We start from the raw sequence: 51,155 nt of genomic DNA on the forward strand, positions 1-51,155 counted from the left end.
AGACAGTGACTCTAAAAAAAAAAAAAAAAAAAAAAAAAAAAAAACAACAGCAAGAGAATGGTGCACTCTTCCTAAAAAAGAGAAAAGGACAATTTATTTATAAAATCATAACTTTTCTTGAGCTCATCAGAGAACTGAGGTCACAATGTGAGCAGTGGTGAATCTGTAGGGGTCTGGAGCCACCTCAATTCTTGCCTCCTCAGAGGAAAGAATTCAACTGAGGGCCATAAGAAGAGCAGGAGACCAAGGCAAGTTTTAGAGCAGAAGTAAACGTTTATTAAAAAGCTTTAGAGCAGGAACGAAAGGAAGTAAACTACACTTGGAAGAGGGCCAAGCTGGCGACTTGAGAGTCAAGTGCGTGGTTTGACCTTTGACTTGGGGTCTTATACGTTGTCATGCTTCTGGGGTGGCGTTACTTCTTCCCTGATTCTTCCCTTCGGGTGGGCTGTCTGCATGCACAGGGGCCTGCCCGCACTTGGGAGGGGCCGCATGCGCAGTGTGTTTACTGGAGTTGTACATTCGAGTGTTCCTAGAAGGCCACAAACCAGTTAAATTCCACCATTTTGCCTTTTAGTGCGCATGCTTGAGCCCAGTCGCCCAGCTCCTGAGATCTTATCGGGAAGCTGATCACCCATCAGGTGTGTTTATCTGTAGGGAGACTGCCTTTCCCTGGCGCGGGCTGCAACCAATTATTATTTTAAAGAGACAGTTTTAACAACTGTCTCACCATCACCTGATGGTTGCCTGACATTCCTGGGTTTGGGGGGCCTCTCCTGCCCTACTTATGTCTGAGTAGCTACCTACTTACCTGCTATAACAACAAGGTGACCAAATGAATTGAGTTCTAAAGACTAATAATCTCCTTGAGGAAGAGACAGGACCTGCTGTAAAGCAGGTTCACTGTGCACTGGTTACCACCTCAGCACCTTGCATCTTAGTCTGCGCTTTGTTGTTTGCTCAAGACTATTGAGGCAGAATGCTCACACACACAAGTTACATGAAGATTTATTACTTACAGATAGCAGCAAGGAACAGTAGAAGCCTAGGATTCATGATGAGCTGGTCCTCCAAGGTTCAGGAGAGCTGCCCAAGGCGGGTGGAGTCTCATAGCCTAAGCCCAAAACATTTCATCCAACTACTGAAGAATATACATTCTACTCATCTGCACATGGAGCATTCTTCAGGACAGGCCAATTTTAGACCACAAAACAAGTCTCAACCAATTTTTAAAAATTTGAATTATATCAAGTATCTTTTCTGACAATAATGGAATGACACTAGAAATAAATAACAAGAGGAACTTTTGAAATTGTACAAATACATGGAAATTAAACAACATGTCCAGGAATTTGTCCATTTCTTCTAGGTTTTCCAATTTGTTGGTATCCAGCTGTTCATAGTACTCTCTAATGATCCTTTGAATTTCTGTGCTATCAGTTGTAAGGACTCCCTTTTCATCTCTGATTTTATTTATGTAGGTCTTCTCTTTATTTTATCGGTTAGTCTAGATAAAGGTTGGTTAATTTTGTTTATATTTTCAAGAAACCAACTTTTTGTTTCATTGATCTTTTGTGTTTTTTTCATTTCAACTTCATTTATTTCTGTTTTTATCACTGTTATTTCTTTCCTTCTAGTAACATTGGGTTTGGTTCTTTCTTGCTTTCCTAGTTCTTTAAGGTATATCATTAGGTTGTTTATTTAAAGTCTTTCTACTCTTTTTCTTTTGAGACTGGATCTTGCCTTGTCACCTAGGCTTGAGTACAGTAGCACAATCACAGATCACTGCAACCCCAACTTCCTGGGTTCAAGGAACCCTCCCACCTCAGCCTCCCAAGTTACTAGGACCACAGACACGGGCTACCATACCAAGCTGATTTATTTTTTATTTTTTGTAGAGACAAGGTCTCACTATGTCGCCCAGGCTAGTCTCAAACTCCTGGGCTCAAGTGATCCTCCTGCCTTGGCCTCCCAAAGTACTGGGATTATAGGCGTGAGACAGTGCACCTAGCCCTTTCTACTTTTTTGGATATAGGTGTTTATTGCTATAAACCTCCTTTTTATACACTATTTTGCTGTATCCCATGGGTTTGGGGATGTTGTGTTTCTATTTTCATTTGTTTCAAAACATTTTTAAATTTTCTTCTTAATTTTTTTATTGACGCATTGGTTGTTCAGGAGCAACCAATGTTTTATTGGTTTTATTAGTTAAAAAATTGGTTTTATTATTTTTTAACTAATAAAAGAGAGAGAAGACTCACCTAAATAAAAGCAGAGATGAAAAAGGAGGCCTTACAACCCATACCACAGAAATTCAAAGGCTCATTAGAGAGTATTATGAACAACTGTATACCAACAAATTGGAACACTTAGAAGAAATGGACAAATTCCTAGACGTGTACAATCTACCAATGTCGAACCATGAAGCAATACAAAACCTCAACAGTACAATAACAAATAGCAAAATTAAATCAGTAACAAAAAGTCTCCCATCAAACAAAAGCCTAGGAACTGACTGACTTCACTGCTGAATTCCATGAAACATTTAAAGAATACCACTTCTACTCAAACTATTCCAAAAAACTGAAGAGGGAATACTTCCAAACTTATTCTGTGAGGCCAGAATTACCTTGATACCAAAACCAGAGAAGGACAAAACAAGAAAATAAAACCACAGCCAATATCCCTATGAACACAGATGCAAAAATACTCAATGAAATACTAGCAATCAAATCCAACAACACATTAAAAGCATCACTCACCATTATCAAGTGGGATTCATTCCAGGGATACAAGGATGAGTCAACATATGCAAATCAAAAAACATGACACATCACATTAACAGATTCAAGAACAAAAGCCATGTGATCATTTTAATAGATGCTGAAAAAGCATTTGATAAAATTCAGCATCCCTTTACAACTAAAACTCTCAATAGTTTTTCTAGAAGGAACATACCTCAAAACAATAAAGGCTACATATGACAAACTCAAAGCTAACATCATACTGAACAGGGAAAATGTGAAAATATTTCCGCTAAGATCTGGAACAAGGCAAAGATTCTCACTTTAGGTCTCAGCCAGAGCAGTTAGGCAAGAGAAATAAATTGTATCCAAATTGGAAAGAAAGAAGTCAAATTTTCCTTGTTTGCAGACAACATGATCTTATATTTAGAAAATGTAAAGATACCAAAAAATTTTTAGAACTGATAAGGAAATTCAGTAAAGTTGCAGGACACAAAATCAACATACAAGAATCAGAAGCATTTATATATGCCAACAACAAATAATCTGGAAAAAAAATCAAGAAAGTGATTCTATTTATAATAGCCACAAAAAATACCTAGGAATAAATTTAACCAAAAAAGTAAAAGATTTTTACTATGAAAACTATAAAACACTGATGAAAGAAATTGAAGAGGAAGGGCTCGGTACAGTGCCTGTAATCCCAGCATTTGGGCAAGCCAAGGCAGGAGGATCACTGGAGCCCAGGAGATCAAAGTTAGCCTGGGCAACATAGGGAGACACCATCTCTACAAAAAATAAAAAATTAGCTGGGTGTGGTGGTGCATGCCTGTAATCCCAGCTACTCAGGAGGCTGAGGCAGGAGAATCACTTGAACCTGCGGAGGTTGTGGTGAGCCAAGATCGTCCCATTGCACTCCAGCCTGGGCAACAAGAGGGAAACTCCGTCTCAAAAAAAAAAAAAAAAAAAAGTATAAGGAACCACAAAAGACCCCAAATAACCAAAGAAATCCTGAGCAAATAAAACAGCTGGTAGTATCACACTACCTGACTTCAAAATATACTACAAAGTTAACAAAAACAGCTTGGTACTGGCATAAAAACAGACACTGAGACCAATGGAACAGAATAGAGAACTCAGAAATAAATCCATGCCTTTAGAGCCAACTCATTTTTGACAAAGGCACCAAAAACATACATTGGAGAAATATTAATAATAGTCTCTTCATTAAATAGTGCTGGGAAAACTGAATATTCATGTGCTGAAGAATGAAACTAGACAACTTTATATTTTTTACCATATATAAAAATCAAATTGAAATAGCTTAAAGGCTTAAACAAAAGACCTGAAACTATGAAACTACTAGAAGAAAACATTAGGGAAATTCTTCAGGACATTGGTCTGGGCAAAGATATTGTAAGCAAGACTTCAAAAGCACAGGCAACAAAAGTAAAAGTAGACAAGTGGGATTTCATCAAGCTAAAAAGCTTCTGCACAACAAAGGAACAAAGAATCAACAAAGTGAAGAGAAAACATACAGAATGAGAGAGAATATTTGCAAGCTATCCATCCAACAAGGGACTAATAACCAGAAATAAAAGGTATTCAAACAACTTAACAGCAAAAAAAAAAAAAAAAAAAAAAATCAAATTATCAGTTTCAAAAATGGGTAAAATATCTGAATAGGCATTTCTGTGCCTTCAAAAGAAGACATACGAATGGCTAACAGGTATATGAAAAAATACTTAACAGCACTAATCATCAGGGGAATCCAAATCAAAACCACAATGAGATACCATCTCACCCCAGTAAAAACGGCTATTACCAAAATGACAGAATAACAGATGCTGGCAAGGAGGCAGAGAAAGGGGAATGCTCACACATTGTTAGTGGGAATGAAAATTAGTACAGACACTATGGAAAACAATATGGAGGCTTCTTTAAAAAAAACTAAAAATAGGACAGGCGTGGGATCATGCCTGTAATCCCAGCACTTTGGGAGGCCGAGGCAGGCGGATCACGAGATCAGGAGTTCAAGACCAGCCTGGCCAGCATGGTGAAACCCCATTTCCACTAAAAATACAAAAAAAAAAAAAAATTAGCAATTAGCTGGGCATGGTGGCATGCACCTGTAGTCCCCGCTATTTGAGAGGCTGAGACAAGAGAATTGCTTGAACCCGGCAGGTGGAGGTTGCAGTGAGCCGAGATTGAGCCACTGCACTCTAGCTTGGGTGACAAAGCAAGATTCCATTTCAAAAAAAAAAAAACAACTAAAAATAGAACTACCATATCATTCAGCAATCCCACTATTGGGTAGCTATCTAAAGGAAAGGAAATCAATATATCAATGAGATACCTGCACTCTCACGTTTATTACAGCACTATTCACAACAGCTGAGATATGGAATCAACCTAAGTGTCCATCAACAGATGAATGGATAAAGAAAATGCAGTACATGCACACAATGAAATATTATTCAGCCATAAAAACAATGAAATCCTGTCATTTGCAGCAACATGGATGGAACTGGAGGCCATTATGTTAAGTGAAATAAGCCAGGCACAGAAAGACAAATATCACACGTTCTCACTCATATGTGGGAGCTAAAAAAATAGATTTCATGGATGTAGTGAGTAGAATGTTGGTTACCAGAGGCTGGGAAGGGTAGAGGGAAGGGTGAATAGAGAGTTTGGTTACTGGGTACAAAAATACAGTTAGACAAAAGGAATAAGTTCTAGTACTCGACAGCACAGTAGGGTGACTACGGTTCACAATAATTTGTTATATTATTTCAAAATAGCTAAAAGAGAAGATTTGGAATGTCCCCAACACAAGGAAGTGAGAAATGTTTGAGGTTCCTAATTACCCTCACTGGATCATTATCCGTTGTATACATGTATCAAAATGTCACATGTATTCTGTAAATATGTGCAACTATTAGGTATCCCCCAAAAAAAAGATTTTTCAGACAAATAGAAGCAGAGATATTTCACTTCCAGTAGACCTTCACTACAAGAAATAATAAAGTTCTTCGAGCAGAGGAAGTAACAAAGAGCTGGGATTACAGGTGTGAGCCACCACACCCGGCTGCCTTTTTTTTTTTTTTTTTTTTTAACTACTCTGGTTATTTTAGGTCCTTTCCATTTCTGTATAAAGTTTAGAATTATCTCATCAACTTTTACAAAAGTCTTTTGGAATTTTCCTTGGGATTGTGTTTAATTTGTAGATGAATTTGGTAAGAAATGATTTCTTAATATCAAGTCATAAGGCCCATGAACACAGCATGTCTCTCCATTTATTTCAGTCTTTTGAAATTTCTCTCAGCAAGGTTTTTTCGTGTCGTGGTGTGGTGTTGTATATATTTTGGTTTTCACCCACTGTTCTTGGCTCCTAACTCCCACAGCCCTTGTTACAATCTTTTGCGATCATGTTTATGTCAGGCGCAGGTGGGCCTCTTTCTGGCCTTCTCTTGCCCTCCTTGCTCCTGCCCCAAGGCAGGACTCTAATGTTCGCCTACTTTTCTGATTTGGGGTCTTAAGATCCTTCCATGAGAGGGTCCTACCCTGTACCTTAGGGTAAGGAATGCTGATGTCATGAAGCTTCCAGAAAAACCCAAGAGGACAGGAGTCAGTGAGCTTCTAAATAGCTGAACACTGGGAGGTTCCTGGAGGGTGGTGCCTCAGGGAAGGTATGGAAGTGCCTCATCTCTTCCCCCAAATCTCACCCTTTACTCTCTTCATCTGTATCCTATGCAATATCCTCTATAATAAATCAGTACACATAAGTGTTTCCCTAAGTCCTGTGAGCCGCTCCAGCAAACTAATTGAATCCAAAGAGAGGGTTGTGGGAGCCCCAACTTGAAGCTGATTAGTCGGAAGTTCTGGAGGCTGGACTGGTGGGCACGGGTGGGTGGGCATGGGTGGATGGGCATGGGTGGCCGTCTTGGGGACGGAGCCTTCAACCTGTGTGATCTGACACTGTCTCCGTGTAGACAGTGTCGGAACTGAATTAGAGGACACCCAGCTGGTGTCTGCTGCTTGGTGTGTGGGGACAAAACCCTACACATTTGGTCACAGGAGTCTTCTGCGTTGATGACTGTTGTGGTGTGAGAACAGAGGAAAAACGCGGTCAGAGAGTTTTCCCTTCACAAAATGTCTTGGACATCTTTTGTGAAATTCATTCCTAAATATTTTATTTTTTGATGCTAGTGTAAATGGAAGTTTTAAAAATTCATTTCCAATTATTTGCTGCTAGTAGATAGCAATTTATTCATTTATTCATGTATCTTTTATATAATTTTTTAATTTAAGAGTACAGCATGTGAGTGCATAAGCTTCTCAGTAAGGAGAAAGCAATGTTTATGATCAATCAGAATAAGGCTGTCAGTGCTGCTTAGTTTTGGATGAAGATGAAGTTCTAAGCCAAAGTAATTGGATGATTTTAGTTTTTAGATTTTTTTTTAAAATCCAGCAGTAAGAATCCCTCCTCAAATGTATATCCACTCAGAAAGTACTCAGATTCATTCAACAAATACTCACTGAGCACCTACACTATTTCACCAGGTACTATGCGATAAACAGTTACATCAGTGAATGCAACAGGCAAATATCCCTGCCCACGTGGAACTTTCATCGCAGAGGAGGAGACAGGTAATAAACACTAACCATAGCCGGGAGCAGTGGCTTACCCCTGTAATCCTAGCACTTTGGGAGGCCAAGGCGGGCGGATAACTTGAGGTCAGGAGTTCAAGATCAGCCTAAGCAACGTGGTGAAACCCAGTCTCTAACAAAAATACAAAAATTAGCTGGGTGTGGTGGTGTGGGCCTGTGGTCCCAGCTACTCAGGAGGTTGAGCTGGGAGAATCACTTAAGCCTAGGAGGCATAGGCTGCAGTGAGCCACGATCGTGGTACTGCACTCCAGCCTAGGTGACAGAGTGAAGTCCTATCTCAAAATAAAAACAAACAAAACAAGGCCGGGCGCGGTGGCTCAAGCCTGTAATCCCAGCACTTTGGGAGGCCGAGATGGGCGGATCACGAGGTCAGGAGATCGAGACCATCCTGGCTAACACGGTGAAACCCCGTCTCTACTAAAAAATACAAAAAACTAGCCGGACGCGGTGGCGGGCGCCTGTAGTCCCAACTACTCGGGAGGCTGAGGCAGGAGAATGGCGTGAACCCGGGAGGCGGAGCTTGCAGTGAGCTGAGATCCGGCCACTGCACTCCAGCCTGGGCGGCAGAGCCAGACTCCTTCTCAAAAAAAAGAAAAAACAATAAGCATACTAAATAAAAATTATGTAATATGTTACCAGGCCGTCAGCGCTATGGGAAGAAACGTAGAGCAGGGTGAGAGGGATTTGAGGGTGGGGGTAGGTTGCAGTTTCAGAAAGGATGGTCAGGGTCAGCCTCATTATAGGACATACTTTAGTAAAGACTTACAGGACGTGGGCTCGGCACGGTGGCTCATGCCTGTAATCCCAGCACTTTGGGAGGCTGAGGTGGGCAAATCACGAGGTCAGGAGTTGGAGACCAGCCTGGCCAACATGGTGAATCCCCGTCTCTACTAAAAATACAAAAAATTAGCTGGTCGTGGTGACGGGGGCCTGTAATCCCAGCTATTCCAGAGGCTGAGGCAGGAGAATCGCTTGAACCTGGGAGGTGGAGGTTGCAGTGAGACAAGATTGCACCACTGCACTCCAGCCCAGGCAACAGTGCAAGACTCCGTCTCAACCACAACCAAAAAAACCTTACAGGATGTGAAGGAGTGAGTCATGAAAATATCTGGGAAGAGCATTCCAGCAGAGGGAATGGCCAGTGCAAGTTTGTAAGTGGGGAGAGTGTCTGCAATCTTCAAGGAATGACAATGGGGCTGGAGTGGCGTGAAGATGAGGTCAGAGGGACAGCAGAGAGCCAATTGGCAGAGAATCTTACAGGATTTAGGATTTAATTCTGGAAGAGATAGAGGGACAGCGAGGATTTTGAGTACAGTACTGACATAATCTGATTTTTGGTTTTGTTTTTGCTTCGAGACAAGGTCTCGCTCTATCACCCAAGCTGGAGTGCAGTAGGTTGATCCTGGCTCAAGCGATCCTCCCACCTTAGCCTCCCGAGCAGCTGGGACTACAGGTGCATGCCACCACACCTGTCTAGTATTGATATAATCTAATTTATTTTTAACAAAATTACTCTGGCTGCTTTGTCTTGACTAGAGCAGAGCAAGGCTAGAAATACGAAGGGCAGAAAGGAGGCATTTGCAATAATTCAGGTGAAAGACGATCACGCATTGGACCAGAGTATTAGTCATAGAAATGGTGAGATGTAGTTGGATTCTGGAGATATTTCAAAGGTGGAGTCACAGAGATTGACCAGATGTAGAGAAAGAAGAGTGGAGGATGCTTTGAAGGCGTTTCACCTGAAAAAATGGAAGGATAACATTGCCATCAATGAGACAGGACCACAGGTAGAGCAGTTTGGGATCAAGAAACAAGGGTCAAGATTTCTGTCTTGGACATGTTGGATCTGAGATGCCTGTTAGACATCCAAGTGAAGGTAACTAGCAGACAGTTGAACATACAAACTTGGAATCCAAAAGAATGATATTAACCCCCTTCTCTGATAGAGGTGGACACTGATAATTCATTCCTTATCAAAATGATGTAATGACTTTTATACAACAACCTTTCGCTTCTGGAAGTCATCTGAAGCAATCTCCAGAATCTGTCCTTCCATAGAGTGTGTCAAGTTATTCACTGATGTCCACAAAACGATGGGAGAAGGGTTCTTATCTACTCACAGCTGCTTTCCAGCTTGGGAAAGTACTTACGAAGACCTTTTAATTCAATCATTTAAATGTCTCTTCATCGTGTTCAAGATACTTTCATCAAGTTCTTCAGCTGAGTTTATAACCTGATCATTGAGACCACAAAAAGGTTTTCAGCATTTGTCTTACAGTTGACAAGTGTGTGAGAATAGAGATCTCCTTCACAGGACCCAGAGCGTTGCATGGGATCCCAGGGGTTTCAAGGGCAGCTGCTGCTTCCTGGGTGTTCTCTGTATGCCATCTCCTGTGCCAAGAACTGCATCTGCATAAACGCATTGAACATCACAACCATCCCAGGAGAACAGTGTTGTGATTAGACCTGTACAGCTGAGGAATCTGATGCTCCAGAGGTAAAGTGACTTGCCCAAGGTCACACAGGGCATGAATGTTGCAGGCAGGACTGAAATACTCTGAGGGACCACAGAGGCGTCCTTGAATTCAAGCTGCTAAGCTCTGATGGCTTAGTGCAGGGGGAGCTGATTCAGGGTCAGGGGTGTTGGAGGCTCTAGCTTCCCTCTCTGAGCCTTGGCTGAGAGAACACCTAGGACCTGGAGCCATTCTGGCCTCCTGGGCCTGGCTTCAAGATCCATGTCCCTGCTAGTCTGTAGTCCCCATGAAGGGGCGGTGGGGACAGGACAACCACTGCTAGGTGTGCGTGGGAAGGCACTAAGGATCAAAAAGAGTCCCTCAGAGCCCCTGCTCTCATTTCCCCTTCTTTTTAGACCTCCTTCCTTGCACCACCTAGAATGCCCCCACATCTACTTCTTAAAAACAGGTAGGGTGTTGTGGGCAGAGAGGGTTATTAATCACTTTTTCTGAAAAATCAGTTTCTCGCTGATTATCACCCTGATAATCCTTGAGATCCCCCTCTGTCCTCCTCCCATCACCACCAGCCCCATTCCTAGGAGATGGACAGACAGGGAAGGAGGAGGTCAAGGTGATCATGAAATCGGAGCGAGGCCCAGGAAAGCTGGCAGTGGGGAGTGGTGGCAGGGAGGGTGGCATTCTGATGGGGACCTTTCTGTTGAGTGTGAGGTGCCCCTCAGACTTGGGGGATGGGTGATGCAACCAGTCATAGTCCTCTTACCTATTTGTGTTTGGGCCTGGAAATTAGTGTCTAGCATGCCATGGGCAGTTGAGTGGGATGTATATTGCACAAGCACATTCAGCCAAGGAAGGACAAAAATCTAGCTTTGTTCCCTCGCTGTGGAGCTGTATCCAGCCAGAAGAGGGAGTGACTGTTTCTGATTCACACAAACACGTTACATGGGCTGGCAGTCAGTGAATTTTTTTAAAGTCTTAAAATGCTAGATACAAAGCCTGAGTGTTTTATTTTAACTTAAAACATATAAATGTGTATTCACTCTCCAATCTTTTGAAATGGGGCTAAGGCTTTTCTCTGAGGAGTCCACTGATCAGAATTCCAGTTCACTACTACATCTATGATTTCCAATTTTGGCATCTTTAAAATGGAACAAGAACCCAAGACTTGTAAAGTGACCTGCATGCAGACTTCTTGAAAATTTCTCTCTCACAGTTGCCTTGCTCAGGTCTTACTAGAGAGCAGTATTCTAACAACTTGACAACATTTGGTCTTTTGCTTGTTTTTTTCTCCAACATTTTAAATGAAACATTTCAAACTTACAGAAGACATTAAATAATTTTACAGTTAATACCCACGTATATCCCACCTAGATTCTACACGTAACATTTTCTTATATTTGCTTTATCAAATATTGACTTCTCTGTCCATCCATTAATCTTAGTATTATTACTATTATTATTATTATTATTATTATTTAGACAGGTTCTCACTCTGTTGCCCAAGCTGAAGTGCAGTGGCACAATCTCAGCTCACTGCAGCCTCAACCTCCTGGGCTCAAGCAATTCTCCTGTCTCCGCCTCTTAAGTAGCTGGGACTGCTGGCATATGCTGACACCTGGCTAATTTTTAATTTTTTTTTTTTTTTTTTTTGAGACGGAGTCTCGCTCTGTCGCCCAGGCTGGAGTGCAGTGGCGCGATCTCGGCTCACTGCAAGCTCTGCCTCCCGGGTTCACGCCATTCTCCTGCCTCCTGAGTAGCTGGAACTACAGGCGCTGCCACCACGCCCGGCTAATTTTTTTTTTTTGTATTTTAGTAGAGACGGGGTTTCACCGTGTTAGCCAGGATGGTCTCGATCTCCTGACCTTGTGATCCGCCCGTCTCGGCCTCCCAAAGTGCTGGGATTACAGGTGTGAGCCACCGCGCCCGGCCTTTTAATATTTTTTGTAGGTGGGGCGGTCTCACTATGTTGCCCAGACTGGCCTCGAACTTGAACTGCTGGGCTCCTGCTTCTGCCTCCCAAAGTATTGGGATTACAGGCATGAGCCTCCATGCCTGGTCATCTTACTTTTTGATGCATTTCAAAGTAAGTTGCAAATATCAGTACACTCCTTTCTAAACACTTCAACATCTCTCTCTCTCTCTCTCTCTCTCTCTATATATATATATATATATATATATTTTTTTTTTTTTCCTCTGAGGCAGAGTCTTTCTCTGTTCCCCAGGCTGGAGTGCAGTGGTGCAATCTTGGCTCACTGCAACCTCTGCCTCCTGGGTTCAAGAAATTCTCCTGTCTCAGCCTCCTGAGTAGCTGGGATTACAGGCAGGCACCACCATGTCCGGCTAATTTTTGTATTTTTAGTAAAGACAGGGTTTCACCATCTTGGCCAGGATGGTCTCAAAATCCTGACCTCAGGTGATCCGCCTGCCTTGGACTCCCAAAGTGCTGGGATTACAGGCATGAGTCACCATACCCGGCCTCAACATCTGTATCATTAACCGGAGTTCAATATTTGCTTATGAAAAAGTTACATGTGGTGGAATACACAAATCTTAAGCGGATCATTCTGAGCTTCGGCAAATTCACACACCTGTGTAACCCGAACGTGTATGAATGTAGAAAAATAGCCTGTTGCATGGCAAGAGCGACGCCATCTTGCAGCGAAACCATGATGACCGATGTTTGACTCCTGCATACCAACGTGTTCCTGTAGCATAGACAATCCCTCATAAACAAACAATGCCTATAGCACAGATCACCCCTCATAAAGATGTTTATCTAACCTCCATAGTGGTCATGAGTTTCAAAAGAAACTCTGAGACGTGACCAGCTGCACAAGCTTTACTCTAAAAGCTTGCTATAAAGAGTATTTTCAGGAGGGAAGGTGGAGGGAGCCACCATCTTGAGGCTGCCCAAGACATTGCTTTTGCTTATAAGTCCCTATTAAATGTTTCTGAGAAACTAGATTTGTCTGCCTGTTTCTTGGGTCTCTCAGCTCCCTTCCCCTTCCTGCTCACAGAGGAACAATGAAGATGTAAAACAAGGCCATCAATCCAGAAAGTTCCCTCATGCCCCTTCCCAGCAATCCCTGACCCCCCAGCCATCGTTCTGATGTCCCACCATGGATCTGTTTTGCCTGTTCTAAAACTTCATATGAATGGAATCAGATGGCATGGACTCTTTTCTGTCTAGCTTCTTTCACTCAACATAAATGTTTTTGAGATTCATCTATAATCTATAATTTTGTGGTCTGTTTCTTATATTTTGTCAGTTTGCATATTATTTATTTATTTATTTATTTTTTGAGACAGAGTCTTACTCTCTCGCCCAGGCTGGAGTACAGTGGTGCAATCTTGGCTCACTGCAACCTTGGCCTTCCCAGGTTCAAGCAATTCTCCTGCCTCAGCCTCCCGAGTAGCTGGGATTAAGGGCACGCACCATGACGCCTGGCTAATGTTTGTAATTTTAGTAGAGATGGGGTTTCACCACATTGGCCAGGCTGGTCCCAAACTCCTGACCTCAGGTGATCCACTTGCCTTGGCCTCCCAAAGTGCTGGGATTACAGGCGTGAGCACCATGCCCAGCTGGCATATTAAATTAAATTGGGTGGTTACAATGATTCGATCAACAGCCATAAACAGATTTGCAAACAAACACAGTTGACTCTTGGCGAACTTGGAGTTGTCTGGGTGGGGCCGGGGCTCCTGCACATGCCACAGTGCACCAGATGCTTAGAAGGGCACAGTCCCTGTTGCTGTGTTTTACAGGGGACTAGACAGCATGGGGTAAGTAGAAGTTGGTTTAAAGGAGCTTATAGTAGTTTGTTTTTATCTCTTTGGGGAAGTATAATTGACATACAAGAAACTACATATTTAAAAAACAGAGTTTGGTAAGTTTTGACATGTGCATACATATACCTGTGAAATTGTCACCACAATCATGATAATTAATGTATTCATTACCCCAAAAGTTTTCTACTAGTTTTTTAGCCAGCATTTTTAAAGCATTTACTATGTGTCAGCTTAATGCTAAAGATTTTTCATGCATTTTGTGATTTGTACTCACAGCCACACTAAGAATTATCAGCCCCATTATACAGATGAGAAAACTGAGGCATAGGGAGGCAAAATGATTTGCCTCACTTTCTGATCACACCCTTTCATGTGTACACAGTTATTCATTTTCTTTCTTTCTTTCTCTCTTTCTCTCTTTTTCTCTTTCTCTCTTTCTCTCTTTCTTTCTTTCTGAGACAGAGTCTTGCTCTGTCACCCAGGCTAGAGTGCAGTAGCGCAACCTCAGCTCACTGCAACCTCTGCCTCCTGAGTTCAAGCCATTCTCCTGCCTCAGCCTCCTGAGTAGCTGGGACTACAGGCATGAACCACCCCACACCTGGCTAATTTTGTTTTGTTTCATTGTCTAATAGAGATGGGGTTTCGCCACGTGGGCCAGGCTGGTCTCAAACTCCTGACCTCGGGTGATCTGCCCACCTCAGCCTCCCAAAGTGCTGGGATTACAGGACTGAGTCACTGCACCTGGCCATGTGTATTCAGTTCTGACAGTTTTTTTTTTTTTTTCACATTGCTAAAATTGGAATTTTGATGAAATATAGACTAGAGAAGCCACGATTTTTTTCTTTTTTTCTTTTTATTTTAATTTCTTGTGAACCCAAACTGACAGAAACCATGATTCTTAAATGTATTGTTTTGTAAGTTTTTAACTTTTATTCTGAAATAATTTCCAACTTAACAAAAACAGTTATGAGAATAGCACAAAGATTTCCCATATACCCTTCACCTCAAATCACATATTGCTAACATTTTGCCACATCTATTTTAAAATTCTGTCTCTCAGATAAATAGATAGTGTAAATGAGAAATACAATTCTAAGTCCCCCCCCTCCAGCCATCTGAATGGATTTCCTCCTCAGCCAGGGCTCTGCATTTAACTTGAGAGACTCTTTTGGGACGTGATGGGAAGTGGGAGTCGAACATGCCTCCTTATACCTCCCCGACATTAATATCAACACAGACTTTAAGTCTGATAAGAAACATTTTACAACTTGTTCTCTCTGAAGCCTGCTTCCTGAAGGCTTCCTCTGCAAAAACTTTGGTCTCCACAATATCTTAACCCAGACATTCATTTCTATTGATCCCAGGTCTTTAGATAAACTCAACCAATTGCCAACCAGAAAATGTTTAAATCTACCTATAAGCTGGAACACCCCCCTCCCCCAACCTCTGCTTCAAGTTGTCCCACATTTCTGGACCAAACCAATGTATTTCTTAAATGCATTTGACTGAAGTCTCATACCTCCCTAAAATGTACAAAAACAAGCTGCACCCTGACCACCTGGGGCACATGTTCTCAGGACCTCCTGAGGGCTGTGTCATGGGCCCTGGTCACTCATATTTGGCTCAGAATAAATTTCTTCAAATATTTTACAGTGTGACTCTTTTCATCCATGATTGATTGATTGATAGATAGATAGATAGATAGATAGATAGATAGATCTGAATCATTTGAAAATAAGTTGCAGGCATCATGCCTCTATTTTTCTAAAGATTTCAGATGAACAAGGATCTAGTTTTTTGTAACTGTAGTATAATTATTAAAATTAGGAAATTTAACAATAAATAATATACTATTATCTAGTTTATCGTCCATGTTCAAGTTTTGCCAACTTTTCCAATAATGTCCTTTATAGCAAATCTTTTCCAGTGCAGTATTCAGTTCAAAATTACATGTTTCATTTAGTTATTACATATCTTTTGTCTCCTTTAAACTGGAACAGCTCCTTTCTTTTTCTATCTTAGAAAAAGGCATTTTTAAAGAGACAGGCCAGTTATTTTGTAGACTGTCCCCAAACTTCCATTTGTCTAAAGTTTTCTCATGATTATGTATTTTTGGGGGAAATACCAGAGAAGTGTGGTTTGTCCTGTTATTCTTGATGTTAACTTTGATCACTCAGTTAAGGTGCAGTCTGTCAGGTTTCTCCACTATATTGTCATTTTTTTTTCCTTTGTAATTGATAAGCTGTTTGGCATTCAACTTGTAAGGAAGAGCTCTCCTTTGCTCCCATTTATTTCTTTATTAACAGCATAGACTCATGGATTCTTATTTTATTCAGGGTATAATAATATATTACTATCATTATGCTGATGTTTCAGTGTCACAAAGAGGCAGGATTTGAACCCAGGTATTTCTGATTCCAAAGCCTATGTTCTTAATGTCTGTATTAGTCTGTTTTCACACTGCTATAAAGAACTACCTGAGACTGGGTAATTTATGAAGCAAACAAGTTTAATTGACTCACAGTTCCACAGGCTTAACAGGAAACCTGACTGGGAGGCCTCAGGAAACTTACAAGTAATGGCAGAAGGTGAAGGGGAAGCAAGGACCTTCTTTACATGGTAGCAAGAAAGAGAGAAAGAGTGCGGGAGTTCCACACCCTTTTAAACCATCAGATCTCATGAGAACTCACTATCACAAGAAAAGCAAGGGGGAGATCCGCCCCCATGATCCAATCACCTCCCACCAGGTACCCCCCCAACACTGAGAATTACAATTCGATGTGACATTTAAGTAGGGACACAGACCAAATCATATTAACGTCTATGCTACTTGCAACTGTATTATCTTGAGCAAATCACTTAACCTCTCTAAAACTCAGCTTTATTGGAAGAGGCATGTGTGATGGATGACAAAGATCTTCAGGGGAAAGTCTGTGTCTTTCACACTCAGCTCTTCTAGGACTAACTCCCTCTTCCCTGCCAGGACCTCAGCACAATTCTGCTCAACCAACATCAAGCTGCACCAGCCTCTGCCTTGTCCATTGATAGAGGCTTGCCACACACCAGTGAGTCATACCCAGTCCTTGCCAAATCTGAGGCTACTCCATCAGACCGGGTCCCAGAGTAAAACAACATGCAGCAGACACTGCTGAACTGCAATGCATATGGAGCATGACCAATAAAGAAACTTCTGTCATCATCAGCCACTGAGGTTTTGGAGTTGTTTGTCCCCGTAGCATAATCTCATCTACCATTCCCTGTGCTAGGTTCTGGAAGTACAACAGGAACCAAGACAAACAGCCCCTGCCCTCATGGAGTTTACAGTCTACTTGGGAAGACAGATGTTAATCAAATGAATAATTATTAAGTCACATGATATTAAGGGCTACAAAAGCAAAGGACCTGGTACCCAGATAGTATCTGCCAGGGATACCAGCTTCATCAGGAAAACAAGGTAGGGATTTTAAGGAAGCAACATTAAAGTTAAGGCCTTAAAAGTGAGCTGGAGTCAGCCAGGTGAAGGGCAGGCAAGATCCTCCAGCAGAGGGAACAGCATGTGCAAAGGCCCTGTGGCAGGAAGAGAGCCTGCTGGGTTCCCGAGCTTTTCAAGTTTGCTTCTTCAATTGCCTCTCAATTCCATGAGCCCCAATGTCCCACTGATACATTTCCTTTGTACTTAAATTAGTTGTTTTCCACCAAAGGAATAAAATGGGTACACTTAATATTTTAGGTAGGAATATGGAGCCACAGTTCCTACACACTTGTGTGGGAATCACATTAACCTGAGTCTTTCAAATAAATTTCCACCTCAATGGACTCATTTGCCAGAAAGAAGTTCCTATTCTAACGCATCTGTGGGCCCATCTGGCTTCTCCAAGAAATGATCAAAAGTATCCTCTCGAGCAATAAGTATTGACAAGCACTCTGATTTCCGTTATCCTTTTGTTGACTCTTCAGAAAGAGTCCTTGGCACTATCCCATACAATGGTCAGGGCAGCAGAAGCCCAGGGGCCTCTTCGAGCAACACTGACACCTGTTACCACCTCCCATTCCTGTGTCAGGGGTAATCTCCTGGGATAATCTGAGACAAACAGAACAAAAAAGATTCTCCATCCTCTGGGCAACTGAACTCAAGAGAGTCTGCCTAAATCTGCTCTTCCCTAGGTTTTACGCATTTCAGTAAATCCATCTATTTTTCAAGCCAAAATTCCGAGAATGACCCTTGAGTCCTCTCCTCAACCCATCAAAGATAAAGGAATCTGGGGGAGCACAGAGGTAAGCCATCATGGCTGTTGCAGAGACCAAAACAGCAGGTCAGTGTGACTGAACCTCTGAGAATGAGAAGGGAGCAACTTGAGTCATGGTCATATCACACAGGGTCTTACAGGCCAAGGAGAGGAGCAATGGATTGATTTTGTTACTGGTGGTGAATCCATATGGGTCTGCAGCAACCTCAGTTCTTTCCTCCTCAGAAGACAGAACTCGATCCAGGTGGCATAAGTGAGAAACCGAAGCAAGTTTCCAGAGCAGGAGTAAAAGTTTTGTAACTGCCCAAGGGGTTCACCTTGCCTGCTGCCTAGACAGAGCCAATATCAAGATAGAGGAATTACGATCGAGAAAGTAATTCACGTAGAGCCAGCTGTGTGGGAGATCGAGATTTTATTATTACTCAAATCAGTCTCCCGAGCATTTGGGGAGCAGAGTTTTTAAGGATAGCTTGATGGGTGAGGGGAAGCCAGTGAGCCAAGAGTGCTGATTGGTCAGAGATGAAATCATAGGGAGTTGGAGCTGTCTTCTTGCATTCAGTCAGTTCCTGGGTGGGGGCCACAAAATCAGATGAGCCAGTTTATTGATTTGAGTGGGGCCAGCTGATCCATCAAGTGCAGGGTCTGCAAAATATCTCAAGCACTGATCTCAGGAGCAGTTTAGGGAGGGTCAGAATCTTGTAGCCCCCAGCTGCATGACTCCTAAACCATAATTTCTAATCTTGTGGCCAATGTTAGTCCCACGAAGGAAATCTAGTCTCCGGGCAAGAAGGAAGTTCGCTTTGGGAAAGGGCTGTTACCGTCTTTGTTTAAACTATAAACCATAAACTAAGTTTCTCCCAAAGTTAGTTCGGACTACACCCAGGAATGAACAAGGACAGCTTGGAGGTTAGAAGCAAGAGTCTGTTAAGTTGGATCTCTTTCACTGTCTCAGTCATAATTTTGCAAAGGTGGTTTCGGTTTATTAAAAAGCTTTAGAGCAGGAATGAAAGGAAGTAAAGTACACTTGGAAGGGGGCCAAGCTGACGACTTGAGAGAGTCAAGTATGTGGTTTGACCTTTGACTTGGGGTCTTAGACGGTGGCATGCTTCCAGGGTTGCCTTACTTCTCCACTGATTCTTCCCTTGAGGTGGGCTGTCTGCATGCACAGGGGCCTGCCCACATTTGGGAGGGGCCGCATGCGCAGTGTGTTTACCACAGTTTGCATATGCTCACTTGAGGCATTCTTCCCTTACCATTCAGAGTGTTCCTAGAAGGCCACATACCACTTAAACCCCACCATTTTGCCTCATAGTGCGCATGCTTGAGCCCACTCACCCAACTCCTGTGATCTTATCAGGAATCTGCTGATCACCAGTTTCAGGTGTTTCTGTCTACGGCCTTTCCTGATGCCAGCTGCAGCCAATCATTATTTTAGCGAGACAGTTTTAACAACTGCCTGGCCACCACCTGATGGTCACCTGACAATCCTGGTGGATGGGGAGGCAGGGGGAAGAGCTCTCCTGCCCTGACCATGTCCAACTAACTACCTACTGAATAACACATCAGCAAGTCCTGACAGCCCTGCCTCCAAAGAAAGTCACAAACTAGCCTACTTTCCTGTATCACCACTGCCTCCATGCTTAACCAGACCATCACCACCCAGACCTGCCTCCATCTCCCCACCACCTCCCCACTTCCTCTCTTGCTCTCCAATTCATTTACGTCAGCTACAGTGATATTTTAAAAATGCAAGTCATGGCCGGGAGCAGTGGCTCATGCCTGTAATCCCAGTACTTTCGGAGGCCGAGGTGGGTGGATCACCTGAGGTCAGGAGTTTGAGACCAGCCCGGAGTCTGACCAACATGGTGAAACCCTGTCTCAAAAAAAAAAAAAAAAATACAAAAAATTAGCTGGGCATGGTGGCAGGTGCCTATAATCCCAGCTACTCAGGAGGTTGAGGAAGTAGAATCTCTTGAACCCGGGAGGGGGAGGTTGCAGTGAGCTGAGATTGCACCATTGCACTCCAGCCTGGGCAACAAGAGCAAGACTTGGTCTCAAAAAAAAAAAAAAAAAGTCAGATCAGATCACTTTCCACTTTAAAACCTCCCACTGACCCTCCCATTTCTTTAGGAGGATTTAGATGGACTGGAAAGCAAGAGAAGAAGTGGGAAGAGATGGTGGGGAGGTGGAGACAAGTGTCAGGGTGGTGGTGGCTTGGTCAAGCATGGAGGCAGTGGTGATATGAGAAGATCGGCTAGGTTGTGACTTATTTTGGAGGCAGGGCTGCCATGACTTGCTGATTGGGTAAATCAATCAGCCTAAGCTGTGAACTAAGACAGTTCACACAGCTTTCAGTGTCTGGCACATGGTAAGAGCGTGATATATAGTTATCGCTTGTACCATTGATAGGTGGATGAAAGTTTAGTAAGATTAGGCAGTTCCCCATTTTACCATTAGGTGTCACCAAAGACCTGGCTAAAACAGCACGCTTGCTTCCCAGCTGAGAAAGCCCTGAGAAGTGTGGAACAAAAGGGCCTTAGAGTTGGGAAACTTTCCCAAGGTCAGGAAAGTAGGTCAGGGATTTAAACCCAGTTGTCCTGACACCTTAAAAGCCATGGTGGGGAGAGGCCCTCCCTGTCAGGGCTCCCACAGTGCCTCCAGTTCCTGGGATAATTTTACATATTTGTAATAATAGGTGACTAAGGGTGCTAACTGTGTAACCTGTGCTAGTCTTTTTTTTTTTTTTTTTTTGAGATGGAGTTTTGTTCTTGTCACAAAGGCTGGAATGCAATGACAGGATCTCTGCTCACTGTAACCTCTGTCTCCTGGATTCAAGCAATTCTCCTGCCTCAGCCTCCCTAGTAGCTGGGATTACAGGCACCCACCACCACACCTGACTAATTTTTGTATTTTTAGTAGAGATGGGATTTCACCATGTTGGCCAGGCTGGTCTCGAACTCCTGACCTTAGGTAATCCATATGCTTTGGCCTTCCAAAGTGCTGGGATTACAGGTGTGAGCCACTGCGCCCAGCCAACCAATGTTATTCTAAGCATTTTATAATAAAAACTCATTGAATTCCCACAAATGATCACATGAGGTAGAGTCAAATGTGTCCCCATTTCACAGATGGAGAAACTGAGGGACAGAGAGGTTTATTAACTTGCTCAACAACATACAGCCGGTAAATGTAGAATGGAAATGAACCTTTGCATTCTGGCTGCAGTCTGCACCACCCTGGAGCTTACTCCATTCTCTGGTCACCTTGGTAATAATGTTTTTTATCCCTTTTAAAATCTTTTGATATCACATAGCTTCCTTAGTGCTTTAACATTTAACTATTGTTCCATTACAGGTTGAATTTCCTGAATAGGTAAGTACTGGTAACGAGATAATGTCGATTTTTTTTAAAAAGTAATTGTCAAGCAGAGTGATGCATAGGAAAGTAAGTATGGTGATTTCACAAAACATTGTTCTATTCATAACATAACCATTTCCTGATTCTTTATCATTTAGCCCCAAATTTGCCATCCAGTCTCAACTGAATTCCGTGGACCTGGTTAACAGCTGAATCAGAAACTAGGAGGATTACATGACAAAGGCAGGAGCTCGGTCTGGCCTTTCAATTGTTCCCTTATTCATTCAACAGTTACCGCCTCTTCCTTCCTACCAGACCCAAAATGAGTCCTGCCCTCCAAGAGCTCAAGGTCTCATGGGGATTAACAGACAGGAAATGCACATGCATTGACATTGCATAATTGCCCATCTCTCCAGACTGTCTGTAGAAGCCTTTTAAGGCAACATCTCTCTCTCTCTCTCTCTCTCTCTATCTATCTATATATATATATATTTTTTTTTTTTTTTTGAGATAGGGTCTTGCTCTGTCACCCAGGTTAGAGTGCAGTGGCATGATCAAGGCTCACTTGCAGCCTCAACTTCCCAGACTCAAGCGATCCTCCCACCTCAGCCTTCCAAGTAGCTGGGACCACATCATCCTGGGCCAGGCATGGTGGCTCATTCCTGTAATCCCAACACTTTGGGAGGCCAGGCAGGCAGATCACCTGAGGTCAGGAGTTTGAGACCAGCCTGGCCAACATGGTGAAACCCATCTCTACTAAAAATTCAAAAATTAGCTGGGCATGGTGGTGCGCACCTGAACTCCCAGCTACTTGGGGAGGCTGAGGCAGGAGGATCGCTTGAACCTGGGAGGCAGAGGTCACAGTGAGCTGAGATTGCACCACTGCACTCCAGCCTGGGCAACAGAGTAAGACTTCATCTCAAAAAAAAAAAAAAAAAAAGATCATCCTGGGTGGAAGATGAAGGTTCTGGGTGAGACAGGCAGCAGAGAGACCAGTGAGGAGGTTGCTGCAGGGTTCAGGGGAGAAGGGGTGGTGGCTTGGACCAAACTTTGGTGGCAGCGAGGACAGAAAAGGCCTAAAGAAAATTCAGGTGCAATGGGCAAGAGTTGAGGTGTATGGAGCAAGAGGGAGCAGGAGTCATGGGTGACTCCAGGTGTCTGGTGGGTGGGAGCAAGTTGGGGAAGTCTTGGTAGGAAGTTGAGTTCGTCTCAGCAAAATTTTAGGGCAGAATGACCTTCCAGGTCCCTCAAGTCAGAGCCGGTATTGGTGGTGTTTCCATAGCCTGGAACTGAGCTGGGAAGGTGGAGTAATCTTGAGGGTAGAGGGGAAAGGGTTCAGCTGAGCGGGAGCAAATTCCATGTGCATTAGAAACCCTGCCTCAGCTTCCCCAGTTTTCTGAGCCCCAGGGAGAAAGGGTTGGCCTCTGAGGCCTTGTACATACTAACATTCAGCCTGAAGTTACTGGAAGGTGGTGTCCCCGCAAAACAGACCTGATCCTTGTTTAGCAGCATGCCACATTCCATGGGATGGCAGCACCCCTTCCTTTCTTCTATTTTTCTTGTTTTTGTTTTTGAGATGGAATCTCGCTCTGTTGCCCAGGCTGGAGTGCAGTGGTGCGATCTCGGCTCACTGCAACCTCCGCCTCCCAGGGTCAAGGGATTCTCAGTCTCTCGGGTGGCTGGGATTACAGGCACATGCCACCACACCCAGCTATTTTTAATATTTTTAGTAGAGACGGGGTTTCACCATGTTGGCCAGGCTGGTCTCAAACTCCTGACCTCATGATCCGCCTGCCTTGGCCTCCCAAAGTGCTGGGATTACAGGAGTGAGCCACCACTCCTGGCCCCTTTCTTCTATTTTTCTTGAGTTATAACATACATAAAGTACATAAAGCCCCCAGTCTTTTTTCTTTCTTCCCCGCACCCCCCCATTCTCCCCGCAAGACAGGGTCTCATTCCGTCACCCAGGCTGGAGAGCAGTGGCATGATCTTGGCTCACTGCAGCCTCCGCCTCCCCTAGTCTTATGGTGAATTTTTACTTGAATTTTCACTTATGTAATCACCAGCCAGAAGAAGATATAATCCTTCCAGCACCCCAGAAAAGCTCCTCTTGCTCCTTTCCCATCCCTACTCACGACTTCACCCAGATAACTGCCATTTTGATTTCTAACCCTATAGATTAGTTGAGCTTTACATGAATGAATTAATATGGCATGTACTGTTTTGTATCTGGCTTCTTTTAGTCCACATACTATATGTGAGATTAATTGGTGTTATTACATGTAACAGTAGTGTGCTCTTTTATACGTAAAACACAGTATTCCATTGCATGAACATGCCACAATTTATCCATTCTCCGGTGATGGACATTGAACCATTTCCAATTTGAGCTATGAATAAGTCTGCTATGAACATTTTTGCACAAGTCTCCATGTAGACATAGGCACTCATTTCTCTCGGGTATATACCTAGGAGTGGAAATCCTAGATCACAGCATAGGTGTATGTTTAGATTTTGTAGATACTATCAGTTTCCAAAGTAGCTGTACCAATTTCCTCTGCCGTCGGCACTGTGCAAGAATTTGTTGCTCCATAGCCTCTCAACATTCAGCTCTCTTTTGTTGTTGTTGTTATTTAGTTTTTATTTCATAATCAAAAACTCTGCAATCCACCTAGGCATGGAAGGGAACAAGGAAAACATGAAACCCAAAGGGAACTGCAGTGAGAGCACAAAGATTCTAGGACACTGCAAGCAAATAGGGTGGAGGGTGCTCTCCTGAGCTACAGAAGGAATGGTCTGGTGGTGAAGACAAAACACAAGTCAAACTTATTGGAGTTGTCCACAGTCAGCAATGGTGATCTTCTTGCTGGTCTTGCCATTCCTGGACCCAAAGTGCTCCATGGCCTCCATAATCTTCATGCCTTCTTTCACCTTGCCAAAGACCACATGCTTGCCATCCAACCACTCAGTCTTGGCAGTGCAGATGATAAACTGGGAACCTTTTGTGTTGGGTCCAGCATTTGCCATGGACAAGATGCCAGGACCTGTATGCTTTAGGATGAAGTTCTCATCATCAAATTTCTCCTCGTAGATGGACTTGCCACCAGTGCCATTATGGCATGTGAAGTCACCACCCTGACATATAAACCCTGGAATAATTCTGTGACAGCAGGAAGCCTTATAACCAAATCCTTTCTCTCCAGTGCTCAGAGCATGTAAGTTTTCTGCTGTCTTTGGAATTTCGTCTGCAAACAGCTTGAAGGAGAAGCGGCCCAAGGGCTTGCCGTTGACAGTGATGTCGAACAACACGGTGGACATGGCTAACAGTACGGGGATCCCAGTGGCATCCGCAAAGCCAGCTTTCTCTTTTTCTGAACAAGGGCTTCCACTACAAGACTCCTCTTGTCATTCAGTGTTGGATACTGGGTGTGGCTGCCATGGATGCATTGACCCTTTACCCTGTAAGCAGCAGGATGGTGGGAGGCCACATTCAGGCCTGTTGGAGTCTCAGCTAGAGGAGAAATGGACATCTCCTTGCTTTGGATGTGACCCCAGGAACTGGATAGCCATCTTGTGACCATGAGCGTGAAACCAGCACAAGGACAGAAGATAAAATGAACCTCGGGCCTTGCTGACACTGCCTAGCCACTGAGTGACAGACTACTTTTTAAAGCCAATTGATGTAGTTGTGTGTTTAACTTGCAACATAAAAGATACAGTCCACCAACCTTTATTCCCAAACCCCTACCGCTCCATTTCTGTCCTCTACAGCATCAGTCCCACTGAGCACTCCCTCCTTCCTGAAACCTCCTCTCTAGGACCCACACTCACTTGGTCCTCTTTCTACCCCACTGGCCACTGCTTCTCAGTCTCCTTTCCTGGATCCTCCTCTTCTGCCCACCTTTCTCTCCACCTTCTTTCCCTTGAGTTCTAACCCAGCACCATGACCTCTGTGTTGATGGCCCCTAAATATGTATTTCCAGCCCCAGACTCCGTTCGGAGCTCCTGTGTCACATAAACCTGCCTACTCACCCTCTCTGCCTGCATGTTGCCCAGGCATTTCAAACCTAACTTCTCAAAGCCGAATGTGATCTTCCCCCTCAGTCTATTCCTCTTTCAGCCTTCATTGTCTTGGCCAAGGACTCTTTTACCCTTTCATTTACTCAAGGCTAAAACCCAGTGAGGAGTTATTGCCAATGCCTCCACATCCACCCACGTCCAGTCTTCCATCCTTTCCTTCACCTCCCCAAGCCACCACCCTGTCTGAGTCAGCATTAGCTTTTGTCTGGAAAGCTGCAACCACCTCCTAACTGGTCTGCCTACACCCACTCCTGAGTGCTTTCCAAGCCATGCCGCCTGGGTGGCCTTTCAGAAATCCAAATTTGCTATCCTTTTCCTGATGAAAATGGCTTCCCCTGACTCTCAAGAGAAAAGCCAAATACAGTATACAGCTGACCTGTCTTCTTTGGTGCTCACCTCACCCTAACCCTGCCCCTTCCCAGCTCCACATCTGGGACAAATGTTCTTTCTGTCTAGGACATTTCCCCTCTCACTCTTGCCCTAATCGTCCTTGGTTTCTCAACCGAAATGCCATCTTCCCCTCTCACTCTTGCCCTAATCGTCCTTGGTTTCTCAACCAAAATGCCATCTTCCCCTCTCACTCTTGCCCTAATCGTCCTTGGTTTCTCAACCTAAATGCCATCTTCCCAAAGAGGTTCCACCCTCTCCCTACATTAGGACTCCATTCATTTCTCCTAACACTCTCTACTTCTTCTCACAGCACTTCCCATGATGTGTAATTATGTATTGATTCAAGTCACTAATATACAGTGATTATATGACTGTCTCCCCGCCTACCCGCCATTAGACTGGCAGCGCCTTGAGGTCAGGAACAGACCCAGGACACCCACTCTACTTGCCCTTAGCACTGAGCTTGGGTACAGTAAGCGCCCAAGGAATACGCTTAATTAGCTAATAAATGACTACACGAACTCATTCAAGCCCCATAAAAGCCGTAAGGTGGGCATTTCATCAGAAGCCGGGTCGGGGCGGGGTAGGGGCTCCCTCGCCCAAGATACCGGGCAAGTGGGGGAGCCGGGGCCTGACCCAAGGCAGTCCCAAGTTCTGAGCCCGGATCTCTCAGCTCCTGAGCCCTGGCTGCATGATGAAACGCTAGGGAGGGGGTGGACTTTGAGCCACGAGAAGGTTTTCCCCGAGTCCCCGGACCGTCCGCGCGGAGAAGAACTAAGCGGGTTCACCCAAAGGAACACAACCCGGCCCGCCCCGCGCTCACGAAGTAAAGATCACAATTTGCTGCATATGCATGAGGGGACCCGGCCGCGCTTCGGGGCTGTCCACACTGCGCCTGATAAAAATTATTAGGGCTTGAGGACCTCGGCGCTCCCAGAATTTTGTAAAAGTGCGTACAAAGGACTCAAAGGTGGCCTGTGGCTGATATTTAGGGGAGATGGGGCGAGGGTGAGCTCCCCTCTTCGGGCCGTGTGATCAGGCGTCTGTGGTAGGCAGCCCGATTCCAGGATGGGTCCTCGGCCGGCTCCACTAGAAGACGAAGGGGGCGTCTCCCCGGCTTCCTGCGGCGTCCGTGGCGAGCTGAGGTGGAGGCAGGCTGCGGCAGACGGCGACAGTGGCGGCGGCGCCATGGCAGGGCTTGCAGGTACCGTGGCGTCAACCTGCTTGGGGCGGGATGAGAGGCCCTCCATGCGGCCGCGCCGCCATATTGTCCCTTCTGGGTCACCTTAGGCGTCGCCCGGTCCCCGTCACTGGGGTTTTCCTCCCGCATACCCCCGGGAAGGGAGGGCGCCCCTGTCCGGCTTCAGGTGATTGCTGTGATTGGACCTAACCTGGGCCTTGGGGGTCCCTTTCCAGCCCGGGGGTGGTCACAGTACTCCTGGGTGCTCGCTCCGGCCTTGTCCAAGGTCAGTGTCCTTGCAGGATGAGGCAGGCAGAGCCGGGGCACAGGGCTGGGGAGCGCGACCACCATCTCTGCGGCCCCGGGTTCCACGCAGGGTGCCCAGCTTGTGAGAGGCCTGTCACTCTGTCCCCATCAGTGTAGTTACTTTAGTTGCTTTTTTTTGGCCGGGGCGGGGGGCGTGGGGGTGAGGGGAGAGAGGGTCTCCCGCTCGAGGCCCCGCTTCGGTGTCTGGGGTGATAGGTTGACGCTCTGCTAAGAGTCACGGGCGCTTCTTACTCCCTCCAACTTTACATCAAGGGTGGACACCCCTTCCTTTTCCTTCTATAGACGTGGGGAGTGGCCCTCAAGGGCAGCTGAAAGAACGGAATGCCTGGCACACTAATGTCCTGGAAAGGAAGCATGGGGGATGGGAGACAGTTGCTTTTTCCTTCCCCTTTCCAAATCTCCTTTAGTTTCCTTCCAGGTCTTCGTGTCCCATTTCAGCGCTAAATGTTGGGAGACTGGGGTCTGTCCTCGGAAAGAAACAGCCTTTCTGTTTATAGGTTTGGATCGTCTTTATCCCTTTCAGGGAACTGGTGTGTTGGGGACGGCTTCTCTGCCTTGCCTGACATGGTCCAGTCATCCTGTCAGCCTTCTGGACGGCAACACCAAAGCTGGGACCAAAAAAAAGTTCCAGTTTAAGTGCTAATGCCCAAAGTGTTAGATCTTGTTTGCTTGTTTGTTTTAAATCAGAGACTAATTAATGTCAAGCAAATCTGTTAAAAGATTTGATCACGGGAAGCCTGGTCGGTTTCCAGTGACCAGGTCAATTCCATATCTGAAATTGGTCTTATTAGAGTTGCTGCCAAAACCAGTTTAACCTTTAAGCTGTAATATGTTGTTTCAAAGAGGAATCTGGGTTAGGCTGCCTTTTTTTGTTGTTGTTCTCCTATCTTTGAAACACATGCATTCCATTTCAAGCCTGTCCCTGTGCGATATACCAAGAACCATGCGTTGCCTGCCTCTCTGACTTCCTGCTCTGGAAATGCTCAGGAATCTGGATCCTGCTGGGGCATGGGCCCTGTGGGAGGGCAAGTGGGGGAGGGGAGGATAAACAGGATCATTCCCAGGGAAGATGGTGACAACATGTCTCTGGGGCATATAGAGGAAGTCAGAGGCCACCAAGGGAAAAGAGATTGTTGTTTGACTAGTGTTTTGTGTATGTGCATGAGTGCACACGTTTAAATCTCTGGTGAGGGGGCCGGGGAGGGGGAGTTAACTGCAAATTCAGAATCTCCCTTTGGGGTGTTGGCTCCTGAGGAGATACACATTTCAAAATAGATATCTAGTAAATGACTCACAGCAGACCTGCTCCCCGATCCAACAGTTATCTGTTGCCCAAGCTCAAGGAACTTGCCCCTGCCCTTCCCTGACAGCAGACATCCCTTCCTTCACTGACAACGCAGATATTCCACAGATAAAGGTAACAGTGTCACATAGCACCCTGCACCCCTAAAAGTCATGGTACCTAAACCTGCCACCTCTGGACATCAGCTGGTTAGGCTAAGAAACTTAACATCCTGGAGCATTAGTCTCAAGGGTCTCTCACCTGTTGCTGGAATCCCACAGAGCCATTCTCAACTCCTTCCCAATTGATCTGCTCTGTCCTTGGCCTTGTGGGGGGCAAAATCTTCTGGGAGCAATGACAGTTTAGGCAAAGGAGGCATTCAGCACTGTGACTAAGGGCTGTGCAATAAAATACTAGGCATTTTCAATTCTTCCCATTGCTCTCTATCAGAATAAAATGTTTAATGGTATAGTTTGTGGAAAAAATTTTATAAACAAGGTGTGTTTGGACCATCTAAGCATTGCTTGGCATTGCACTGGATGGAAAGTGAATGCATTGTCTTCTCTGGTGGGTTGTTTGCTGCCAGAACATGAGGTTTTGTGGGTGGAGAATGCAAATGGGGAGTGGACATTGCACATTGAAGCCCACACATGCAGGTGCAGGCCACCAGGGCAGCCCTTGACTGGAAATCTGTCATCTCACCTTGTCACACTCACAACCCTGCTGATGGACGGATGGAGGAAAAGGGCTTTGCCAAGATGATATGGAAAACTCTGGGGCTACAAGCAGCCTCTTGTTTTCTAAGTGGGGGCACAGGAGGTGCTGTGTCCAGAGCAGCCAGCTCTTACCATGCTGCTTTGGTCCACCTCCCTGAAATCTACCTTGTCCCTTGGGCTGAGGTTAGAGCATCAGGGGCAGTGGGGCTATGGGCATACCCCTCAAAAGCTCCAAAGGGAGGGTCAGCCTTCATTGAGAACACATGTTGGTATGTTCATGATTCTGTGGGTTTAGTGTGGAAAACCACAGAAACTCCCAGTTCTGAGACCTACCAAGATAGGGGTTCAGAAGGGAGGAGGTGTGGGCATTGCCTGCTGATGAGTCACACTGGGGTGAGAGGAGACCTGCCTCACCTTCAGGCTATGGTAGCAGCTATAGCCACCCAGCCTAAGAAAGATGAAGTCTCAGATTGCACATCCTCTCCGAGTCCTGATGAGTCCTGATTGCCACTGCGACGACAGTTTCTAGCATGTCAGGGTTCACTGGCATCTCAGAGGCCCTCTTAGAGAGGGAAACTGAAGATGAAGGGTATAAGGTGACATGTCCAGGTTCCCTAGGCTGATTGATGGCAAAGCCAAGACCAGAACTGGGATCTGCACCTCCCCACCCCTATAATTCTCTGATACCGAATGAAGTTTTAGATGCCTTTAGAGGTGCTGGTGACTGGGGCCCTTGCTTAGGGGAAGGAAACATGGTCAGGCTTAAGGGGGCAAGGTACTTCGTGCTCCAGAAGTATTTGTGACAGCTGTGACTAAGGGATTCGAAGAAGTGGCAGGAAGAGAGATTTATGGCCCTCCAACTCCCTCCCTTGGTGTTGACCCAGCAACAGGTGTGTGGTGACAGGGACACATAAAGCCAGAGACAAGGCTGAACAGGCGGCAGGGCCATTTGGTGAGACAGTCAGCTGACCCTGTGTAGAAAGAGCCCTGACTCACTGGGGAGTGGGAGAGGAAGACAAGTCCGAGGCCGAGCAGCCAGCCCACTGCCTACCCTGACATGATGGCAGGGGAGAGCCCAGGGCCAGGGACCTGGTAAGCATCCCTAAGAATAAGGAGGCTGGTGCTGGGAAAAGCAGAAATCCAGTATTGGGGAGAGAGGTTTCTGGGATGAGGTAGGGCCAGGAGACCCTGCAGAGTCGCAGGGCCAGGCAGATTGTCTTTGTAGTGGTCCTGGTGGATATGGGGCCTGCAGCATTAAGCTGGGTGGAGAAGGTGCCACACTGCACCTCTTATCCCATACTCATTGTCTAAGCCAATGTCTACCCTGCCCAGTACTCATTTCCTTGGGGCTCCTGGATGGAGACCTGGAGTAAGGCTTTGTGTTCTGAAATCACCCCCTTGGTCCCTAGTACCTCTTTGGAGGGCTACTGCCACCTTTTCCCCCTCCTCTCATCTTTCCCAAAGTGATTACCTGCTTTGGCCCCTTCTCCTAAGACCACAAGTAAAGCACCTATCCCTTTGGGGAGGGGGAAGTGGTCCCTTATTCCCGGACCACAAGTGAAGATGTCAGCCTTTCTCATTGGGGAGGGGGGGAAATGGTCCTTTATCACAGGACAGCATTGAGATGAGGTTGGGTGTGTGAGGGGCCCAGCTTATTGCAATTTTGATGGCCCTCCTTTTCCTCCCTCCCCCAAGCAGAGTGCCTGTTCCACAATGGGCACATCAGCTGAGTCTTAGAAGTGTGTGTTGATGCCGCTAAAGAAATCACAAGAGACAAAGTTTTGGCGCGCCTCCACTGCCCCGCAGGGTCCTGGGACACTGTGCGAGACAGGGGAGGTACTTTTTTTTATTTTTTGTAGAGGTGGTCCCTGTCCTCCAGGAGCTTACAATCTAGCTGGGGAGACACAACTAATGCACACTTAAACAATCAGTACAATTAGCGATTACCACAATATTGACCACAACTGCGTGAGACCAGGGAAAAGCAAGATCAGTGAGGGGCAAGGGGGATTCAGAGAAAGTGTTTTAGTAAAAGTGGGATTCATTTCCTTTTACTGCTTGAATAGTTCCAAATCAAGTGACACATTATTTTGGAGTAGGGTGGGCTTGGGAGGCAGTGAGGAGGAAAGGGGAATCGAGGGAGCAAATGCAGCAAGGCTGGAATGCAAGTGCCCTAGGCAAGGGACAGCGAGAGGGCCCCACTGTATTTCTTAACCACCCTCCTTCCTCAACTGTGCCCTCCAGTCCCGCCACACAGGCACGCGGTTGGTGCTGCACCAAGATTCAGGGCTTCGGCTGGCGATGTCAGAGCGTCCATTCTGCTGGCTGGTGTGGTGTTTGGATCTCCATGGTGGGGCCTGCTGGCATGGCCCTGGCTTCGGGGCTGGGATGGCGCTGTACCAACTTTGTCCAGATCAGAATGCGGTGCCTATGCCCAAATCTCAGGGGTCTGCTCCCCCTATCCCCCCTCCTCTCCCGACCCTGCCCCTTGGTGGGACTGGTGCAAAGGGGTTGGGAAGGGATCTGGTATCTTCGTCATTGTCGGTACTGCTTCTCCAGGGGTCTACTGGCCCCTCACTGACCTTGCCAGGTGCTCCTCTGGCGAGGGAGCACAGGGGACCCCCCGTTCCTGTGCGGCACTGGCTCCCGTGCTGGCTGAGATGCACAGGAGCACCTGATGATACGGCCGCCCAGGGCTGGGAGCTGGGGCCTCAGTTGGGGGCTCGCTGCCTGCGCTCCCCCAACACCTGCCGCCCGGTCCGCGACACCGTGTACGCCAGCTTCTGCAGGGAGTACCTGAACACCTGCGGCGAGAAACCCAGGACCCACCCTTAGTGGAGAGCACCCACAGCATGTCTGTGGTGCTGCCGTGCCCACCCCCGCCCCACCCCCTGCCCCGCCCGCCCATCCAGCGTAGGCTGGAGAGGCGGGCGCGGGCGCAGCTTGTCCACGAGTCAGGGCAGCTGGAGCTTTTCCAACTGTGCTGAGAGCTGCATGGCGGCAAGCTGATTGGACCCACAACTTAGGTATACCTCACTTCTCGCAATGGGCTGTGTCCCTGGAGGATTTCGAAAAGCGAATCCTACCCAGTAAATGCAGCATTCCAGGAACACCTTGAAGGAAATATGCGATTCCTTTGGCAAAGGATTCCTTTAGCAGGGAATTCTTCCTGCAAAGGGAGCTTTTAGGGTAAATGGTTTTATGGGCAAAGCGCTTTCTTTTGATTTATCTCTTTTTACACAAAGCGCTTTTGCCTCTTTTTGATTTTTTTTTTTTTTTTCGTAAAGCAATTATCCTTTTTTGGAAGCGCCTTTTTCCCCTTCTATTTTTCTCTCGAGGGGCTTTTTTCTCTAATTTTTTTCTTGAAAGCGTTTTTGCCCAATTCATTTATTTCTGTTAGCTCCCTTGTCTGATTTTTTTCTGCAGTGCGTTTTTAATCTAATGCATTTTTTTTTTCTGCCAAGTGCTTTTCTCCGATTTTTCCTGCAATGCGCGTCTTTCTCTTTTCCTGTGAACTACTTTTTCTCTAATTCGTTGTAGGGTTTTTTTTGTTTTGGTTTGGTTTGGGTTTTTTTGCGAAGTAATTTTTATTTTTTCTGAGAAGTGCCTTTTTCTAACTTATTTTTTGTTTCACCCCCGCAAGCGCTATATGTTTTTTTTAAATAAAATTTCTCCGCAGTGCGCAATTTTTTAAGGTGGAAAATTTTCACTCTGCGAGCTGTAAAGTCTTGCAACACAGTAGTGCCCCGCCTCCCTCCTGGGGTCGAGTCCGGGTGTAGCGGGTTTTTCTTACCGCGTAGGTCGCTAAAAGCCTGGGTGATCGTCCGCAGCGGTCGCCCGCCGCGCCCCGAGTCTTTGTTCCCGGGCAGGCGCGGGCGCACTAGGGAGGGTCAGCGCGAGGAGGACAGCGCAGGGAATGGGCAGGGGGCGCGCGGTGCCGGCAGCGGCACTTTGGCAGGCAGGGATCGCGGCAATCGGAATAGGACGGTCCGGGAGGCGGCAATCGCGACGCGGTCTTGCGGGTTCTGGGGGCGCGAGTTGGGAACCCTCTCCCACCCGAAACCCTGGCACACTTACCTGCAGCAGCACACGGAAGATGTACCAGCCGATGATGAGCAGTTCAGCCGAGGCTGCCGCCACTGCCGCCATGGTTCCGAGAGTGGTAGGTGGGTGGTCGAGAGAGAGGGTTTGCCGAGATCCGCTGGTCTTGGAGTCCGCTGTTGGGCGCACTGCCGCAGCCGAGGTGGCCGCGCCTTAAGTACCCGCCCGCCACTTAAGTGCGCATGCGCGCCTTGGGGGGTGTTTATGAGGAGGGGTGGCTGGGGGCGCTCCTCATTCGCCAGGAGAGGAAAAAAATAATCCATCTGCTCTTTCCATACCGACCCCCGCCTCCTGAGTTCCATCTTAGCCCCCTTCCAGAAGATTCCGCCGTGCTTGCTTTTGGATTTTGCTTTAAAATGGAGGGGTACCACGACTCTGGATAGAGTACAAGGCGAGGATGGGGGTGCAGGTCTCTTAGTGTGGCGCCCTTCTCCCTAGTCCCTGGCCTGCAAATTTGAGCTCAGACCCCGGTGCCACTCCAGAGCCTACCTTGGGGATGGATGGAAAACAGAAATTAGGGAGGGGTCATCTGCCCCATAGAGCAAAAAAAATGGTGCCCCTTTCAGAAGCCTCGGCATAATAGAACCATGCTCGGCGCTCTTTTCCTAATACTGAATGAGTTTTAAGCCCAGGTCCTCTGCTTCATGAGTGTCCCTGAGCGCGTAACCCGTCTGATTCTTTACATCTCTCTTACGTTAGCGAGGAGATGAGGATCTGCGGTGGAGGTCGCTACCGTAGGGAGCTGAGCCAGGGCACTGCGCTTTGGGCGCAAAAGCAGTAGTCACCTGGTATCTGTGGGAGGGATACAGGAAGGATTGGCGCCCTTCGTATGCGCGGAAGGAATGAGCTCTCTACGGAGAAGTGGTTGGAATATGCTGGGAGATAGTTTTCTGCTGGACAGGTCGTTTCGACCTCTGTCTTCCGCTCCCCTCCCCCAAGCCCTGGTAGGTCGGCCTTAGCCGCTGGTTCTTTGTACCCGTTGCGCTGGGCGGCTGGATCACCGAACGGGATTTCGCTACCGCTACTGGAGAGTTGTGGCTACCGCAGCCCCATTTCCAAGTGAGGTGGGTCCCTTTCAGACCGCCCGTCTTGTGGGTCCCTCGCACAACTCAGATTTTGCAGACGGGAAGACCGGAATGCGGTTTGTGAGTGTGGTCCCCGCGCACCGGTGGCCAGCCGAAAGCACCTCTTTACAGCAAGCTGCCTTTTGCCCAGGGGCCAACTGGCATTTGCCCCTATGTGGATAGAAAATTAATTTTCGTTAAAAGCTCCTAGAGGTCAGGTTCTGTACAGTGCCAGCAGCAGATGGAGGTGTAATGATCCAAGCGACTTCAGTTTGGACAAAGTAGCATAGTGACTTTTTTCCTACATTGACTTTCGGAGAAGTTGGCAGGTTCTGGCAAAGTGACGCCGGGCTATTTGAAAAAGGCAAGCTTAGCCTAGGCTGCCATCTTAAAATATTTCGAGGCTGCAGCTGCCTCAGTATCCTTTGCCTGTGGTCTGGTGGCCGGCAGTGCGCCGCTAACAGCTTTAACTCGGCACTCAGTGCCTGAGCACCTATGGCTGTGAGAGATGCTAGATACAGAACCCTGTCCTTACCACGTGGGGGCACAGCAGGGAGCCCTTGGTAGTCCTTTGGCAACCACTGGGCGGTATTGTGAGGTCTGGGCCCCTTGAGGACGGGCTGCAGCCCCAGGAGGCGATACATGATCTCTGCTGGGCAGGGCCCAGGCAAAGCCAGTCCACTGTGTGAAACCGTGCCAAAGAGCCCTCTCCCTGATGCCCCAGGAGAAGCCCCGGGGAGACATCCCAGGAAGCTTCCCAAATTAGTGACTTGGAGAGGAGTAGAACTTTCACGGGTGGGCAGGGAGGAAAGGGCATTTCACATTTGCTGTTGTTAACCATGATCCATTTTCCCAAATAAGTATACATTCTGTTCCTGTTTTTTTTTTTTTTTTTTTTTTTTGTATGTGTGTTTGTCTGTCTGTCTGTTCTTTGTCTGTTTGTCTGTTGTGTTGACTTTTCTCTTCAGGATCCCTGCTGCCTTGGTGATCCCGGGCTGACAGCCAGAGAGCACAGCGGCTCAGCTCCTGGAGAGTGAGGGTTGAAGAAAGCGGAGGGCAGCCGCCTGCGCCCGCTGGCTCCCATTAGGTCGGTTCCTGCAGCGGTGCCCGGCAGCCTTGGTGAAGGCCCTGCCCGGCAGAGATCATGTATTGCCTCCAGTGGCTGCTGCCCGTCCTCCTCATCCCCAAGCCCCTCAACCCCGCCCTGTGGTTCAGCCACTCCATGTTCATGGGCTTCTACCTGCTCAGCTTCCTCCTGGAACGGAAGCCTTGCACAATTTGTGCCTTGGTTTTCCTGGCAGCCCTTTTCCTTATCTGCTATAGCTGCTGGGGAAACTGTTTCCTGTACCACTGCTCCGATTCACCGCTTCCAGAATCGGCGCATGATCCCGGCGTTGTGGGCACCTAAGGGCCTGCCCTGTTAGCTTTCCAAGGAAGCAGAAGACGGGAGGGGAGGCATTGACATAGGTCATAAAGCATTGGAGTTTCAAATCCCGCAGCCTCGCGGGTGTCACATTCCTGACGGCGCCTTTTTGGCCTGTGATGTTTTATCCTTATAATGTGAATAATGGCACTGACCGGTGCTTTTATTGTAAAGTCCTATAGTCGTGGGTGGTCTTGTGGTTGTGTGTGTCCTGTCCCCATCTAGGTCCTGGCTGGCCGCATGACCACCCCCCTCGCCTCATTACTGCGAGGAGTCTGGGCCCATCCTGGTCAACCGCCCCAATGTGACCTGGGGCAGATAAAATGCCAGTCTCATTGTCACCTCTGTGACCCCTCCTTGTCAGGGTCTCCTTCCTTCCCAGAATGTTACTGACTCAGTCCCTCTCCTGGTTTCCCTTTACTTCTCTTCTACCCTTTTCCTTTTTTTGGGGGAGTACCTGTCCAAGACAGGGCTCATTTTTGCACTTATCTCAAATTTGAAGAGATTGCTGACGCCCGAGAGCCTCGCTTTTTCATCCTTCTTTCCTTGTTCAGCAGGCTAGACAGAAACATGTCTTGACTGTTTGTTGTCCACAAATCTTCAGTATTTTCTCCACTTCATTTTTAAGAAAGGAAGCAACAGATAGATGTTGCTCTTTCACCTGGGTGTCTGGGCTCATGCTTTCCTGCCCAGCCTCACTTCCTTTGCCCTTCCTCCTGCCTTTCTTAACTGTTCCAAGGAGGGGGGCCTCATTGTGTCTCCCGTGCATGCTCTGCAGCATTGAAGTATGGTGTGTTCACGTAGTTCTAGCAGTCCCCAGCTGAGTGAGTGGGAGAGTACCTGTGTGTTTCACAACAGCCATGATCCCCTTGATAGATGTTTGGATATTTTTTGGTGTGCCCTGTGCGTGTGTGTGTGTACAAATACATGTGTATATTCCTTTTAAAGAAGCTTTATCGAACATGTTCTGATTTTGAGGTTTAGCAATAGCTAGCTATATATGGTAGGTGCCGCTACAGTTTTTATTTAGCATGGGGATTGCAGAGTGACCAGCACACTGGACTCCGAGGTGATTCAGACAAGACAGGGGAGCAGTGGCCATCATCCTCCCGCCAGGGGCTTCTCCGTTCCTGCGCATATAGACTGTACATTGTGAAGAATACCCAGGAAGACTGTGTGACTGTCACTTGCTGCTTTTTCTGCGCTTCAGTAACGAGTGTTGGCAAACGAGACTTTCTCCTGGCCCCTGCCTACTGGAGATCAGCATGCCTGTCCTTTCAGTCTGATCCATCCATCTCTCTCTTGCCTGAGGAGAAAGAGAGATGGGCCAGGCAGAGAACAGAACTGGAGGCAGTTCATCTAGGGAATGGGACTGTGAGGCCATACTTGTGAAACGTTTGGACTGCTATTCTAGAGCTTTTATTTGGTGTGTTCGTTGCACAGCTGTTTGAAATGTTTAATAAAGCTTTATAAACTTTACTTTGTGGTTTTATGTGGCTGCAGTCCATTTGGGTCGTGGTGTTGGATTTCGGAGTTGGTGGGGGGCAGGGGGAAGCATGGAGGGGCTGAGTCCTTGGCGCCAGAGTACCTTAGCCCGAAAATTTGATCTGCTTTCTGGAGAGCAGATGGTGGGGATGGGGGAGGGGGAGCAGGGGGCAGGACAGGCGGTGAACAGGAGGGAGTCTGAAAGTTTTCAGAGATGAGACATTTGCGTTTCTCAGCTCCCATGGCTTCTCGCCTGAAATTGTTTCCCTCCTTAGGAGATTTGAGTAACCGATCCCTTGACAAACAACTTAAGACAGCTGGAGCTCTAATCATCAAGGATTTTTATGGTGCTGCTTTTGAAGTAAAAATAGTGAAACCCCTTATGGCATTTCAAGTGGAAAAATAAATAAGATTGGCTGTCCAATCAGCCGGACGTAAGGTGATGGCTAGAAGTGCCGAGAGTGGTGTGGTTCCATGTTGTAGATAGGCACGTGCTCCCATGGCCATGACCTTTGAGGCAATGTAGGCTAGTTTGTCAGGTCCTGTGCTGGGTATTCACCTCTGAATCTCCTTCTAGAAAGCATAGTAGGAGTACTGCCTGTCCAAGCACAGGGCTATCGTGAGGTTTTATTTAGTCACAGTCGTGAAGGGCTTTGGTAATTTCATAGAAGATCACCTGTTTTACCTAGGCTTTAAATTTATTGCTATAAAATTGAGTATGGTTTTCTCCTGTTCACTTAAGTCTGCCCATTGTTACTTTATTCCTTTCTTCATTCAAAACTTGCCAAAGATTTGTCTATTTTAGAGGTATTTTCAAAAAACCAAACTTGTGTTGATCATATCTGCTGGGTAATTTTCTTATCTGATTCTTTTGTGCTTTTATCTCTGAATTCTTCTTTTCTGTGTTTCTGGATAGATTTCGTGGTTCTGCAAAGTCTTGACAAGCTGAGGAGTCATACCTGGAAAGGATGGTTTGTTCAACAAACACTGAGACCCTGTACTCGGCTTACTGGGGATTTCAGGGGCAAGACTCAGGCCTGACTCTCCGGGAGCTCATGAGTGTAGCCTAGTGGGAAGACTTAACAAAACAGACAACTGCAAATTCCAGAAACAAAGCAAACAAACAAAAAAAGGCTTTTGTGTCCCTTCTCTCCTGTGGCGACACCTGGATGATGAATGAAGCCAAGATTATTGCTTATTTTGCTCTCCCTCAGAAAGCAGCTTTCTGTTTCAGGTCAAGCCTGCTTAAGAGTCACAAACAGGCCTCCCTCTGAAAGATTTGTGGCCCTTTCCAGCAGGGACCCTGCAGCCACCCCTTCCCAAAGTGACTGCCAAATCAGCATTCTGTCACCCCATAATGCTTCCTACCTTGCCAGGCCACCGCCCCCTCTTCCTGAACTGCCTTTTAGGAAAATGAAAAGTAGATACCTTTTCTGTAAAAGAGTAGGGGCAGCAGGCCTTAGAAAAACATACAATTCCATTGGTCACTATGGCTCCTGGTATGAAATGGTTGCCCACATGGTACCTAGTGACCACAAGACCCCACGAGGCCTAGGTCTGGGCTGCTTTAGGAACTGGTCCTTGCCCTGCTGTGGGCCCCAGTTTCCAGATAGGTAAAATGTGATCTTTGGAGCAGACAGTTTTCTAGTCCTAATATCCTGGGAGTTCTTTCTCCCAAGATCTAGGATCTTCCTGGACCCATTTGAGGATGTTAGCTGGGCTCTGAGTAGGTGGCAGTGCACTTTCAGGATAGCGTGTGCTTTATGCTTTAGTCAGTGTACCATGTGAGCCCAGGTACTTCCTCTGTCAGGAAACTTCCTTGGATTTCTTCTCCCTGGAGATCTACTTGACTGGAGCATTTCACTCAGCCTTCTGTTGAGTGCTACTGCTAGTGTTAGGCAGACTTCCCCTTCTGTAGCGACTGAATTCCTACAAGGCATGGCCCGTGAGGGCTCCTCTTGTCTCCCAAGGGGGCCTGCATTGTCAGTCATTTGGCTGGTATTTGGCAGAATCCCATGCAGGAATAGGCCTTGGGACTATAGGGTCGACCATTCCTGCCGTCCGGGAGCCCTCCAGGCTAAAGGGAAAGGGCACAACATTGAGCACATAATGCCAGCGATACGCAGCCATGGACTGTGTCAGCTGCTACAAGAGAGGGTCTAAGAGGGGACCCAATATGGGCCTGGAAGGATTAACTTTCAGGTGGAGCCCTGAAGAACAATATATAAAGGTTTGAGCAGTGAAGTAATAAATGAGATGTTATTACTATTATTTTACCATCTAATCAAGCATCTCTGCTTACAGATAAAGAGACTGGGATGAAAGTAAAATGAAGGACCACCACTATCTGGCTGCCCTAGAATCAGAACCCAAAAAGGCTTTTTGGGATAAAGAGGTCAGTCTATCTAAAGCTAGCGAATTGTTGGGAGATACTAAGGGAATCTAAGGCTGAAATGCTATTGGCAGACTTCAAAAGTCAGCCCTCAGAACTCTTCATTTCCATCCGACTGGGAACCATCACAAACAAGGATCTGATGGGAGGTGGGGAGTAACCCAGTCAGAACAGCCTCTGAGATGGGATTCTGTCAGCAAGAAACAGGACAGCATTTGAGTGGTGAAAGTAGCAGGGCATGGAGAAGGCTACTGGCTTCTCTAGATCACTGGGAATGGGGAGAAGTAGTCATAAGGAGTGAGTGTGAATGAGGCAGGGACACAGGAGAAAGGGTAGGCTAGGGAGAAGGAAGCAGTGAAAGATGATATAAAGGAAAGCCAACTCCTGTTGAATAGCTGCAGGAAAGGAGGCCAGAGAAGGGCTGTCACATGTGTCCATTCAGTGGGCAGAGCCAGAACCCTGTCTCCTAGCATCCAATGCAAAGCTCACTCCCCAATGTACCAAATTGTGTGAAAGGGCCACTGTTCGGAAAAAAGGAATGACTGAAGAAGTGCTCTCCTTGATGGAAGATGGTCCTGCCTGGGGAGCTTGGCCTGTCTTAGCCCAACAACCCTCCCTCCCCAGTATCTTCCTGAAAGTCCCAGGAAGAATAGAGTTTGATCTGCCAGGCTTCAGGGGGAGAATGAAGTATGTTGAGAAAAACTTCTATTGTTAGGCAGGCTGGAGGTAAAAAAGAGAACCCGGCTAAGCAGCAACTGAAGGCTTCAGACAGAAGCCCTTGGTCTCCCTTTGGGATACTAGAAAAGGGGCTCAAAAGCTGGGCAGAGAGAGACTTGAAGAACTGAAGAATCTTGATGCAAGGCTTCAGGGAGCCCCAGCCCTTATGCCCTGCCTTTGTGACTGTACCTCACCTGTCGCATAGAGAACACACCACCACCACAGCATCTGCCCCAAGGCACAGTCTCCGTAAATGTTATTTCCTCTGTTTTATGGCTCCCTGCCACTGGCCCTTACTAAGCTCCAGCCTGTTAGGGATGTGATCTGATCCCCCAGCTCTCCCACTCATTCATTCATATGAGGAGCATTTGCCAGGCTCTTTTCCAAGCTCTGAGAAGCTGGCGCAGAATGACTATGCCCTCCTTGAGGAGCTCAGATCAGCAGGAGGGAGGACAGAGTCATTCTTGTGGGTAGATAATACCATGTCATTAGGGCTTTAGTGGTGTTAGGTAGAGATTATTTGGGAGACCATATCTCAGTACCTCTGTGTGAAGTCAATTATTTTTTACCTTCTCTGTAAAGGCAGTATCCTAAAAAGGAAAACACCAAGGTGTAGCTTGCTTTCTGGGAGACCAAAGTTCTCAGTTTGAGCCCCTACTTAGCCACCAGCTTGCCCAGCAACCCTCCATGCATTTCCCTCTCTTGGAGAGTAACCCCTGTCTGTCCATCCTCCTCCCAGTGAGGAACCAGAGGAGGCATATGTTTGAGAGCGCTTTGTCAAATATCCCAAAGGGTCAGATATGACTCTTCTCCAGAGACTAATCTGGGTGGTTCTGGCCTCTCACTATTTTTCTGGGCAGCTTGTGTGGAGCGTGTAGTTGGACAGCTCAACACCTTTTCCAAAGCCAAACCCTCTGACAGCCTCCTGCCCCACACTGGTAGTGGTGAACCTCCAAGGAGGGGGCAGGGAGGCAGGTGCTAAGGCCCTGGGGCTGATTCCCATCCACTTTCCACGTGGCTTTGCTCTCTTTACTCTTCTCTAGGCCTCTGTTTCCCCATTTATAGGTCAAGGAGGGGGCTGGACGAAGAAGTCTTTAACATTTCCAAAGCTGTCTTCTGTGAAACATCAGTGACATTTATCTCCTTGTTATTTTAGTCTTAGAGATAGTGGTTGAAAGAAAGTGTATTAAGACAATCAAGTGTTTAATCAAAGGATCTTTTGCATTTAAAAATAAACTTGAAATCTCTTGCGTGCAGAACTGTCAAGGATCTTAACTTAGAGCCAAAGAAGACATGGAAGTGTCTATGAGGCAGGAAAGGCAGGCAAAGCCCTTCAGTAATTCCATATTGTTTATGGGCCCAATCCTTTGGCTTGGTCATCAAGGCCCTGCACAACCCTTGAAGATAAGGGGCTTAGTCTTTGTTCCTTGACCAAGCACAGAACCTACCTGACCAGGCCTGGCATAGTACCTGCTGGTTGGCTGACCTGGTGGCTAGATGGATAGGTGGTTCAATCAATTGCTAAGAGTCCCTAAGTAATTGGGTGGCCCAGTCTTTCCTAGAAGGAAAGGAACTCAGTTTGCCTCCCAAATCTCTTGGCAACTCTGAAGTGACAGAGATTATCTTTCAGCCTCCAGACTAGTATTTTGAACAAAGATATGTGAGAAGAACCTTATAAAAGACTGCCCAGCCTGGCATCCTCACTGTGGCAACAGCCCACATGTGGTTTAGGAGTAGCCCCACCAGGTGGTAGACACCCTGTAAGATCTGGATGTCGGTGGACTCCTGAGTCACTTGTAAGCCAAGGGGATTCCCTCTTCTTCCCTCCCTCTACCTTTCCCATACCCTAACTGCATATGGGACTTCCCCAGCTTTCCCGCTTTTATGAGTTCCTCCCCATAGGCCAACAGGCAGGTGAGCTTGCAGGAGTGCAGATCGTGAACCACTGTTTCACAGAGAATTGACCGAAGCTCTGCTGAGAGGTTTCTCGACTTGCCCAAGAGTTCACAGCTAGGGCAGGCTGCCCTTGATTCCTGAACTCTGATCACATCTTAGGTGGTCCTCTGCGTTGCTCATTTTCCCATTTCCATTGTCTCCTCCCCTCCTAGATCATGAGGGTCCTCTTTAGAGTAACAATCTGAGAACTCCTGCAGCCATGCCCTACTGCCACACACACCCATGTGAGCCCATCACCAAGATTTAAGCTCTTTGGTCCTATTCCCTCAGACTATTCTGGGGAAAAACCTGTCCTCAGTCCAACCCCCAGACTCCAGCTGCAATCCTGTGGGGTTTAGACTACTATTCACTGATGGGGTGGGCCATTTGGGGGGCTGCTTTTTGGTGGTTGGCTTTTGGTTTTGTTTGTTTTTACTTACTGGCCAAATAGGATCCAGTTCTTATTTCTACCCTCGGAGCCATTTTTATAAATGCCATATGGTTCCATTTTGTACTGACAGGAACTGGGGACCACAGGCACATAGCACACACCACAGCTACTGTGACTAATAGCCCTGGCAGCTGTGCCCTCCTTACAGTCTGGGTGTGCAGTATGAGTGATGTCCAGAACCAGTAAGATTGGATTGGGCCTCCCAATCCCTGGTTGTGATGACACCACTGCACCTCTAGTCCTGTCTCTCTGGTCCCTTGATCTTTCCTATATCCATTTCCTTCTTTTAATTCAGATCACTCTTGCAGGAGAGTTGCACCAGATGTCTCTCTGCTTTCAATCTTGTCTCTTTCAACCCATCAACCAAATGGCCACCATTGGCCATCTTTACCAGCTTAGGTCATGTTCTGTGGCTCTTGGCCTAACTTTGTCCATCCCTATTGCCTAGAGGATGGCGTTCTGTTAATGGAGCAGAGCATTTCACAGTCTGGTTCCCTACCCCTAGGCGTTCCTGCTCTGCTTCTGCAGGTACCCAGCCAGAGGAGCCCACCTGTCCTCCCAGAAGAGATGTCCCCTTTCACTTGAGAGTCCAGGAGATCGCCCAGGGAGAAGGTGTGGAGGGAGGGGTTTTGAGAAGGAATGGGAAGTCCCCAGTGGTAAGCAACACCAGCAAGACGACCAAGAAGAGGCAGTTGGGTTGGTCAGTTAGGAGGTCTTGTCATCCATCTTGGGGTTAGCAGAGCAATAGAGACAGATACCACATCACTATGGGAAGAGAAGAGAATAAGAGGAAGAAGTGGAGACGAGAGGAACAGATCACCTCTTCCAACTATAAAGGGAAAGAGAAGGATAAGTGGACGTGACCCGTTTGGACTGTTCTTTTTTGGTTTAGCTAATATTTGGCCTGTGCTTTTCTGGATCAGGCCCTGATGAGCATTTTGTCAACACTACCTCCCTGAAACCTTAAGAGAACATCCTAGGGTTGACATGGTTTTAGCCACTATACAGAGCTTCAAAACATGAAGGCACTTGCCCAAGATGGGGGCAAAGCTGGGATTTGTGTCCCATTCTGTTGCCCTTCAGAGCCTCACTTTCACCACTGTCCTTGTCTTCTCTATAGTCATGAGGGGAAGGAGGTAGAGGGCTGTCTGAGGTTAGGGAGCTGGGGCAAAGGCACCAGGGAGGCTCCCGGTGCTCAGATAGGACTGGAAGTCTGGGACATAACACTTTTCAGAGGGGGAAGGGGCCAGGGAAGAGAGGCTATTTTTAATAGCCAAATAGGAGATATAAGCTCATTAAAAACCAGAAGGAAAGGAATAAAATGTTTAACAAGTGTCTGAGTGGAGGACCTCCTTCAAGCTGAAGCAATGAAATGACATCAAGAAGACAAAGGCCAACAGCGAACAGGGATAAGTGACGGCCTGTGTCCCAAGTGGCCTGGAGTGGACGGCACTAGATGGACAGGTAGGGGCTTAGCCTTGGATAGCAAGCATGCAACGACCCACCCACCCAAACCTGGGAGGCTTAGCACTCAGCAGGTGACCTCATCTGTCCTCAAGCCATCACTGGGAGGTGCTCAATAAATATTTGTTGGGGTGAAATAACTAAAATGGGAAATTAGATCAAAGAGGAAAAATACCAGCGTTAAGCTATTGATGATAGAAGAAGGGGCTGGGTGTGGTGGCTCACACCTATAATCTCAGCACTTTGGAAAGCCAAGGCGGGTGGATCACCTGAGGCCAGGAGTTCGAGACTAGCCTGACCAACATGGCAAAACCCCATCTCTACTAAAAATACAAAAAATTAGCTGGGCGTGGTGGCATGCACCTGTAACCCCAGCTACTCAGGTGACTGAGGCATGAGAATCGCTTAAACCCAGGAGACACAGCTGCAGTGAGCTGAGATCATGCTGCTGCGCTCCAGCCTCAGTGACAGAGCGAGACCCTGTCTCAAAAAAAAAAAAAAAAAAAAAAAGACGATAGAAGCAGCCCAGGATCCACCCTTGGCTCGTTAAGTCGGGCTGCCTGGAGTGTTGAGAATTGACACCTACATGGTGGTCAGTACTAGGACGACCAGACTCTCCTATGGGTACAGTTCTGTACAGTTTATAAGGGTTTTGGTTTTTTTTTCTTTTTTTGGGGGGGGGTCTCACATACTCATGATATTCCCCATTTAGGGTCTTGAGGTTTGAGGACCCTGTTAGACTTACCCTCAGTCTGTTGGGTGAGTTTGCTTCTATCATCTTGGATTCTTGATTATCCGTATTTTTTAGAGGAGGGAACAAACTTCAGGTCTTCCAGAAAGAACTGGCAAAAAGAGGCCTGTATTCCTCTAACTTCACTGTCTTCTTTACACACCATGCCACTTTCCTGAACAATATACAAGTTCATCATGTAATTATTTTAGAACCCAGGGTCCAAATATTTTTATGGTCAAGATTCGATGGGCAAAGTCCTCACACTGAGTTCTCCCAGCAAGGATGCTTTCTACTCACTTGCTGGGTGGCTGCGGGTCACCTCCCCTCACTGGGCCTTGGGTTCCCCATCTGTGAAATGAGGTAGTTGGATTAGATATTCCACAGTTCCCTTCCAGCTCTAGCATTACCCTCAGATACCCTCATGCCTAAAGCAGTAATTGAACAAGGGGCGTGGTGACCCCAGGTTCTGGGTCAGGTCCTCATCTTGCGGCACAGAGGAATCGTGATGATGGCTGCAGCCCCCAGAAGATGAACTTGAGAGGAGTTGGCTGAGATGATTTTTCAGCTGATGGTGAAATGTGCTGGCAGAGTCTATACAGGTAGGTTGGCGCAGGTGAGGAGTGGGGTGGGCACTTTGTCTCTTGTGACCCCGAATAATGTTTCCTTGCAGAATTGGAAGCCTCCAGGACAGGTGGATGCCAGCTGGATTTAGCCATTCACATTGGCAAAGTAGGTGATCTATCTTTCCACACACTCTTCTGTCAGGGCTTCCAGAAAGGCTTTCTGCTCCCATCCCTTAAACACCTCCCTGTCTTTCACTGTCACTGTGCCTGGAATCATACCCTCCTGTAGCCTTTCAGTTCCTGTTCAGGTGGTATGTGCTCTGAGAAGGCTGTGACCATAAATGCTATAATCAGCCAGGAATAGCTAAGCTCAGAGCCAGAGCCAAGAATGGAAGGGTTACCCAAAATTGAGGCATGGACTGTTGATTGACTAAAAAGAGAAAAAGTCCATTCCAACCTCACCTCAGAGCACACACCCAAATTCGAAAATTATTTTCAAAGGTCAAAAGGAAAAATGAGCCCATTAAAAACCAGAGGGAAAAGGAATATTTAACAAGTGACTGAATGGGGAGCCCATTTAAGCTAAAAAGCAACAAAATGACATCAAGAAGGCAAAGGCCAACCAATTTGACTCCATTAAAACTAAATATTTTCAAAGTCAAGTAATATCACAACCAAAAAGCAGAGTGGTTGCAGATTCTTAATGTATTAAAAAAACACACCCAAAACCCAATAGTAAAAGCAAAACAGGTGTGTGTAAGTCGCCTAAATTGAGTTTACAGGAAAAGAAATGGAATTGACTAAAAAAATTTTTGAAAAAACATTCAACTTCACTAATAACCAAAGATCAACAATAAAAACAACAAGGAAATACAAATTTTCCCTAACAAATTAGGGGGAAAAATTTAAGAATACCCAATGTTGATGAGGATAGTGGAATAGGCACTGTTTTACACTACTGGGGGGAGTGTGAATTGGTGTACACTTCTTGGAAAGTTGGAAGAAGAGAGAAATTTTCAGAGAGTAAGTGGCCTGTTACTTTACTCAACATTTATTGAGTCTCTACTTTGTGTCAGGCGTGATGATACGTTTTAAAATATTGGCCAGGCACAGTGGCTCACGTTTGTAATCTCAGCATTTTAGGAGGCCAAGGCAGGAGGGTTGCTTGAGCTCAGAAGTTCAAGACCAGCCTAGGCCACATAGCAAGACCCTGTATCTATAAAAATATAACACACACACACACACACACACACACACACACACACACACACACACAAAAGATAAATATGATCCTTGCCCTTGGGAGTTCAGAGTTAAGAAAGACACACAGACAGACACTAAAATGATACGTAGGAAGGAGAAGGCCAGAGAGATGCCTGGGACATGGGAGCATGGGCAGCTGGGGTTGGTGGTGCAGATTTCATGGGAATATCCAAGGAGGTTCCTAGAAGAGGTGACTGGATAGGTAGAAGTTATTCAAGTAGAAGGCAGAGGTAGAGGTGAGAGGCATCATGGATGAACTCATAGACAGCTGGGGGTTGCTGAAGTATGAAATGAGAGGCTAGGGGTGGAGAAAGCAGAACCAGCTCACATAGTGCTAGTATGTCTAATTCAAGACTTAGGTGTTCAGTTGCAACAGGGAGCCCCTGAAGCATTTTGTGCAAGCAGGTGCCATGGTAGGATTTCTCTTTTGGAGTGATTACTCTGGTTGCTTAGAGAAATTTGGAGGCATGTGGGCCAGAGAGGAGATGATTGCCTTGGTCCAGGTGGGGTCCAGGAGGGATAAGGGTAGGGGCCAAGAGGATGGGAGGAAGTGGTCAGATCCAGGAGGTGAAATTGGGAGAATCTGCTGACTGGTTGGTTGCTGGTGTTAAAGAAAGAGAGTAAAGGATACCTTTCCTATTTTCTGTCATGAGTGACTGGGTGAAAGGAAGAACACCCAGGAGAAAGAGCAGATTTGGGGGCTGAGAGAAAATTGTTGAGCTCAGTTTTGGACAGGTTGAGTCAGAGGTGAGCATCCAGGAGGAGGTGGCCTGCAAGAAGCTAGATAGAGGGTCTAGATCCCAGCAGCAGATTTAAACAAGAGATTTGGATTGAAACTTTGGTGCTTGTAGCCATGGGCTTTGGTGAACTGGCTCTAGGAGAACGCGCCAGCTGAGAAAAGAGAGGGGGTCCAAGAACAAGAGCCTTGCCCCCATTTAAGGGGTGGGCAGAGAGAGGGGAGCCCACAAAGGCGAAAAAGAAGTCAGACATAGAAAAAGCACATGCAGGCTATGTTGGCATGGAAACCTGGGGATGTGGAGCACTTTCAAAAGAGAGCCACCAACAGACAAAAGAGAAAGGCCAGCTAGACAGGGACCGAGAGCCCACTGGATGTGGTCATTAGGGGCCACTAGACCCTCATCAAGAACAGTTTCCTGTGAGAGACGGGACAGAGGAAAATGAAAGGGTAAGGAAAGCAGGCAGCATGGCCACCTCTCAGGGAAAGCTGCTAGAGTAACAGTTTGGGCCAGGGGACAATTTCTGAGCTGGCTCTGGACTGAGATGACATAAGGATAGATGTGATAGGAGCAGTCCAGAAGGCTATCACCTAGAGTCCTCCCGCCTGTCTGAGTCAGAGGCAGGAGCAAAGGGCGAGGGTGGGCAAGGAAGGAAAATGTGCATAGCTGGCATCAAGTAGGAAAGTATATGTGCCAGTTGGGAGCTCACCAAAGAAAGTGTGGGCATCTCAACAGGGATAGATGAAGAACCAGAGATGCACTCAAAGAAGAAGGACAAGGCCAGAAACGAGTTCATGACGTTTTAGGAATAGGTACAGGAAGAGAGTTCTGCTGAGACAGAGAAGGAGGGGCCAGAGGAGAAGACCAAAAACATGGGATTCCTAGAACCCAGAGGAGAGTTTCCAAAAGGGCAGAGTGGGCACTGGTGGGCCATATGCACAGAGGTTAGCAGAGGCTCAGGCATCTCCCAGACCTGGCCTTTGGGGACTTTTGTCACAGCAACTTTGGGGCAAGGGGCAGAAGCTCCTCTTGGTGTGGGGGGAATGAACTGAGTCTGGCTGAGAAAGGAGGGAGGGGGAGCTGGAGCAGGAGCAGGCAGCGGGTCCAGGAAGGACCTGATTCTTCCAGGAGACACGGGAAGGAGGAAACAGTGCAAGCCCAGTCGGAAGAGCAGGGCAGGGCAGTGAGAGGGGCCCTGGAGCTCTGGGATTAAGTGTAGAGGTGAAGGGATTAGTCGTATTGGTGGAAAGGGACAAAAGTAAATGATGTACATTTTAGCAAGTAACCTGATCTCCATGTTCTTTGGGAGCCCTTTTCTCTGCCCTCTGCGTACTGACTCCAGCTCTAATTAGCACGGTTTCGTCTGCCTCATGGCTGGGGCTATGTCTTTCTCATTTTTTTTGTACCTTTCAGCACCTAGCAACAGGCAGCCAGCTAGGCAGGGGCAGAATAATTATTTTCTGCTTGAAATCCAGTGTCTGAAATGGAGATTCAGAAGTTTTTCTTTGTATCAAAAAGACTTTGTGACAACATCCAGGGAGCAATGAAGTAGGTGAGGCCCAGGTCACAGGCTTGAATGGGACATTCAGGGTCTCAGTAGTAGTTCTATTTGTTGGTATTGCCTAGACATCAAAGAATTCTATTTCTTCCCTATCTGGACAGAAGTCAAAAGTCCAGAGAGAGGCTTGGTTTAGCTGGCTGGGCTTGGGCCTTGTGCCACCCTCTGATAGGACCTGGGTGGTAAGAGGCAGGATCTGGAGGAGGGGCCTCCATGGCTTCCATGTGAGAGAACGGCCCAGGTCCCACCACAGCCACATAAGGTGGAAAATTTCCCAAGAAGTAATAAGGGGCTTCAGGGAAGAGTAAGTCATGCTAAAAAGCCAAAACTCTCAGATATCCATTAGAAGAAGTAGCCAGCTCAGAGGCAGGAGACTTCCAGGTAAGAGAGGGAAAGGCCTGAACTAGACCAGTGGGGATGGAGAGAGATCAGAACTTGTGGTAGATAAAACCCAGAAATAATTAAGTGGGTGCTTATCTGTGAGAGTGAGAGAGAAAGTCAAGCCAAAGGTAATTCCCATGTGTCTTGGTTTTGTTTGTTTGTAGGACAGAGTCTCACCATGTTGCCCAGGCTGGTCTCCCATCTCCAGGGCTCAAGCAATCTTCCCACTTTGGCCTCCCAAAGTGCTGCAGTTACAGGCATGAGCCACCGTGCCCAACCCCATGTATCTTGAGTAGAGTCCTGGGTGGATGGTGGGGAGGCCGCTGGGGTGGGGAACACAGCATGGAGAGCCAGTTTGAGCGACAGGGTAGTGGACTCAGACACAGCCAAGTGGGACCCAGCAGACACTTGGATCCTGGTGTCCAGGGCTCAGGAAGAGATTCAGTTGGAAGCACTAGCCCAGGGCTGTCACCACTCAGAGTAATGGGGACCCGGAGCATAAGTGAGATCACCAGGGAGAGAGTGTAGAGAAAAATGGGAGAGGGCCCAGGGCAGAATCATGAGTCATAGTGACATTTGAGGAGCCAGGTGTGGGCAGGCAAAAAAGGAGAAAGAGAAGGAAGGGCCTGAGAGATGCGACAAACAACCAGGAGAGGGGGTTGCCATGACGACCAAGGTAGGGAAGAGTTTCAAGGAGAAAGTAATCAACACTGTCAAATGCAGCAGAGAATTCCAATAAGACAGAGAATTTTTCCTTTGGATTTCATGATTAGTAAGTTTTGATGGCCTTAAGAGCATGCTGAGGGAGTGATGGCCTTGGCTAGAATAATGGTGAGATGTGAGAGGACATGGATCTGGCACTAAGAGTCCTCTAAGGAGTCCAGAAGGAAGACTTGGAGATGTGAAGGGTAGGGGCTGGGAGGCTGGGGCTAGGAAAGATGAGCAGGTGTATAGGCTGAGCTCCCAAAGTGTTCAGCATCCATTGTTTAATATGAAAGTTGATACATTCCATGTAATTCTCTTGTAGCACCTAATTGTGTGCCCAGCCCAGCGGTGTGCCTAGCCCTGTGGATACTTGGGTGAATGAATTAAAATAGAATCCCTGTTCTCATGGAGCATGCATGGTAGTAGGGGAGAAAGACATAGTTAGACAATCACATATGTAAATGTACAATTTCCAACACTGATAGGCACTCTGAAGGAAAGGTACTGAGTACTGAAGAGTGTGCGACCAGGGGACCTGCCCTCAGCTGACTCTGGGAGGCTTCCCTGAGGAGGTGTTCCTCCAAACCAAGATAGGGAGGAGAGAACAAAGTTAACAACAAAGCAAATTGGAAAGCATTCTGGGCAAAGGGCCTGACTAGGGAGGAAGGAGAGGTGAGACCAGAGAGGCAAGCGGTTCTGGCTATGCAGAGCTTTGGAGACCAGGGCTGAGCTCCTGCCAACATCCTGAGAGCGAGGGAAGCAGGGGATGTGACCTGCCCTGGTATGTTGCTGTAATCTGCCTGAGACTCTGGCTGTTCTGTGGAGAAATCATTACAGCAGCATGGGTAGACAGGGAGGCAAGTTTGGAAGCTTTGTTGTAGTGGACAGGATTTGGACACGATCTGCATATTCTGGTTAGTCTTGATGCTAGA

At 46.8% G+C, this 51,155-nt stretch overlaps 2 protein-coding genes and 1 pseudogene across 10 annotated transcripts; 1 reads left to right on the top strand and 2 right to left on the bottom strand.

The window, feature by feature from the left end:
- Nucleotides 1-24,102: 24,102 nt before the first annotated feature.
- LOC105535809 lies at nucleotides 24,103-26,996 on the bottom strand (annotated as a pseudogene).
- BLCAP (bladder cancer associated protein) lies at nucleotides 26,812-37,318 on the top strand. Of its 6 annotated transcripts, none has more exons than XM_011974986.1 (2): nucleotides 26,812-26,950; nucleotides 35,385-37,318. In XM_011974986.1, the coding sequence occupies exon 2, from the start codon at nucleotides 35,561-35,563 to the stop codon at nucleotides 35,822-35,824; it is 264 nt and encodes an 87-aa protein (XP_011830376.1). In that variant the 5' UTR covers nucleotides 26,812-26,950; nucleotides 35,385-35,560; the 3' UTR covers nucleotides 35,825-37,318. The 6 variants fall into 6 exon arrangements, with proteins under 6 accessions (XP_011830376.1, XP_011830379.1, XP_011830377.1 ...); XM_011974989.1 differs by lacking the exon at nucleotides 26,812-26,950 and adding an exon at nucleotides 27,011-27,113; XM_011974987.1 differs by lacking the exon at nucleotides 26,812-26,950 and adding an exon at nucleotides 27,020-27,169.
- NNAT (neuronatin) lies at nucleotides 31,031-33,527 on the bottom strand. 4 transcript variants are annotated; one of them, XM_011974994.1, is made up of 3 exons: nucleotides 33,329-33,527; nucleotides 32,284-32,364; nucleotides 31,031-32,055 (listed from the first exon to the last, which is right to left on the bottom strand). In XM_011974994.1, exons 1-3 carry the CDS (start codon nucleotides 33,398-33,400, stop codon nucleotides 31,963-31,965), a joined length of 246 nt encoding a protein of 81 aa, XP_011830384.1. In that variant the 5' UTR covers nucleotides 33,401-33,527; the 3' UTR covers nucleotides 31,031-31,962. The 4 variants fall into 4 exon arrangements, with proteins under 4 accessions (XP_011830384.1, XP_011830382.1, XP_011830386.1 ...); XM_011974992.1 differs by having other exon boundaries at nucleotides 32,289-32,364; nucleotides 33,329-33,465; XM_011974996.1 differs by lacking the exon at nucleotides 32,284-32,364.
- Nucleotides 37,319-51,155: the final 13,837 nt, after the last annotated feature.

The sequence above is a fragment of the Mandrillus leucophaeus genome, unplaced genomic scaffold (genome assembly GCF_000951045.1).
Source record: "Mandrillus leucophaeus isolate KB7577 unplaced genomic scaffold, Mleu.le_1.0 Scaffold150, whole genome shotgun sequence".
NCBI classification, from domain to species: domain Eukaryota; kingdom Metazoa; phylum Chordata; class Mammalia; order Primates; family Cercopithecidae; genus Mandrillus; species Mandrillus leucophaeus.

Excerpts from the sequence above, each read along its gene's own strand:
- NNAT (XM_011974992.1), bottom strand. The coding sequence starts at position 33,400 with ATGGCGGCAGTGGCGGCAGCCTCGGCTGAACTGCTCATCATCGGCTGG. Across the intron at positions 32,365-33,328 it reads TCTTCCGTGTGCTGCTGCAG|GTGTTCCTGGAATGCTGCAT; the intron begins GTAAGTGTGCCA and ends ATTTCCTTCAAG. Across the intron at positions 32,056-32,288 it reads GACACAGCCCATTGCGAGAA|GTGTTCAGGTACTCCCTGCA; the intron begins GTGAGGTATACC and ends TTCTCGCCGCAG.
- BLCAP (XM_011974986.1), top strand. The coding sequence starts at position 35,561 with ATGTATTGCCTCCAGTGGCTGCTGCCCGTCCTCCTCATCCCCAAGCCC.